We start from the raw sequence: 67,277 nt of genomic DNA, 5'->3' as shown, positions 1-67,277 counted from the left end.
GTTGATGTCAAAGGTCACGGGTGGTTGGCAAACTGTTCTTTGACTGTTCATGAACAGGGAATCAAATTTACTTCACAGCAGATTTACAAAAAATCATTGTTTATGTTAATATCTTTGTGCCTTATTGTCACAGATTGGAGCTGGATGATAATATCACACACTTACATTTTACAAAGTGCAAAATAAAAAATGCAAACCTTGATCTACAAATAACAAATGCTCACAACACTTAAACCACCTAGCAACACCCCAGCAACCCCAGAGAACACCCAAGAAACACCCTAGCAACTCTACAGCATTAACTCACAACTATGAAAATGAAAACTTGTAGCAACAAGTAACAAATGCTCACAACACCTAAGAAATCACAGAGCAACACCCCAGGAAACAATTTAAAACACCCTAGAAACTCCCTAGCAACCACTCAGAACACCCTGGAAATACCCTAGCAACCACTCAGAACACCCTAGCAACTCTACAGCATCAACTCAGAACAACTATGAAACGCAAACCTGTATCAACAAGTAACAAATGCTCACAACACTTAAGAAACCACCTAACACCTCCTCAGCAACCACCGAGAAAACCCTAGAAACACCCTAGCAACCACTCAGAACACCCTAGCAACTCTACAGCAGCAATTCAGAACAACTGTGAAAATTAGTTGATGCAACTTGTATCAACTAATAACAAATGGTCACATTTAAGAAACTACCTAGCAACACCCCAGCAACCACTGAGAACACCCTAGCAACCACCTGGAACACCCTAGCAACTCTATATCAAAAATTTAGAACAACTATGAAATTGCAAGCCTGTATCAACAAGTAACAAATGTTCAACACACTTAAGAAACCCCAGCAACTACTGAGAACACCCTAGAAACACCCTAGCAACCACTCAGAACACTCTAGCAACTCTACAGTATCAACTCAGAATAACTATAAAAATGCAAACTTGTATCAACAAGTAACAAATGCTCACAACACTTAATCACTCAGCAACACCACCGAGAACAGCCTAGCAACACCCTAGCAACCATTTGGAACACTCTAGCAAATCTACAGCATCAACTCAGAACTATGAACATACTGTAAAAACTTGTATCAATAAGTAACAAATGCTTACAATACTTAAGAAACCACTAAACAACAACCATTCAGAACACACTAGAAACACCCTAGCAACCGCTCAGAGCACTCTACCAACTCTATAGCAACAACTCAGAACAACTCTGAAAATGCAAACTGGTATTAACAAGTAACAAATGCTAACAACACTTGAGCAATCACTAAGCAACACCCTAGCAACCACTGAGAACACTCTAGCAACACCCTAGCAACCACTTGGAACATCCTAGCAACTCTGTAGCAAAAATTTTGAACTACTATGAAAATGCAAACTTGTATCAACAAGTGACAAATGCTCACAACACTTAAGAAACCCCAGCACCCCAAAACCCCAGCAATCACCGATACCACCCTAGAAACACCCTAGCAACCACTCAGAACACTCACAATACTTAAGAAACCACTAAACAACACCCCAGCAACCATTTAGAACACACTAGAAACACCCTAGCAACTCTACAGCGTCAACTCAGAACAACTATAAAAATGCAAACTTCTATCAACAAATAACAAATGCTCAAAATACATAAGAAACCACCGAGCAACACCCCAGCAAGCATTTAGAACACCCTAGAAACACCCTAGCAACCATTCAGAACACCCTAGCAACCACTCAGAACACCCTAGCAACTCTAGAGCATCAACTCAGAACAATTATGAAAATGCAAACTTGTATCAACAAGTAAGAAATGCTCACAACACTTGAGCAATCACCTAGCAACACCCCAGCAACCACCCAGAACAACCTAGAAACACCCAAGCAACATCTCAGAAGACCCTATTAACACCTTAGCAACCACCATGAAAACCCTTGCACTCAGAATAGTTAAAAAATACATACTTGTATCAACAAGTAAAAAATGCTTGCAACACATAAGGAACTACCTAGCAACCACCAAGACGACCCCAGCAACTCCATTGCAACCACTCAGATAAGCTAATGCATACTAGTATTGATAAGCTAAAAATTCTCACACTACCTAGCAACACCCCAACAGCCACTCAGAACACCCTAGAAACACCCCAGCAACCTCAGAAGACCCTAGTAACACCTTAGCAACCACCATGAAAATCCTTGCACTCAGTTTAAAAAAAAAACTTGTATCAACAAGTAAAAAATGCTCACAACATTTGAGCAATCATCCAAAACACCCTAGTAATCTCAGAAGACCCTAGCAACACCTTAGCAACCACTCAAAAACCCTAGTAACTCCATAGTAACCACAAACCACACATAGAACCACAAATTCTTACAACTAGCAACCACCCGGAAGACCCTAATAACACCCTAGAAACCACTTAGAAAACCTTAACTTTATAGCAACTATTCGGAACAACTAGAAAAATGCCTACTTGTGTCAACAAGTTAAAAATACAACACGTGAGCAACCACCTAGCAACCCCTCAGAAAACCATTGTAATTCCACAGCAACTATTCAAAACAGTTTAAAAATGCATACTTGTATCAACAAGGTAACAATGCTCCCAACCACCCAGAAAACCCTAGCAACACCCTAACAAGTGTATAATGGAAAATACAAAGTAAAAGAAAATATGACCCAGGTGACATTAAAAAAGGATAAACATGGAATATTTAATTTGACTTATTAAATATTAGAAAGCAAACACTACAACTAAATGGACAAACTATTAAGTTTAATCTTTCACGTCACAAAATCTTTCAATATTGTTTTAATTTCTATTAATTTAAGTTTGGTCTCCACTTGCTATTTGATATAAAATCTGCAAAACCAGTTGAAGGACTGGACTAGACAACTAGCAAATGAGAAACAAGCATGCCATGACTAGTTGCACTCTTTGATGAGCGCGCTGTCGTCTCTTTGACTTAATTAGATGTGTGTTTTGCCCTCGCTTATCAAAAAGCTTCATGTAATTTCCATTTCACCACAGCTAGCACATTTGCATGTATTCCCTAGACGACAGCAAGTCTTTGTAGGAGAAGTGAAGTTGAAACTTGGATGTCTTCACCTCGCAAGGCCAGCGGTGGGAGACCTTGACCTCTGAACGGACGGCCGGGGACATCTGGTGCTGGCCATGTTTATTTATTTATTTACCTCATAACAAAAGACAGGTGGTCACACTTGAAAAGGAGCGATGCAGCCTCACACACACACCCATGCACATAAAACAGAAAAAGAGCAATGCTCTGTCAGAGACGAGACCTTTGTGTCTTATATAATTAACATCAAAACATTATATCCTCAATATCACCTTTATAGCACTGTGGGTCATACACTGATGCTATTGGGTGGTAATACTATGATACTTTAATAAATGCTGTGATATTGTGTTCATAATCATGCGACCTCACATTTCCAAGGTATTGAACAGAATACTATAGTACTACCACAGTACAAAAATCATTATAACATCATAACTTCAAAACAAACCAGCAACACTTATGCAACTACTTTAAACAACATGTAAACAGATATGTCTATCAACAAGCTTACAACTCCACCAGGCAACTCATTAACAACTAGGGTGTAATGTAAACAAACGTGCGTACGTTATGTCGGTACGTAACTTACCTCGGTTTGGAAGTCACGGTTTGGTACACACATTAAATATTTACATCAGTAACATGTTAAGTAAACTGTAAGGAACATAGAGGCTAATAAAGTGCATATATTTATTTCCCTAGAGAACGCGAATGACTTTACTGAGGTAAATGCACGTGGCGTTTTGTTTACATTTAGTTTTGTCCGCGGTTGAAACAATGATTGAGCGAATACACGAAATATACGTTTTTATAAGTTAAAATGTATCTTTCAACATACCTTCAGATGTTCATTATGCTACCGCTGCCGAGTGAACCGAGACGCCATTAGAGCGATCCGTCACGCCAAATCAACATTTATTGTACAAGAATTTGAAAGATGAGATTGTTTCTTATGAAAAGAACATTGACATTTATTGTACATTGAAATATTGACATTATTAATGGTGATTAAATACGATGTAATAATACGTGTACCTTTCCATTTTTCACTAACAACCCAGAACACCCTGGCAACCACTTGAAAACCCTAGTAACTCCATAGCAACCACTCAGAACACCTAGAAAATGCATTACAGCCACCCAGAACACCCTGGTAACCCTAGCAAGCACTTAGAACAGCTAGAAATGTCAACAGTCACCCAAAAACACCCTAGCAATAACTCTAAAACCCTAGCAACTGCCTAGCAACCAGTCAGAACAGCTAGAAATGTCAGTCACCCAGAATACCCTAGCAACCACTCTAAAACCCTAGTAACGCCCTAGCAACCACTCAGAACACCTAGAAAATGAAGACGCTAAAAACCTATAGAAACCCCCTAGCAACTATTCAGCACAATTAGAAAATGTATTATTTTGTCAACAGCCACCCAGAATAGCCTAGCAACTTCCTAGAAACCAATCAGAACCAGAAAATGCATTTTTTGTCAACAGCCACCTAGAACAATGCCAACCACTTTAAACCCCTAGCAAACATTTAAAACAGACAAAAAATCATTATTTTGTCAACAGTCACCCAGAACACCCTGGCAACCACTCAAAAACCCTAGCAACCACTCAGAACAGCTAGAAATGTCAACAGTCACCCAAATCACCCTAGCAACCACTCTAAAACCCTAGCAACTGCCTAGCAACCAGTCAGAACAGCTAGAAATGTCAGTCACCCAGAATACCCTAGCAACCACTCTAAAACCCTAGTAACGCCCTAGCAACCACTCAGAACACCTAGAAAATGAAGACGCTAAAAACCTATAGAAACCCCCTAGCAACTATTCAGCACAATTAGAAAATGTATTATTTTGTCAACAGCCACCCAGAATAGCCTAGCAACTTCCTAGAAACCAATCAGAACCAGAAAATGCATTTTTTGTCAACAGCCACCTAGAACAATGCCAACCACTTTAAACCCCTAGCAAACATTTAAAACAGACAAAAAATCATTATTTTGTCAACAGTCACCCAGAACACCCTGGCAACCACTCAAAAACCCTAGCAACCACTCAGAACAGCTAGAAATGTCAACAGTCACCCAAATCACCCTAGCAACCACTCTAAAACCATAGCAACTGCCTAGCAACCAGTCAGAACAGCTAGAAATGTCAGTCACCCAGAATACCCTAGCAACCACTCTAAAACCCTAGTAACGCCCTAGCAACCACTCAGAACACCTAGAAAATGAAGACGCTAAAAACCTATAGAAACCCCCTAGCAACTATCCAGCACAATTAGAAAATGTATTATTTTGTCAACAGCCACCCAGAATAGCCTAGCAACTTCCTAGAAACCAATCAGAACCAGAAAATGCATTTTTTGTCAACAGCCACCTAGAACAATGCCAACCACTTTAAACCCCTAGCAAACATTTAAAACAGACAAAAAATCATTATTTTGTCAACAGTCACCCAGAACACCCTGGCAACCACTCAAAAACCCTAGCAACGACTCAGAACAGCTAGAAATGTCAACAGTCACCCAAATCACCCTAGCAACCACTCTAAAACCCTAGCAACTGCCTAGCAACCAGTCAGAACAGCTAGAAAATGCATTCTTTTGTCAACAGCCACACAGAACACCCCAGTAACCCTTCGAAAACCCTAGCAACTCCCTAGCAACCACTCAGAGCAGCCAAAAAATGCATTATTTTGTAAACAGCCACCCAGAACACCCTGGTAACTCTTCGCAAACCCTAGCAACTCCATAGCATCCACCCAGAACAGCCAGAAAATGCATTTTTTGTCAACAGCCACCCTGAACACGCTAGGAATCACTTAAAAACTCTAGAAACCCCCTAGCAACAATTCAGCACAGCTAGAAAGTGTATTATTTTGTCAACAGCCACCCAGAATAGCCTAGCAAATCCCTAGAAACCAATCAGAACCAGAAAATGCATTTTTTGTCAACAGCCACCTAGAACACTGCCAACCACTTTAAACCCCTAGCAAACATTTAAAACAGACAAAAAATCATTATTTTGTCAACAGTCACCCAGAACACACTGGCAACCACTCAAAAACCCTAGCAACCACTCAGAACAGCTAGAACATGCATTGTTTTGTCAACAGCCACCTAGAACACACTGGCAACCACTTTAAAACCCTAGCAACTCCCAAGCAACCATTTAAAACAGACAGAAAATCATTATTTTAATCAACAGTCACCCGGAACACACTGGAAACCACACAAAAACCCTAGCAACTTCCTAGCAACCACTCAGAACAGCCAGAAAATGCATTCTTTTGTCAACAGCCACTTAAAACACTGGCAACCACTTTAAAACACTAGCAACTCCCTAGCAACCTTTTACAACAGACAGAAAATCATTGTTTTATCAACAGTCACCCGGAACACCCTGGAAACCACTCAAAAACCCTAGCAACACCATAGAAACCCTTCAGAACAGCCAGAAAATGCACTCTTGTACAAACAGCCACCCAGAGCACACTGGCAACTACCCAGAACAGCCAGAAAATGCATTTTGTCAACAGCCACCTAGAAAACCCTTGCAACCACTTCCTAATAACCACTCAGAACAGCTAGAAAATGTATATTTGTATCAACAAGTAACAAATGCTTACAGAACATTAGCAACCACTCAGAAGACCATAGCAACTCCCTAGCAACCCCCCAGAACAGCTAAAAAATGCATTCTTTTGTCAACAATCACCCAGAACACGATTGGATTGTGAAATTACACATGGCAAACTTTGACTATGTTGAAAAACGGATGGAAATGACAAGTTGACCATAAGACAGGGGATATTAGTGACATGTCCTTCTGTCCCGTATGGAGCGTGAGCTGATGGAGGAGCAGTCCAGCGCACAGCTGTCACTCCTTCACTACATGCACACGTATTTATAGCAGCCACATCACCGCGGCCGGCCGTGTGTCTGCGCACAGCTGCTCTGTACAAATGGGGGGTGATACAGAGCCACACGCCTGGACTTAAGTGCGTCCAGGAGTCAGCGGGGCCCGGCAGGCCTTCGGGGGTCCCTGGCATGTGGCGCAGAGAAAGAGGAGCCGCCTCGGAAGTCACGGCTGTGACCTTTTACAGTAAAACGCTTGTGATGAAAGTCTGGACAGCTGCAGAGAAGCACAGACAAAAGAACAGAAGGAGTGTCAGGAACATCTAATTGCTTTTCCATCTCCACAGCATGAAGACTCCTGCCCTCAATATCACAATCTATATTAAAAGATCACGTCATCATTTACTCACCTTCATACGTCTGTGGACTTGCGTAATTAGGAAATACATTTTTAAGCTTCAAACGAGATGTAAAAGTATCAAAGTCCATACAATTAGTCTACTTTATTGCAGGTCTTCTGAAGTCATATGATGCTCTATATGAGGAACACATCCAAATTTCCAAATTATGTAGTGATCTGTTTTCACGGAAAATTAAATGTATCAGTTTCCACAAAAGTATTGGGCAGCACAGCTGTTTTTAACATGATTTCTGAAGGATCACGTGACACTGAAGACTGGAGTAATGATGCTGAAAATTAATTCAGCTGTGTATCAGAAATAAATTACATGTTTACATAGATTCACATAAAAAACAGCTGTTTTACATTCTAATAATATTTCAGATTTTTTGTGTATTTTTGATAATCGTTGAGAAGAGCCTTTTTTTTTTTTTTTTTATAAAGTCCCTAATACAAAAATCTGAAGTACCATGGCTATACTATGGTACTTACCTATGTGCAAAACAGCCCAGTTGCTCCAACCCAAAGGGACTCGTATGTCTTGCAAGCATTCATGGGGATTCAGTGTCTGATTAGCTAAAAGTTTCCAGTTTACACTGAAGTCAGACTTCAATTTTCCAAAGCGTTAAAGAGAATCAATACCTTTTAAACTAATTTCAAAAAGATAATTCTACAAGAAATAGCACCATAATTAAAAAGCTTTAATGACTAAAATTTTGCCAGGTGACCGTGAATGTAGTCCAGACTGACAAACACAGCTGTTTACTGCGGAACTGATGAAGTATTATATTCTGGTGCTGCCCTCTAGTGACAAACACATGATCACACCACTGTTAACACACCAGCATTCAACAATGTGCTCTACAGACCAATGCATTTCTGCATATCTTTAAATCTCTCTCTCTGTATATACATATGCAGAGCTGGGTAGATTACTCACAAATTGCAATCTGATACTGATTACAAATTACATGACGAAAATAGTAGTTAGTAACGTAATCCATGACATTACACATTTGAAGTAATATAATTAGACTCTATTACTATTGCATTTAATCATTTATCACATGATTTAAACAAAATATTAGTGTACCATATTGATATAAAATTAAAGAGAGTAAAAAATAAAATAAAAAACACACACACACACACTCCATTCCTTATTAACATGTAGTGCATTAAACATTACATCAAGTTTTCCCAAACTGGTGTTTGTAAAGCTACTGCAAGGGGTTTATGAGTTTAATTATTAGTTTTTCATTAATGTTAAATTAAAGTCATTTAAGATGCATTTTTTTAATTCGTTTACCTGCATTGTCATGTGACCATAACCAATGTCAGAGAACCAATGAACATGCAAATGTTATTAAAATATGTTTTAAAATTTCAGGGGTACTTAGAGTAAATGTATACAGTGAAAGAGGATTGGATGACAAAAAAAATAAATAATGTCCTTAATGTGACAATGCCTTCCAAAGACAGAAATACATGGTTAAATAACCTACAATGAAAGTGTATTAAAGTTATGAAGAATCAAATTATAATTTCTATTGTGTAAATGTAATCCATAAAGAGTAACTGCAGTGCAATAAGCATTTTAAACGCAATCTAATCACTTAAGGTGAAACACTGCAGGTAAATAGGGTTTAAAAAAAAAAAAAGTTACCCAGTTGATTGATTACATTGATAATTGCAATTTTATTACACATTTTCTAAAAAGTTGTTTAAATACGCAAATGAGTCATTAATGAAATATGCCAATTTGCATACATTTCTAGTGCAAAAATCTAAACACTGGATGAAGTTAGTCAAATGTTTTTACAGAGGGGATTTTGGGTATCATTTTGTCACTCCATAATTCTGAAAAAAAACAAAGAAAACAATTTTACAATTGTTTGGGGAATAAAATGTATAAAAAAAAGCAAATTATATATGAGCTACTGACAAATATGTATTGTAATTAAAATCTATTGACAAATGGATAGGGCTATAAAAGAAATACTTAATGTCTTTTGGGTATTTTCTTTCCACTAGTCTGAGGAAAGAAAGAAAATAAAAGACTGAAACACCAAAAAGCCCAAAATCTCAAACTTGACAGGTGCATGGAGAAGTTTTGCCTGCAGTGTTTACCCTTAATTTTTGGAATCTGATTACGTAATCCAGATTACATGTAATCAATTACCAGCCAGCTCTATACATGCACATAAATTAAATAAATCCCAAACATCATAATTAGGGAATAAATGTCAAGTATTTATTTGAATAGTCACAGGAGTATGTACATAAAAAGGAAGGGAAAGGGCAAGAAACAATGCAAGCATATATAAAATAGTAATCTCATTTACATTTAATGGCTAAAGCATTAAAACTCATATCCGGCATCATAATGGTCAGTTGTCTCAGTTTGCGTCTGTCCTGATCAAGGCCATCAGGATGAACAGCCACAGCAGAGGATACGCTCATAACGCTCACTGTAACTGAAGACAGAGAACAAACACATTAGACACGGCACCGTTTATACACCAGCATAAAACTACATTTACATCTTGAGTGAATGGGTGCCGTCAGAATGAGAGTCCGAAACAGCTGATAAAAACATCACAATAATCCACATCACTCCAGTCCATCAGTTAGCCATCGTTAAAATGTTTAACAAATACATCAAGTCTATAATCCATAATACTACAAGTGGAAAAGTGGTCTGAATCAGGAAAGAAATCTGCACAGATCAAGCACCGTTTACAAGCCAAAACAGCTCTAAACTAATATGTGGCTGGATTTTTCCACATATTATGGACTCATTTTAGTTAAAAACGTCTTTATGATCAATTTGTTTAGATTGTCTTCTTAAGATGTTAACTGATGGACTGGAGTGGTTTTGTGGATGTGTGATGTTTGAATCACTCAAGATGTAAATTTATCAGCTGTTTGGACTCTGATTCTGACGCCACCCATTCACGTCCATTGGTGAGCAAGTGATGGAATGACACATTTCTACAAATCCGAGGAAGACACTAATTCATCTACATCTTGGATGGCCTATGGGTGAGCACACGTCAGGACATTTGAACTGAAATATTTAAGTGTGATTGACTTACTCTGTGACGGTGCATAAGGAGCAGCAGCGGTCAGAGCAGCTGTTGCACTGCTGGATGCACGCTGCACACGCAGGACGCTCACACTGAGAGCACGGCTTCCTCGAACCAGAGACCCTCTGACACACGCAACATGTTGTAGGAGCCGCTGCACAACCTGAGGACACACAGACAGGACTTACTACAGCAGTTTAGAGACATGTCCGAAGAACTTCAGAAAAAAGTATTAGTACACTTCCAGAACAAAAACTTACAGGATTTACTAGAGATGCACCGAATGTTCGGCAACCAAAATTAGGCCGAAAATTGCAAAACCCTTTTTCAGGCGAATAAGCGAAAAGGCTAAATAAATGATAGCGAACAATGACATGACAAGATCAAATAGAGGCGCGCACTAATGCAGCAAACGTGAGCAGCGAGGAAACATTTAAAGCTGTCCGAGAAAGATGCAAAAATCATTCAAAGCAGCGACAGCGAGAGACTGTTTAGAAGTGCATCGCATGTCTCCATGAGAAGAGAAAGGTTACTGTATGATGACTGAAATCATCCATTAGTCAATCAACTCCAGAACGTTCTGTTGTCTAATACACCAGACACCAGTTGTGTTTATTCTGACAGCAGCTCCTTAGCCAGGGTTCAAAGACCAAAGATGACAATCATTCACAAATCTGCTGCTGTCAGCAAAAAGTAGTACTGAGGTCTTCTTGTGGGTTTACCACAAAAGTAGTAAGCTTTCATAAATGTTACTACTATAATTTGTAACGTAAAAAAGATATCATTCCAACAGCTCTATTAATACATTTATTCTAACATTCTCCTTTGCTGAGCAAAGCTGCATTTAGTTGTACATTAAAAACACATGCCTGATTCAAGAAAGGGCTCTTAATGGCCAAAGAATATTATTTGACCAACTTATTAATTTTAAGTTAAATTGCGCTTTGTTGGTAGGCTATAATTTCCACTACAATTTTAAAAATGTTCAGTGTTAAATACTTAAAAAAAAAAAAAAAAAAAAAAAAGTAATTCGAGTGAACTGCTTCTTTAAATGCACACTGTCTGCATGTCTCCAAATAATGTAAAATGCTTTTTTTTTTGTAACTGCACTAGATCTTAAATGAGTGATTTGCAAAAAAGGCCTCAAACAGCCTAATTTGATGAGTAAAAGCTCTAATGCACTTATCAAAATAAAAGTCATGACAAATATACAAAACTAAAATGTTCAGAACGTTTCATAATTATGTTACAATTTGCAAAGGAGTGGAAAAACTAGCAAAGCAAGCCCCCCCCCCCCCCCCCCCAAAATATGATTTTCTGTGGCTGTTTAAAATGCAATTAAACACAGACAAAGCAGACATCATTTTTCTCAGCCACAAATTAGAACTTGATTATCTGGATTAGGAATAAAACGTCTTCGGAAAAATATAAAATAAAATGTGCCGAGAATTTAACTGAATCAAACATCTAAATTGTGGTTCAGATAAAGACATGAATCATGCATTTGTGGTGTTTTACTGCTGATAAAAAGAAAATGCAAGACTTCACCGCACAAATGATTCTCAAAAGCAAAAATGCTGCAAACACTGCATATTTTGTATCAAAGTGTTGATGTGAAAGAGCAAAACATGGGGTAAATTAAGAATCAGCAGCTCAAAATCACATGCAATCATCATATGACAGCACAAATAAGTCTTGTTTCACACTGAACTGATCACATCTTGCTCTGCTCTTATAGTTTCACCTGAAGCAGCGTTCACTTTCTGTAATCGTCCGTCCAGCCCGATGCGCGTTTGTCCTTTGAGAAGCGTTTGCTGTCCAGGAGCCGGCGATACAGCGGTCTGATCAGACACGAGCACGTCTGACCGCTTCTCTTCTCCATCTGCCTTCCAGATTCGTCCCATCACGGCTTTGGTCCCATTAAAGAGCAGGTTTTTGGTCTTTTCTAATTAAGAAATAAAATAAACATGTAAAACAAGAAAATAAACTCAAAACAACAACATTTAAAAACAATCTGCTGGTAAAGTGAAGCAGTTTAAAAACTTTTTTTTTTTACTATGGAAGCATATGGGTAGCAAATTTTATTTTAGAATGGAATATGCAAATTAGCAATGCATTTCGGGATTTAATTTTACATTTTCCCATAGAGATGTGCAACGTTTAGTGCTAAATGAAAATTTATTTTACACCTGCAATTTCAGACACTAGTTTTAATATGCAAATTAAACATTTTAACGAACATGTATTACTCAAAAATGATCATTTAAACGCTATTTCCCCCCCCCAAATTTTCCGAATCAAGTGACTAACAATCTTAAGTCCTGATATGAATCAAATGAGTCGCGAACACATGCCAAAGTCACGATCTGAAGAAAACGATTCACAAACCATCATTTAAGATAAAGAATCAGAGCACAGATCGCAAATGATTCAATTCGCCAAATGACACAAACCCACTTTGAAGTCCAAATCTGAATCAAATGATTTGCAATAAACAATCTGAAGCCCTGATCTGATTCAAATGAGTCGCAAACACAGTCTGAAGTCCGGATCGGAACCAAATGATTCTTGAAGATGTGCCAAAGTCCCCAACTGAATCAAATGATTCGCCATCTTAAATCCTAATATAAATCAAATGATTTGCGAACACTCGCTAAAGTCCCGATCTGAATCAAATGATTCGTGAGTTTAAGTCCTGATATGAATCAAATGATTCACGATCTTAAATCCTAATATGAATCAAATGATTCGCTATCTTAAATCCTAATGTGAATCAAATGATTCACTATCTTAAGCCCTGATCTGAATCAAATGAGTCGCGTGTGCTAAAGTCCCAATCTGAATCAAATGACTCATGACCTTAAATCCTAAAATGAATCAAATGATTCGGGAACACGTGCTAAAGTCCCGATCTGAATCAAATGACACGCGACCTTAAATCCTAATGTGAATCAAATGATTCACTATCTTAAGCCCTGATCTGAATCAAATGAGTCGCGTGTGCTAAAGTCCCGATCTGAATCAAATGACTCACGATCTTAAATCCTAATATGAATCAAATGATTCACGATCTTAAATCCTAATATGAATCAAATGATTCGCTATCTTAAGCCCTGATATGAATCAAATGAGTCGCGTGTGCTAAAGTCCCGATCTGAATCAAATGACTCATGACCTTAAATCCTAAAATGAATCAAATGATTCGGGAACACGTGCTAAAGTCCCGATCTGAATCAAATGACACGCGACCTTAAATCCTAATGTGAATCAAATGATTCACTATCTTAAGCCCTGATCTGAATCAAATGAATCGCGAACACGCGCTAAAGTCCCGAATCAAATGATTCACAAATCATTACAGATAAAGAACCAGAGTACAGATCGCAAATCATTCAATTTTACTTTATTTTCTTTTTGCACTAAACTTCGCACACATCTACGAGAAAACGTAAATTTAAAACACAGAAATGCATCGGCATTTTGCATATTACATTTCGAATGAATTTCGCTACCCATACGCTTTCATAATTATTATTATTACTACAAACTATAACTTAATTTAATACAAATCTTTCATATACAAACATTCCCTTATTTTAAAAATCACACAAACAGCCATTAATATTATACAGGCAGCTAAAAAAAGTTGATTAAACGCAAATAAAACTAACAAACACTCGAACAATTACGAATGAGCATTGATAGAATATTAAACAATAACCTATTGGTAAGAATAATCAGTTTAAAACACTTAAAATCAAATAAAAGGCACATATAAATGAGAAAAAAGGAGCGTAACTGAAACAGATTAAACTCAGCTGCAGAATTCAATTACGAACTCATTTATGATCTATATTTGACTCTACCGCTGTTGTGAACGTAATAAATGTGTTTATATCTCACCATAAATCTCTTGTCGGTACTTGAGTCCAAAAACTCCGCAGTTGTTGATCTCCTTTTGGCCAACATGAACTTTATACTGAGAGGAGAAGCTCTCGCTGAACGGATAGGAGCGTTTAGGCATTTTAAAAACGGCTGGTTATAAAACACGACAACTGAAGAGAAGGACAACGAAAAATAAACAAAATACACAGGCAAACAAACAAACCGCGCGAACTTGCAAGAAGAAAAACACGCGTTCGCGCTTTAAGGGCTGCGCTTCTTCTTCCTCTGCTTCGGCGGCGGACACACGCGAGGACGCGCTCAGCGCCACCTGCCGATCGGTAGAAGAATCATGGGTTTGATTCTCCGGAAATGCATGGAGAAATGAGTGATATATTTTGAGTACACTTTGAATAAATCGCGTTGGATTAAAAAGCTAAAATGCATGAATGCAAATTTTCAAAGGACTTCAAACTGAGATCTCACTTCACCTCAAATAAATGTTTTATCATTCAAAGTCTTTAAAGATATACTAATATAACTAGATGGTAAAAATAAAGTGAAGCATGTCATGCAATGATGTCAACATAAGAAGAAGAAAAAGAGAAAGAGAAATAAAGCACAGAACAATGTTGCATTTCAGAAAAACAACATTCGGAACAATATGGATATTTACCAGGAGAAAAATGATTAACTTTTACAGTTAAAATAATTTGCAATACCTTTAAATTACTAAAAATCTGAAAAAGTCTTGGAAATGTTTATGCTTAATATAAATCTTATTTGAGTTCATAGCAATTCTTGCGTGTAATCTCTAAAAACATGATTTTTAAAATCCCGGAACGACTGGAAAAATTATGGAAATGTATCGGTTAAATAAACCTGATATTTTTATGAGGGTTATTAGAGAAAATTTGATAGATGAAAAAATGTTAAGATTTAAATCATTTTGTTCATGAATGAAAAAATGTATGTGCAATATATATTTAAGAGATAAATTATCAGGGTTTTCATAAAATAATACAAATAAATTTTAAAAACTACATAAAGTAAAGGAAAATGTGACCCAGATGTTTTTTGTCATTTCTATAAAATTATTATTTTTTAAAATGCTGTAGACAACTGGAAAAGTCATGGAAATGCACTGGTCAAATATATTAATCTTATTTATTTCTTATCTTCTTGAATTTTAACTCAATTATAGCGTTCAATTCAGGAAGAAACAATGGGATATTTAATTTTTAGTCTTTTTGGTGTAATAATTATTAATAGTATAAATATATAAGTGTAATAAAAATTATAAAAATTTTAAATTATTGTAGAAAAAATACAAAATAATAGATAGGATAAATAAAAAATAAACAGTGTATATAATAAATAAATATTATAACAAAAATAATATATTTTAATAACTATTCATTAGTATAAATAACAAATATTATTTAATTAAAATAAAAAAATTAATAGTGTAAATAGAATAGTTCCTAATAAAATAATAAATAATAATTATTTATTAATAATAGTATTTATTAATAATAGTGTAAATATAAATTAAATTAGACAGACGTCAACATGCTTATAAAAAAAAATCAAAACTACACAAAATAAAAGAAAATACAACCCAGGTGACTTTACTAAAATCCTAAAAAGTTTTGAAAAATTCCAAATTGAAGAAAAAAAAAATATATATAATTAATATTTGAACAAATCCCTCTGTAAAAACTTTCAAGATACAGACAGGAATAAAATCGTAAAGTTTGGTGTGTGTAAGTGCTACTGAAGTGGAGATTTATGGCTCAGTGAAAAAACAGCCTTTAAAAATATGCATTGCAATTGAAATCTATTGACACAACTAGATAAAGTGCTATAAAAGAAACACAAATAAAATAAAAAAGTTTATTTACACCCACTGTCTGATTATTTGACTCTTATTCCTGTAGTGTTTGCAGTCACTGGCTCATGGATCTGAGTTTTCCTCTGAGATCAGATCATCCTGGCATAGATGAGAGGAACACAGTGTTCTCTGTCCCAATCTATTTCTGACGCAGCTAACCTAATTATATCTGACATCAGACAAAACGCTGGGAAAGAAGCCTGCAAAATCAGTGCGGCACAAAGGAAAAATCTGTTTTAATGGACAGACATTCTTTCATGATCTTATTCTGACAGCAGAAAATGAAAAGCATACAACCAAAAAAAAAAAAAAAACATAGATTCAGGGGGATCGATTTATGTGTCTCACTAGAAACAATAGAGTGCAATTCAACAAACAAGATCAAATGCCACTTTGGGGTCGAATGAATGCCAAAAACTCAACTTCAGCACCACTAGTGAAGAACGGTGTAAACATGTTGCAGTCAATCTGAGAGACCCATTAGAGTCTTATGAATGCCGACCAGTAAAATCAAGAGTCCCGCTGTGCTGATAGTCTCCTGGAGGATTGCAGACTGCTGAATCTTCATGATCCTAGAACATCTGGATCATGCATTCCCTGGATTTGCCCACACCGACCCACTTGACTGTGGGGAAAAGAGGCAAACGTGAGTCAGATGGACAGGATGATGCTGTGTGTTTATCGGTCTGAATGACTTACTAGGAACGCTGACGTGGTTCTCCACAAAGCGGATGTAGTTCTGAGCTTTGGGAGGAAGATCGTTCCACTTCCTGGCCGCCGACGTGTCCGTCTTCCATCCGGGAAACGTCTCGTATTCGACCTCCACCTTCTGCAGAACCTCCAAATTGGCTAAAAGTGCAGAGATATTTATAAAGAGAATGAGAAACCAAGTGTGGATGCATGAAACAGGGTTATTATTGACAAAACTATGACTATACTTTTTTTTTTGGTTTAAATGTAACCAAAAATAAGATAGATAAATAAATAACTTTGCTTTAGTTATTTTATTTCAGCATTTGAAGTACTAAAATAACTAAAACTAAATAAACTAAAACAAATGTCATATATTAATAAAAATAAATAATAAAAACAATAAATAAAAGTTTATTTAAAAAACAAAAAACAAACAAAACTAAACAGATTGTAATAATTATTTAATTCAAAAATAAGATAAAATAAAAAATAATAATTATTTATAGTATAAATATGAATAAAACTAAAATAGTAAAAATAATAATTTTTTTAGTAATAATACTAATAATAGATAGCATAATAAAATAAATAGTGTAAATAAAAAACTACATAATATATTTTAATAACTATTCATTAGTATAAATAAAAATATTATTTAATTAAAAACAATGAATAGTGTAAATAAAATAGTTCCTAATAAAATAATAAAGAATAATTATTAATAGTATAATTATGAGCATAAATAATAAATAATAAATTATTGTAGGAATAATAAAAAAGTATAGATTAAATAAATAAAATGTATAAAATAATAAATAATAATTATTTAATTTACAAAATAGTAAATGATAATTAAGTGTTAGTATAAATAAAAAAATAAATTATTTAAATAATAATAAAGCATAAATAAATGAACAAAATTAACTTTAAAAAACTATTTCCAACATTGATAATTCCAATAAAAAATTAGCATATTAGAAAGATTTCTGAAGGATCACGTGACACTTGAAAAAAAAAAAATCCATATAGTGATGAAAACAGAAAAATAAAATATTTAGCTGCCCAAAACATACAGACATCAATGCTGGGACTCAAATGAATCAATGAATCATTCTTCTGAACCAATTCAATTATATAAACCATCTTACAAAACTAATTTTAGTAGTCAGTAGTGTCTTCCCATCAATGAATCAATCATTTTACCTGGGAAATACGGGATTCTCTTGCCGTTGATCTTATAAGCAACACCCACTTTAATTTCATCCAAAACATCAAGGATGTCCAGTTTAGTCAAAGCAATGCTGAAGAGAGACACAAAATAACCATTAGAAAAATACTACACTTTTTACCAGTGTTGGGGAAAGTTACTTTTAAAAGTTACAATATTGAGTTACTCCCTAAAAAAGTAACTAATTACGTTACTTAGTCACTTTTTATGGAAAGTAATGCGTTACTTTTGCGTTACTTCCTAAATCTGGACAGGGCTTGCTTGTTTGTTTTTAATATAAAAAGTTCTATTTGTGTCAAATCTAAAAGCCTTTTCACACCAAAAACCTCAGGCTTAGAGAAAAGTAAATTAACGTCTGTACAGTAGACCGCAGAAGAACAAATGTCAACTCTTCAGCAATAAATAAAAGGAAAACAAATGTTAGATTATCTTGAGTAATTTCTGCTTATTAGTATGGATGAATTGGATCATCGAAGATATCGGTTAATAAAATGGGATTAAATACATAAAGGATATTTGTCTTATTTAACTTATTTAATTATTGCAGGTTTGCATTGAATTTCAGTGTTTTTATTCATTTTGAAGAACACTGGATCTGTTTTTTAGTGAGTGAGATGAATTAATGCATGTTCACATTTATTCTAGAACTAAAGTAACATTTACAATTTCTCTCAACATGAGGACAAGAGAGCTTTTAATCAATAAATGGGGGAAAAGTAACTCAGATATTTTCTTGTCAATTAAAAAGCAATGTGTTACTTTACTAGTTACTTGGAATAAGTAATATTATTAGGTAACTTGTGATGAGTTACCCCAAATCTGCTTTTTATATTATTTTTTAAAGATTGTATGCAAAATGTGAATTAAAAAAGATAAATCCCTGCATTTATTTATATTATTTTGGATCTCTTATGCAATGTAGTGAAGTCAAGTGACATATTATATCATATGGTAAAAAAATAACATTCAGTATAGTTCAGTATGTAATTACCTCACATTATACTCCCATACAGAAGTGAAATACTCACGCAGTGAATCCGTTGATCATGTGAGCGTATTTGAGAATAACCAAGTCTAGCCAACCACAGCGCCTCTTTCTGCCTGTGGTCACGCCCACTTCATGACCTCTGGTCTGCAGCAGCTCACCCACGGCCTGGGACGAGACGTACATCAATTCATATATTTGTTAAGAGATCAACTAATATTATCTATAAATATATATATATATATATATATATATATATATATATACACATGTATGATATTTATTTTTTGCTCAGAAAAACATAAACAAAAATGCATTTAAATTAAACAGACAACTTCTTAATTTTTTTTTGTGGAAAAACAACAAACTACACAGCAGTATTACATTTTTATCTCACAATTCAGGGTTTTTACTTTAGATTTTGAATTAATTTTTTTTATAATTCAGACTTTTTTTTTACATTTTGAATTTATTTCCTAATATTCTGACTTTTTTCTTTTAAATTCAGGGTTTAAAGCTTACAATTATGGTATTTTTCTCTGAATTCTGAGTTTATATCTCACAATTCTGACTTTTTTTTTCCATTCTGAATTTATTTTTCACAATTCTGACTTCTTTCCTTTGAACTCATAGTTTAAATCTCACAATTATGTTTTTTTTCTTGCAATTTTGAATTAATTTCTTGCAATTCTGACTTTTTCCTTTATATTTTGAATTTATTTCTCATAATTCTGACTTTTTTCTTTTGATTTGGAATTTATTTCTTGCGAATCTGACTTTTTTCTTTACATTCTGAATTTATTTCTTGCAATTCTGACTTCTTAGCTTTAAATTTAGAGTTAAAATCACACAATTATGGCTTTTCTCTCTGAATTTTTAGTAGATATATTACAATTCTAATTTTGTCTTTACATTCTGAATTTATTTCTTGCAATCCTGACTTCTTTCCTTTAAGTTTAGTTTATATCTCACAATTCAGACTTCATTCTTTACATTTTAAATTTATTTCTCGCAATTCTGACTTTTTTTATAAACTCAAAGTTTATATCTCACAATTTAGACTTTATTCTTTACATTTAAAATTAATTTTTTGCAATTCTGACTTTTTTCCTTTACATTTAGATTTTTTTTTCTCACAATTCTGTACTTTTTCCTCTAAATTCAGAATTTAAATCTCACAATTATGGCTTTTTCCCTTGCAATCTTGCAATTGTGACTTATTCAGTTAACTATAATAACTGTGAAATGCGACTCTTACATTGAGTTGTTCTGTGGGAAAGGCCCCGATCCCGACTCTAGTGGTATAAGCCTTGGACACTCCGTAAACGTCTCCGATGTTAGCGGGCGGGATGCCGAGGCCGGTGCACACGCCGCCCACCGTGCAGTTGGACGACGTCACGAACGGGTACGTTCCTACAGAGAGACGAACCAGCGTTTGAGTCTGAGAACTTCCACAGTTCACACAAACACACAGAAGCAGCTCCTCACCGAAGTCAATGTCGAGCAGCGCCGCGTTCGCTCCCTCCACCAGGATTTTCTTCGGCGGTCCGTGAATTGCGTCATACATGAAATAGACGCCGTCTCTGACCAGGGGTCTGATCCTCTCGGCGTAGTCCTGTGAACAAAGCGGGTCAGAGACGGCCGGCCAAACACGCACCGCATGCGTCTGCTGTTCAACTGACCTTCAGCTTCTTCAGCTCGCTGTCCACGTCCACTTTCAGAGCCGGATACATGGACTGGTACTGCTGCACCAGGTTCTTCACCCTTCAGCAGTGAGTTATCAACACTTCAGAACATCAGTGCAATGATATTAGCATCACTATAAGATTTACACAGGATTTACCTGGCCGAAAACTCAGTGAAATCAGCCATCAGGTCACAGATGCGAAGCCCAGTGCGAGACGCTTTACAGGAGTATGTGGGTCCGATGCCCTTTTTAGTTGTTCCTATGCTGTGAACGAACATAAACACATTTAAAGAAAACTATAAGAAAAACACATTTTTTTTTTTTTATCACCAAAAAACTAGAAAACTACTAATAAAATGCAACAAATTTGCATTTTAAATTTCAGAAAATGTAAGTCATTGAACTCAGGAGGACAAATAAAAATTAATTTTTTTGCATTTATTAATTTTTTTGTTTTATGTGTTTTATCTGTGTTTTGTTTTTTCTTTTTATTTGAGTATAAAAAGGTACATTACATTTATTTATTTATTTTTGTTTTTGTTTGTTTTTTTTGTTTTTTTTGGTATAAAAAGGTGCATTATTTAAAAGATTATTATTATATTAAGTTTGCAATTACCAATGACCAAACTGCAGTACTAAATACAGTGTAAAACCCTCATTTGTGAGATTGCAAAGTTCATATACTACTACTACTACTACTAAGTTTATTAATAATGCACCTTCTTTTACTCAAAGAATTTCAAACATAATACATAAAACATAAATACAACAATAATAATAATTTGACTGAATTTGTTAAATCCTGCAATCATTTCTTAGTTGATCATACACTGTGAACGGACATAAATGCATAAAAAATATAAGAAAAATGCAGTTTAGTCACCAAAAATTAAACATATTTATCGCAATTTTGACTTTTTTTCTTTCATTTTTAAATTTATTTCTCACAATTCTGACTTATTACTTCAGATTTTAATTTTTTAATTTCACAATTCTGCCTTTTTTCTTTGATTTTTTAATTATTTCTCACAATTCTGACTTATTTCTTTAGTTTTTGAATTAAAAAAAAAAAATACAGCTACAAAAAAAATGCAACAAAAATTTGTTTTTTTTTTTCAGAAAATGTGAATCAACAATTTCAGGAGGTCAAACTGAATATTTTAAGCTCTTATATTTAACTTTTTTAAATCAATGTTTTTGTAATTATTTTACATTTTATGTATTATGTTTCATATATTTATGTGTGAATATTACACATACCTACAATATAACATATAAATATATATTTTTTATTTCACTCTTTTTGCATGTTTTTATTTTTTGGTTTGTTTATGTTTTACGTAATATGTTAGTTATTTGAGTATAAGAAAGGTGCATTATTATTATTATATGAAGTTTGCAACTGAAATTCATAAAGAGTTACTAAACTGCACTTTGTCTAAAAACAGTGTAAAGCCTCGATTGGTGTGATTTTGTTGTCTTCTGACAATTAATATTAAATAAACAAATATTTATCAAACATAAAAACAATTTGAATCAAATTTACATTACATTCTACAAGTATTTGTTTGATCGTGAAGGTCACATCAAGACCTCTGATATGGGACAGGATAAAATTATTTTTTAATGATGATACAGGCATTGGATTTATTTAAACACAACCTGCTTTTGATACTAGGTTGATTTGATAATGGATAATAGATTATCTCACTACAAAAATCCAAAGTGTACGTATAGAAAGTATATCTGTCATTCTTACTTTTGTCCTTCCTGAGCTTGTCTCTGAACCTCCTGAAGTCCGTCCACGGCCTGATGAAAGTCAAACACTGACACAAACAGATGCAATCATGAGATCATATGTATTTTCCATCATCAGTGTGTTCAATATATTTAAAAAACACTGTTATTTATAGTTGTATTACCAATGTGAGCCCGATCTGAGATTACCAATCTTTTTTCCCATCCTTTCAGCCCTTATCATAAAAGAAAACAACTCATTAGTCCTGAGCACAGAATCAAGCCATGAATATCAATGAAGCGGATCTAGTGAACAGGATTTGTGTAAACCATAACAAGTTTGCATCTATATGGAAATTGTGACCAAATAAATACCTTTTTTCTCATTCTTGTCAATCTCCTCAAATAATCCTGGAAGATGAATGACTACGCCATTACCTGCAGATCAACACGCATTACTAAAACTACAAAGGCAATCTGGATTCAACTTCACAATCTCTCTAAATATCATATTTGATCAAATTTAAAGCAGTACTTTAATCATTAAGTGATAAGTTGCCTTAAATATAAGGAAGCTTGTTACCGCCACGAATAAGAAAATAAAATAAATAATTGCAACTTTTTTTCGCATGATTCTGCCATTTTTCTTGCAATTGCAAGTTTATATCTCACAATTCACTCTTTTTTGTTTCTTTCTCGCAATTCTAACTAAATTCTGAGTTTAAATCTTGCAGGTCTTGACTTTTTTCTTTAAATTCTTGATTTGCTTCTAGCAATTCTGACTTTTTTCCTCATAATTCTGAGTTTATATCTCATAATTCTTTTTTTCTCTGAATTTGTAACTAATTTCTTGCAATTCCGACTTTTTACAAGTTTATATCTTGTATTTATATATTTTTTTTCTCTGAATTTTTGATTCATTTCTTGCAATTCTGACTTTCTTTTCTGGATTCTGACTTTATATCTCACAATTCTGACTATTTTCCTTAGAATTCTGAGTTTATATCTCGTAATTCTAATTGTTTGTTCTTGCAATTCAGATTTTTTCTATGAATTCTAAATTTATATCTCACAATTCTGACTTTTCTTTAAATTTTGGATTTATTTCTAGCAATTCTGACATTTGCCTTTATAATTCAGAGTTTGTATTTAGTAATTCTATTTTTTGTTCTCTGAATTTGTAATTAATTTCTTGCAATTCTGATTTTTTTTCTTAAAAATTTGTATGTATTTAGTGCAATTCTGACTTTGTCCCTTATAATTCTAAGTTTATGTCTTCTAATTCCACTTTTTTTCTCAGAATTTTTAATTAATTTCTTGCAATTCTGACTTTTTTCCTCGTAATTTATATCTTATGTAAGTTTATATCTTGTATTTATATTTTCTTCTATTTCATATTTTTTGATTCATTTCTTGCAATTCTGACTTGCAATTCTTTTCTGGATTCTGACGTTATATCTCACAATTCTGACTATTTTCCTTACAATTCTGAGTTTATATCTTGTAATTCTAGTTTTTTGTTCATTCAATTCTGATTTTTTTCTATGAATTCTAAGTTTATATCTCACAATTCTGACTTTTCTTTAAATTCTGGATTTATTTCTAGACTTATTTCTGACTTTTGCCCTTATAATTCTGAGTTAGTAATAGTATGTTGTAATTCTATTTTTTTTTTCTCTGAATTTGTAATTAATTTCTTGCAATTCTGAATTTTTCTGTACATTTTAATTAATTTCTTGCAATTCTGACTTTTTTCTGTTTATATCTTCTGAGTTTCTTTAAATTTTGCATTTATTTGTAGCAAGTCTGACATTTTTCCTCACGATTCTGATTGTTTATCTATTTTTTCTGTATTTTTTATTAATTTCTTGCAAATCTGATTTTTTGTCTGAGTTTATATCTCACAACTAATCCTTTTTTTAATTAAATTCAGAGTTTAATTCTCAGCATTTTGCATAATTTTTCTCTGATGTCTCAGTTTAAATCTTGCAATTCTGACTTTTTTATGCATTGAGTTTATATCTCACAGTTCTGACTTTTTCCTCTAAATTCAGAGTTTAAATCTCAGAATTATGCATTTTTCTCTGATTTCTCAGTTTACATGTTGCAATTCTGACTTTTTCCTCTGAATTCTTAAGTTTATTTCTCCCATTTCTGAATTCAATTTATATGTCATAATTTTGATTTTTTTTTTCTCTCTTAACTTTACATCTCAAAATAAAAAAGATAATTGCAACTTTTTACCTCACAATTCAGACTTTTGTTCACCGAATTGCAAATTTGTATCCAATAACTATTTTAAATTAGTTTCATTCAGTGTTGGAAACAAGTCATATACAGTTCATTAATCCTCCAAAGTGCCAGTTCTCACCGATGAATGATGTGCATTTGGTGTTAATGATTCCACTGGGGAGAAGATGGAAATCATACTCTTTCTCATCCACCACCACCGTGTGACCAGCGTTATTTCCTCCCTGTTGAGTGACAGAAAAACCACATGAACCTCATGCAATGTCCCTTGAAGCTGCAGGATAGTTTGCAGTCAAAGGACACCAACAACTTAAGGTTCAGGATCCAGATTTACTATCTTATTTTCTCCAGAAGGGAGACCTGGAAATGTGACTCTGTAAGCATCCAGACGGAGGACTTGCCCTTTACTCAGACACACAGTGTCCAGCGGATAAGACCTGCCTCCAGCTGATCCCACCAACCACAGATGCTTATTTTCAACAGGCTATGCGATGGGCTTGTGTCGCCAGCGCTGTGCCCTTCTCACATGTCCAGTAACGCTGGGAATGTGACCCGAGTTCAGCGAAGGGCAGGGGAATTCTGGGACTGACATTCAGCGAGATTCAGACTCACACAGCAACACGGCTCAACATGCATGAACTTTTAGGAATACTATATGGATATAAAAATAGTTTTAATAACATTGCATGTGACAAATAATGATAATGACTTCAAACGGAGCCGTAAACACTCAATAGACTCTAATGTTGGCATTCCTTCCATAATCAGACTAGTTTAGAGAGATAGAGAGTCATGAATTCACAATTTAAAATTTAAGTTCATTTTTCGCAATTCCCTCTTTTTTCTTTAACTTTTAGAACTTATTTCTCCTAATTCTGACTTTCTTTCTTTAATTTTTTAATTTATTTCTTGAAAAATTTGAAACAAATTTTTATAACAGTAGTTTGCTGCCCCTTAAACGTGATATTTCTCAGTTCTTAATTCTATACAAGTTCAGCCCAGTTGCATTTTCGTAAACATGACATATGACAATATTTTTCCATAATACCTAGTTAAAATCTTGACTTATTGGAGCCACAAATTACATAAAGAAAACAGCATGCCACTTACATAGTTTGCTATATTTATAGATATGCTTAAATAATAAACATAAATATTTTACAAGTAATTTATTAGTATTGTAAGCAGTAGTGGTAGTAGCACATGCTGTTAAACTTATTTTTATTAATGTAATTACTCCAAATAATAATTAAAAATCGGTTAATATTATCAATTCGTTATAATAACCAATTATTACAAATAAATAACACACATTTATGCACTTAATACAACTAATTCTTTAAATTATATATAATTACAGTCGCATTTATTATATATCTCACACAAAAAGTTACCGGATGAGTTGGATATTGTTTATTATTATAGATTTATATTATAACAGTTATATTACCTGACACCTGCACACGACGTCAGACTCCGTCGCCAATAAGTCAACAACTTTTCCTTTGCCTTCATCTCCCCATTGCGCTCCCAGAATCACCGACACTTTGTTCCCTGAGTCGTTTCTCGACCGTTTCACCGCGGCTGACGGCGGGTTCGAGTAGCTCTTGTGGTCGTTGGCAGACCAGCCCGAAGACATGTTGAAGTGTCCGGAGAGGAATGAATCTGATGACAGCCGTTATAGGCGAACGAACATAGAACGCTTCGGCAACGGGCGGGACGTAGCGACTCGGAACTTCTTAGATTGAATAAGGACAAATAGTATTTCATCTTTATTATCTATTCCCTGTTTAAAAACGATTTAAATACTTTTTAAAATGTATCTGCTTGTGTATAAATTGTTTAAACCGCTGTAGAAGATAGTGTATCATCACGTGACACTTGTTACTTTTCTCAACGCTCGTCTGATTAGACCAATCACAGTCGATTTTGATAACTCAATGAGATGTTTTAAAAAACATTTCGTGAAGATCGCTGTGACAGAATTTTATTTGTATGCCAGTAAGCAATATTTAATCGGGCGGGAAGTAGCGGCTCGCAACTTCTAAGACTGAATAAGGACAAATAGTATTTCTTCTTTTTTTTAATCTATTCCCTGTTTAAAAACTATTTAAATAGTTTTTAAAATATATCTGCTTGTATATAAATGGTTTAAATCACTGTGGAAGAGAGTGTATCGTCACGTAACACTTGTTACTTTTCTCAAAGCTCGTCTGATTAGACCAATCACAGTCGATTATGATAACTCAATGAGATGTTTTAAAAAAACATTTCGTGGAGATCGCTGTGACAGAATTTTATTTGTATGCCAGTAAGCAATCCTGTGAGTGTTATATTTAATCGGGCGGGACGTAGCGGCTCGGAAATTCTTAGATTGAATAAGGACAAATACTATTTTTCCTTTTTTATCTAATCCTCGTTTAAAAACGATTTAAATAGTTTTAAAAATGTATCTGCTTGTGTATAAATAGTTTAAACCGCTGTAGAGAGTGTATCATCACGTGACACCTGTTACTTTTCTCAACGCTGATCTGAATAGACCAATCGCGGTGGACGGTGATTACTGATTGAGATGTTTTTAAAAACCATGTCATGGAGATTGCAAAGGGAGATTTTAGTTTTTTTATGGCAGTAACAATTCCTATGAGGTCTTTAGATTTAAACGATTACACTTTTAAGCGTACAAATATCTCTAATAAAAAAAAAACGCCTTGATGTTTAATGTAACACTGAGTGGATTCGGGTTGTTGAGCTATCAAGCGGTCTGAAGGCAGAGCCTAGTTTCGCGCATGCGCAGTCTAGTATACGCTGATGTTGAGTGACTACAATGCACTATTGATCATTTTGGCTCGTGCATGTGATAAAACATCAGCTGATGCAATCAATACTGAATTTACGCAAGTCACACTTCAGTTTGAGGACTCCAGAATGGATCTGACTTTAAACGTGCTGACATATTTATATGGCATAATAATATTGTTTATGGACACAGAATGTAACGATAAGGAGGAAAGCTGCAAGTTTGATCATGTGTTTTGGAACAAAGCAGCCTTTTTTCTTTTTCTTTTTTAATTTTGTCTTTACAATTTAAAATACATTTTTGGCAATTCTGACTCATTACTTTGAATTTTAGAATTTATTTTTCACAATTCTCACTTATTCTTTACATTTTACATTTATTTTTCACAATTTTGACTTTAAATTCTGTTTATTTTTTGCAATTCTAATTTTTTTCTACAATTGTGGAAATGATTTATTCTTTACATTTTACACTTATCACTTTTACACTTATACATTTATCACTTATTCTTTACATTTGACATTTATTTGTCACAATTTTGTAAATCCACTTTTTTTTCTATAATTGTGGAAATTATGTCTCACAATTCTGACTTATTTCTTTGAAATTGAAAGTTTATTTCTTGCAATTGTGAGTTATGTCTTTAATTGTACTTTACTTATCAGAATTCTGATTTATTTCTTTACATTTTTAGTTTTTTTGCAATTCTCACTTATTCTTTATCTTTTTTCTTTTATTTCTTACAATTTTTACTTATTTCTTTAAATTTTAAGTTTATTTCACACAATTCTGACTTTTTTCTTTATATTTTAAGTTTATTTTTTTTGCAATTTTGACTCCTTTAATTTTAAAATTTCTCACAAATCTGACTTATTCTTTACATTTTACATTTAGATCTTATTTTTTTTTATTTTAATTTGAAGTTTATTTCTCACAATTCTGACTTTTTTCCTTTAAATTTCTAATTAATTTCTCACAATTCAAACTTTATTCTTTAAATTTTTACATTTCTCACAATTCAGTTTATTTCTTGCAATTCTGATTTTATTTAAAAAATATATTTATTTAATTTTATATTTCTCACAATTCTGACTTTTTCAAATTTCAAGTTTATTTCTCACAATTATGACTTTAGTCTTTAAATTGTAAGTTTATTTCTCACAATTCTGACTTGTTTAATTAAATTTGACATTTATTTCTTGCAATTCCGACCTATTGCATTAAATTTTAAGTTTATTTCTCGCAATTCCGGCTTACTGCATTAAATTTTACGTTTATTTCTTTACGTTACGTTATTTTACGTTAATTCTCCCTTATTTCTTTTACTTCTGATTTTATCTCTTGCAACTGCGAAATTTAGCTCTAAATTTACAGGTTAAATCTCACAATTCTGATTTTTTTTCTCACAATTTCAAATGTATATCTCTAAATTGTAAGTTTATATCTTGCAGTTGCTAAACATAAATCCAAAATTTCAGGTTTCCAACCGTGTCTAAATTGTTTAAACAGAAACAGAAGACTGGAGGTAATACACCGTTCTGCAGTATTTTGAAAGCGATTGCAGTACCAGTTTTGGCCACAATCCTACATACGGTTCCTTTATCTATAAATTCAAATTGCAATGTGAGCTTGAATGCTAACAAACAAAAATCAACACCGATTGCACATTTTTATTGATATATTTATATAATTTAGAGTCTTTCTTGATGAAAATACATACCGACATCAATATAAAGGTCACTCAAATGAAGATACTAAATAGTCCAGCTCAAGCACTGCAAACGCAAAACATGAACTAATCATTTCTGCTAAGAAATTTTTAGTACACTAATATTTTAAAACTGATGAACTAATACTTCTTAGGATTAATGCCAAACATCTTCATAACATAGAAAGTGTACATTCAGAGCCATATTAATAGTTAACAGCACGTATCTTAAAGGTTTGAGAAACAGCAACCTTCCATGATAAGCTTTTTTCCACTCCTCTATTAACCACACTCACATGTAAACAAACGTTTGGTGTATCATAAATGTATCTTACAGTGTGCAAATATTTAAAACAGTTTGGTCAAATCTAAAGATTTAGCATTTAAAAATACACTTCTTTAAGCCAAACTCAAATACACAGTGTACAATGTGTATCTCCTCGAAGTCTGCCATCAGTCGCTCCTCCGCAGATGAAAAACGTCGGCTCTGATCTCATCCGATCCAGTGAGATCCAGTGGAACGACAGGATCACAGCAAGAACCGGCTCAACTTTTCCTTCTCCCCTTTGTTCTCCTTTTTCTAGAGCTTCCTGCAACATGACGGAAAAAAACTTTAAACATAAAGCGCCAACATTTGGCTTAAAATCCACATCGATATAAGATGTGCATTAAAGGAATAGTTTGAGTGAATGGGTGCCGTCAGAACGAGAGCTGATAAAATCATCACAATAATCCACACCACTCCAGTCCATCAGTTAGCCTTTTGAGAAGACAAAAGCTGCAACATATCCATCAAGACATTTTTAGCTAAATAACGAGTCTGTAATCCATAATAACGCTTACTCCAGTGAAAAACATATTTGCTTAGAGCTGTTTTGGTTTGTAAATGGTGCTTGATCGGTGCAGATTTCTCATTTTTATGGATTATGGGCTTGTATTTTAATTAAAAATGTCTTAATACTGGATTTGTTTCAGCTTTTGTCTTCTCGAGATATTAACTGATGGTTTTGAGGATTGTTATGATGCTTTTATCAGCTGTTTGGTCTTTCATTCTGACGGCACCCATTCACTCCAGAGGATCCTTTGGCGAGCAAGTGACGGAATGACGCATTTCTCCCAATTTGATAAAGAAAGAAACTTCTTGGATGGCCTGAGCGTAAGCATATTTTTAGTGAATGGGTGCCGTCAGAATGAGAGTCCAAACATCTGATAAAACCATCACAATAATCCACAAGTAATCCACACCACTCCAGTTCGTGATGTTTTTATCAGCTGTTTGGACTCTCATTCTGACGGCACCCATTCACTAAAAATATGCTCATGCTCAGGCCATCCAAGAAGTTTGTTTCTCTGGACTGGAGTGGTTTTGTGGATTATTGTGATGTTTTTATCAGCTGGTTGGACTCTCATTCTGACGGCACCCATTCACTAAAAATACGCTCATGCTCAAGCCATCCAAAAAGTTTGTTTCTCTGGACTGGAGTGGTTTTGTGGATTATGGTGATGTTTTTATCAGCTGTTTGGACTCTCATTCTGATGGCACCCATTCACTAAAAATATGCTCACGCTCAGGCCATCCAAGAAGTTTGTTTCTTCATCAAACCTGGAGAAATGCGTCATTCCGTCACTTTCTCACCAACGGATCCTCTGGAGTGAATGGGTGCCATCAGAATGAGAGTCCAAACAGCTGATAAAAACATCACAATAATCCACAAAACCACTCCAGACCATCAGTTAACTTGAGAAGCCAGAAACAAATCCATCAATAAAATACGAGCCTGTAATCCATTATAATACTTCAGTAAAAAAGTGGTCCGGTCCGAATCAGAAGGGAATCTGCACAGATCAAGCACCATTTACAAGCAAAAACAGCTCTGAACAAATATGTGGCTGGATTTTGATATGACTTTTTTTACTGGAGGAAGCGTTATTATGCATTATGTATTTTAGTTTAAAAGGTCTTGATGGGTTTGTTTCAGCTTTTGCCTTCTTAAGATGTTAACTGATGGACTGGAGTGGTTTTGTGGATTATTGTGATGTTTTCATCAGCTGTTTGGACTCTCATTCTGACGGCACCCATTCACATTCAATAGTGAGCAAGTGATGGACTGAAGGTGAGCACATTTTTTAACACATTCCTTTAAATTTTACAAATCAGCTTAGAAATGACACTGTAAGAGTTCAAAAACAATCCATATACAATTTGTTTGTGGATATCATGGCTGATATTTTGCAAAAAATAAAAAATGCAAGTCCAACCTCTAAACAATTTAGAGTTTTTATTCTGACAGCTGCACATCTGGACTCATTTCTAAACTATTTGCTTAGTTTATCTTCCATTCTTCACAGACAGACAGACAGACAGATCAAAGCCCTGTTTAATCATGACGACGACCCTAAAACATGTCGGGTCAAAGGTCACACACTGTTGCTGATAAAGCGACCCGAATCTTCACATATTTCTGCTGTCAATCATTTACTGTTAGTCATTAAACAAACATTTAGCAAAGTGATTTACACTGCTAGGTTTATCTATTTACATGAATATACACTTCTGTTTGGGGTCAGTAATATTTCTTTGAAAAGAAATGAATACTTTTATTAATGGATATGACTTGAAATACACTGACGGACGACCGATGAAGGCATAAAATACAGGATAAGAAGGAAAGCGGCGAGTTTGATCATAATACATGTGTTTTAAACAATGCATCCTTGTTTTGGTGCGCTTCCTCACAACGCATTCAGTGGCCAGGCTTTTTATTTCATTTCTGAATTTGTTTCTCACAATTCTAACATCTCTCTTTATTTTAAGTTTTACATTTACACATTTTACTTTTTTTTTTTCACAATTTCAACTTAAAATGCAAAGAAATAAGTCAGAATTGTAAGACACATTCTATAATTATAGAGAAAAAAATCTGAATTGCAAGAAATAAACTTCACTTTCACAATTTCAGCTTTAAATTTGAAGTTTATTTCTTGCCATTCAGAATTTTTTCTATAATTGTAGAATTTATTTCCTAGTTCTGACTTATTCCTTTCTATTTTATTTCTCGCAATTCTGACTTTTTTACATTAATTTTTGGAATGTATTTCTCAGAATTATCACTTATTCTTTATATTTTACATTTATTTTTCACAATTGTAACTTTTAATTTTAAATTTATTTCTTGAAATTCTGACTTTTTCTTCAGTTTTAGAATGCATTTCTCACAATTCTCACTTTCTATAATTGCAAGAAATACGTTCTACAATTATAGAAAAAAGCAGAACTGCAAGAAAAAAACTTCACTTTCACAATTTTAACTTTAATTTATTTCTCACAATTCTGAATTTTTTCTAGACATGTAAAATTTCTAATAAATCTGACTTATTTCTTTCAATTTTATTTCTCGCAAATCTGACCTTTTTCATTTTAGAATGTATTTCTCACTTATTCTTTACATTTTACATTTATTTTTCACAATTCCAACTTTAAATTTATTTCTTGAAATTCTGACTTTTTTCTTCAATTTTAGAATGTATTTCTCACAATTCACATGTTATTTACATTTTAATTTATTTTTCACAATTTCAATTTTAAGTTTATTTCTTGAAATTCTGACTTTTTCCTTATTTTTGAATGTATTTCTCACAATTCTGACTTATTCTTTAAGTTTATTTCTTGCAATTCTGTATTTTTTCTTTAATTTTTTAATTTATTTCTCAACTCTGCACAAAAGTGCCAGTAAAGACATTTATGATGTTACAAAAGATTTCTATTTTAAATAAATGCTGTTGTTTTAAACTTTTCTATTCATCTGTGAATCCTGAAAAATAAAATGTCTCATGGTTTCCATAAAAACATTACTGTTTTCAACATTGCTAATAATCAAAAATGTTTCTTGAGCAGCTAATCAGCATACTGAATGATTTCTGAAGGATCATGCAACACTGGACACTGGAGTAATGATGTGAAAATTCAGTGGCGCAACACAGATATAAATTACATTTTAACACATATTTACACAGAAAACAGTACTTTTGAATCATAAAAATATTTCACAATTTTTAAATAAATGAATGCTGCCTTGGTGAGCAGAAAAGACTACTTTTAAAAACATTTTTAAAAAATCTTACGGACCCCAAAGTCAATTAAGAGAATATTATTGATTAAGTTACTGGTTAAAACGACAGACAAGCAGAGATCTTTTTGTTAACACAAAGAAATGAGACATATGTAAAGACCACATGTAAAGAAACGTTTCAACAGTCTCTCTGAGACCAAAGAGATGACGTTTAATTGACGGACCGAAGACGAGAACAAAGCACAGCAGATTCCCACGTGTTCAGGACGAGACAGAATGTTAATAACACAATGTGTGTCAATAGAGAGGACTGGTTAGAGATCGATTAGGCGGTTTCGGGCGGACGTCCTGCTCGGCCCTGTTAGTTGTCTATAGGGCGGCGTTTGACCTACCTCACTGCAACATACATCCCTTTTTAGAGCGTCCATTCCCTCTGTTACCCTTCACTTCAGAGGGTCAAAGAAAAAGAGACACGCTGAAGACATGACTGACATTGTTTCATGGGTCTGTAGAGCATGACCTCAGCTCAGAGACAGAGGAAATGCACTCGTGCCAGATTAGTTAACATCTGACAGCAGAGAATACAGAGCACAAAACACATTATAATAAGTGTCAAAAACGGATCTTTCTGGAATTGCCATTGGAAAATGACAACGGATGAGTATTAATTAATTTGATGAGATGTCAAGAAAATGTCCAAGTCATATTTCATCCGAAACTCAAAAGCCTGTTGTAAGGCTAATTTTGTTCCGTTGTGACATTATAGTAATGATACATTGGTTGGGGCGGCAGAAAAGTTAAATAAAGAAATAAATGTCTGGGTTGAAAAATATACAAAAATAACGACAACAACAGCAACATTTTAATGTATGATAAATGGATGGGTTAAAAATGTATATTAATAAATATTTTAATACGTAATGTAAATAAATAAATAAATAAATAAATAAATATACAACAACAACAACAATAATAAACATTTTAATATTTAATAAATAAATTGGTGGGTTGAAAATGTATAATAACAATCATAATTATTTGAATATTTACTGTATAATAAATAAATGAATGGGTGGGTTAAAAACTTATAATAAAAAATTATGTTTAATGTAAAATAAATAAATAGGTGAGTTGAAAAATTTATTATAATAAACATTTTATGTAATGTAAACAAATAAATAAATGGGTGGGTTAAAAATGAATAATAAAAAATAATATTTAATGTAAAATAAATAAATATGTGGGTTGAAAAATGTATAAAACATTTTATCATGTAATGTAAACAAGCAAATAAATAAACAAGTGGGTTAAAAATGTATAACAATATTTTCTTTATATTTAATGTATAATAAATTAAATATAAAGAAAATATTGTTATACATTTTTAACCCACTTGTTTATTTATTTGCTTGTTTACATTACATGATAAAATGTTTATTATACATTTTTCAACCCACATATTTATTTATTTCACATTAAATATTATTTTTTATTATTCATTTTTAACCCACCCATTTATTTATTATACAGTAAATATTCAAATAAATATTATTATTATACATTTTCAACCCACCAATTTATTAATTATTTATTAAAATATTAAAATATTTATTGTTATACATTTGTAACCCACCAATTTATTTTATTTATTATACATTAAATATAAAAAAATATTGTTATACATTTTTAACCCAAATTTATTTGCTTGTTTACATTACATAAAAGGTTTATTATTATTATTATTATAAATTTTTCAACTCACCTATTTATTTATTTTACATTAAATATAATTTTTTATTATAAGTTTTTAACCCACCCATTCATTTATTTATTATACAGTAAATATTCAAATAATTATGATTGTTATTATACATTTTTAACCCACCTATTTATTTTACATTAAATATAATTTTTTATTATTAATTTTTAACCCACCCATTCATTTATTTATTATACAGTAAATATTCAAATAATTATGATTGTTATTATACATTTTTCAACTCACCTATTTATTTTACATTAAATATAATTTTTTATTATTAATTTTTAACCCACCCATTCATTTATTTATTATACAGTAAATATTCAAATAATTATGATTGTTATTATACATTTTTCAACTCACCTATTTATTTTACATTAAATATAATTTTTTATTATTAATTTTTAACCCACCCATTCATTTATTTATTATACAGTAAATATTCAAATAATTATGATTGTTATTATACATTTTCAACCCACCAATTTATTTTATGTATAATAAATAAAATAAATTGGTGGGTTGAAAATGTATAACAACAATAATAATTATTTGAATATTTACTGTATAATAAATAAATGAATGGGTGGGTTAAAAATTTATAAAAAAATATATTTAATGTAAAATAAATAGGTGAGTTGAAAAATGTATAATAATAATAAACATTTTATGTAATGTAAACAAGCAAATAAATAAATAGGTGGGTTAAAAATTTATAACAATAATATTTTTTTAATATTTAATGTATAATAAATACAATAAATTGGTGGGTTGAAAATGTATAACAATAAATATTTTTATATTTTAATAAATAAAAGATGGTGGTTTGAAAATGTATAATAATATTTATTTGAATATTTACTGTATAATAAATAAATAAATGGGTGGGTTAAAAATGAATAAAAAATAATATTTAATGTAAAATAAATATGTGGGTTGAAAAATGTATAATAAACATTTTATTATGTAATGTAAACAAGCAAATAAATAAATCGTTGGGTTAAAAATGTATAACAATTATAAATATTTTTTTAATATTTAATGTATAATACATAAAATAAATTGGTGGGTTGAAAAGTATAACAATAAATATTTTAATATTTAACATATAATAAATAAACGGGTGTACAATAATAAATATTTTAATATGTAATGTAAACAAATAAATGGGTGTGTTGAACAACAGCAATAACAATATTTTAATATTATATTAAAATATAACAATATTACTGTGTATAATCAATAATTAAATGGGTGGGTTGAAAAATGTACAATATTAGCAATAATAAATATTTTAATCTGTCTAATAAATAAATAAATAAATAAATAAATTGGTGGTTGAAAAAAGTATAATAATAATAATAATAATAATAATAATAATAATAAATAATTTAATATTTAATGTAAAATAAATATAGGGCTGGGTTGAAAAATGTATAATAATACCAGTAAATATTTTTAATAATGTATAATAAATAAACAAATGGGTGGGTTAAAAACATAATAAACAAATATTTTAATATTTAATGTACAACAAATAAATAAAGGTGCTAAAAATGTATAATAACAATATTTATAACAAATTGATAAATAAATAGGTTTAAAATGTATAACAATAATAAATATTGCAACATTTAATGTATAATAAAATAAATAAATGGGTGGGTTGAAAATGTAATAACAATAGTAAATGTTTTAATATTTTATGTATAATAAACAAAAACTAACAAATACATGGGGGTTGAAAAAAGTATAACAATAATAAATATTTTAAATTAAATTAATAATAATAAATTTAAATTAGGAATTTTCAGATTTTTTCATTCCTTCTTTATCCAAAACAAAAAACTACTGTTTTCTTTTTATGTATAATAAAAATAAATAAATAAATAAATAAATGGGTGGGTAGAAAGTATAATAATAAAAATAATATTTTCATATTTAATAAATAAATAAAAATAAATAGGTGGGTTGAAAAAGATGTATAATAATAACTATAATACATATTTTAATTTAAATGTTTTAAATAAAAAATAAATATATTAAATTATTTTAGATTCTTATTCCATTTTCTTTTTTATTCTGAGATGAGACATGACTTGGACATGTTTTATAATGACGTTCAAACAACTATCTGGGATTAAGAATTGCAGGAAAAGGAGTTTTTGTCCAGAATATTTTCCAGAAATATCCCAGCAGCCTGACTTCAGAGCAAACTGATGTTAAGCATTAAAATATTAATCAAATAATATTTTAGTAACAGAAAAATTAGCTTTATAAACAAAACATTTACTGTGTCAGCAAAATGTTTTAAAAACACACTTTGAATGCTGAAAAATACGGTTTATTAGACACATAAATAGATTACCTTCATTACTGCTTTTTTTGTTTCTGTGGACGAAATGTTTTTTATTTTCAGGCTTCAGGGGGGCGGGGCCTACATCCGGAGTGGGCGGGGCTTGTGGCATCACTTCGTCCACATCATCAAACGCCTGCGGTATTCCAGGAGTCTCATTTCCGTTGTCATCCGCGCAAACCTCACTCGACTGAAGCGGCTCGTCTTTATTCTTCACAGAGTCACTATTATCACATCCGCCGTTTGTGCTGGAGTCACTATGAGCGGCGGTGGCGCTTAAAGGGTCGGTTGCGTTTACCAGAGTCACATGATCATCTGTAGACCTGATATTATTTCCATTGTGATTGTGATTTTGTTGTTCTGTGTTGGTCGTTGTAAGGCAGCTGGGTGAAGCGTCATCTGTTTCCTGAGCTGGAGTGTTTGTAGTAAGGGTTTGTGCTGGACTGATGTCTGTGGAGGTGATTCCAGGTGATTGCAGCTCCTTCACGTCTGAAGAAAGGCTCTCCGGTTCACCTTTAGCCGCTGAGGAGGTTTCATTGCAGGGATTGGTGTCGCAGCTTTTGTCCGGATCTCCTGGAGGCGCTTCGACTACAGACGATCCAGCTTCTTCTCCGACAGACTTGACACTTGCTGCTTTAGGACGAGAAGAGATGGGTTTGTTCAGGAATAGAAGAGCGTGTCGAATGGAGGTGAAGCGTGAAGCAAAGCCAGAGCTCTTTTGATGCTCGCTTGAGTATTTAGCTTACAAAATATAGATACGTTTTCTGCAGAATGATAGATTCTAATTGTTTACATGCAGTGTACAGACTGGGTTTGGGTAGTTGACATCAGGGTGTGACATGCTTTATTTATTTATTTTCACATTTCCCTTTTTTTTTAACTACTGTGAATGTAGTTACTATAAATTGAGAGACTATATGGAAGAGCAGTACTTCCAAAGATGTGTCACATAGCAAGACTATTTGATGTAAACTAGTGAAGGTAAATAGGTAGAGCTGCACGACTTACGGGGGAAAAAAGTTACAATAACAACAATAACATTATTATATGCATTTATTTAATTATTGTTATTATTATGATTATATTATCTCTCATTATTATTAAACAAAATGATGAAAAATAAATGTATTATATTATTATTATAGATTATATATTATAACATTACCATTCCTATATGTAATAAATATTATTATAATTACTATTATATAACAATAACATTATTATTATTATTATTAATAATAATAAATGTAATTAATAATAATAATAATAATAATAATAATAATAATAATATTAAACAAAATATTAAAATGAAAAATAAAAATATTATTTATTATAACATCATTAAATGTAATGTTATATAATTATAATAGAACAAATATTATTATATTTATTAAATACTAAAATGATTACTCATTAATAATAATAATTATTAAAATATTGAAAAATAAAAATATTTAAATATATTTCTTGTTATATCAGTATTAACCTTATATGTAATATATTACATTAGTATTATTATTGTTATTATATGATACAAAAGCAACTATTATTGTACAAAAATAATAACTATACAAAATAATAACATTATAATATTTAATAAATTACTACTACTAAAATAATAATAATTAAAAAAATTAAAATGCTCAAAAATAAAACTATTTTTGTATTTATAACATTAGCATTACGTAATTTATTATTATTATAGAACAATAACATTATTATATGTAATTATTATTACTATAATAATAATAATAATAATAATAAATCATCATCATCATCATCATCATCTCATTATTAAACAATATTAACATTTAAAAAAATAAATATTTTACTATTATATCATTATTAACATTATGTAATATAATATTATCATTATTATAGAACAATAATAACATTATATGTAATAAAATATATTATATTACTATATAATAATAATAATAATAATAATAAACTAAATCTCAATAATATTAAACTAAATATTAAAATGTTGAAAAATAAAAATATTGATTTATTATAACATTATTATATGTAATATATTATTAATATTATTATTATTATTATTATTATTATTATTATTATTATTATACAAAAACAACAATATATGCTATAAATTAATTAATAAGTATTCTTATTGACAACAACAAACATATAATAATTATTATTATTTAAAATTATGTCTTTTACTTTCTCATATATATTACCATTAAACAAAAACTAAATGAAAAATATTATTTTATTTTATTATTATTAGCAGTATTTATTATAAAACTAGATTTTTTGTAGTTTTTATAAAGCAATTTATTTATTGTATACTGTTCTAAATTAAACTACAAATATTTATAAATTATTTTCTAAATGTCTTAATTTTTAAAGTTTTAGTTTGACTAAAAACAGCAGAGTTTGAAAGCTAGTTATATTACGATTAATTGTGCAGCCCTATACAAAGCAGAACAAAATGATGAATAACCTAAAAGCATTAATCACCATTTACAGAATTTAAACAGTGTTCCTTAAACATATTGACGTTAAATTAATAAATCAAAATGTCAACTACCCATTTGAGTTTACAGCTTGTATTCACATACATTGACATGCAGCTTTGCTAACAATGTAGTGTTTAATATCACTGGCACGTGATTGACAGCTCAGACTGGTGTCAGCAACCAATCAGAAGAGGCGAAGGAGGCAAGCGGCAAAGCTGATTGGTCGTGCAGCAGGAGGTGAGGAATCAGGCTCAAATCCTCCGTCACACAGCGACTCTATGAGTGACTGGACTCGCAAACACGGGTTTGCCTTTAAAGGGGTCAATAAAAGCGGACTGCAGTGAACATTACAGTTAGTTTTTAATCGTATAATCAATTCAACAGTCAGACCCCCTTTAGTCCACTCATCATAGACACAGAAACAAACGCGTGCAGTTCAGACTCGAGCACCGGAGGCTGATATTCTTACCGGACGCTCCCGTATCTCTATGCATTTCACTAGAAGGGCTTTCCGTTTCGCACCTGGGACGAGTCTTTCTCAGATGGAAACCCTTTCGAATGTCGGCCAGGAGATGATCGATGATGCAGCCGTCGTCCTGCGGCACCGGACCTCTGCGGACTGACACAAAACACATTTCTATTAGTGAAAACTGGGAATACTAATGAATATAACACAAAAAAAAAAAAAAAAAATTAAACATTTTAATGTTAATGAAAACTAATTTTAATATTAAAAACAAAAACAATATTAAAAGTTAAAAACAATAGTTTTTAAATGAAAATGACAAACTGTTAACCAATATTAAAATATTTTTAATTATAATTTAATTATTTTAATTAATCGTTTTATTTAATTATTAAATATTGATTTATTATATTATTATTATAGAACAATTATTTCTATAATGTAATCAATTATTATTATTATTATTATTATTATTATTATTATTATTATCTATTATTATCATCTCTCATTATTATTGAAATATTAAAATGTTGAAAAATTAAAATATTTAACTACTGTTATATTACAACATTATTAACATTATATGTAATATATTTTAGTGCTGTCAAACGATTAATCGCATCCAAAATAAAAGTTGTTGTTTACATAATATGTGTGTACTGTGTATATTATGTATATATAAATACACACACATACAGTATATATTTTGAGAATATTTTCTATATTTATTTTGAAATACATTTTTATTCAATAATTAATATTATATATAAATATATTTAATATACAAACATAACATTTTTCTTAAATACATCCATGCATGTGTGTATTTATATATACACACACACATTAAATATACACTGTACACACACACATTAAATCGTAATTAATCGTTTGACAGCACTATTATTACTATTATTATTATTATTATTATTATTATTATTATTATACAAAAGCAACATTATTATAATACAAAAATATTATTATTATATAACAATAATAACATTGTTTAATAAATTCTTAATAAATAAATTATTACTACTAATTAAAAAATATAAAAATCCTCAAAAAGAAAATATTTTTGTATTTATTATAACATTACGTAATATATTATTATAGAACAATAACATTATAGGTAACAAATTACTATTATAATAATAATAAATATTAATATTAAAAACTAATAACTGATTATTTTAAAATATTAAATAGAAAAAAGTAAACGACTTTAATATTAAAATTTATATGAATAATTATATAAACATTGTAAAATTAAAATAAATTTAAAATTGCTATTAATGACTATTTAAATAAATTAAAACACATTAAAATTAATATCAAAATACTGTAATTTTAGTTAAGCTTTTAACAATGTTTTAGTACTAAAAACTACTTTGAAATTTAAACAGTCATTTTAATATGAACTATACTTTTAAAATATTTATTAGAAATGTTTTAATTAAAACTACTTGTATATTAAAATGTAAAAATATATATTAACAATTCATATACACATTGTAACATTAAATAATTAGCATTATTATAAATTAATGAATTAAAACACTTTAATATTAAAATAAATGGATATAAAAATATCATAATATTAAACATTAATATTAAAAACTAATATTAACTATACTTATTTTTAATATTAATTAGATTTTTTTTTATTAAAATGACCTTTAAAAATTTAAATTTTTGAATATGTATTAATATTAAAATATTGTAATAATAAAAATATATATTTTAATGAATTAAAAATGATTATTAATAACTATTTTAATTAAAGCACTTTAATATTATTATTATATTTTCATATTCATTCATTTTAAGATTAAACATGTTAGATCTGCATTAAATGAGAGTCTGAAGCATTACACAAAACAAAGCCAATAAACAGGCATTGGTTAATTAGACTAACGACTCACTTATCTTCCCATCTTCTCCTTTCTGTCTCTTGGATTCCTCTTCCGCCAGCTGCTGCTTTCTTTTCTCCGCTTTGGCCGCTTGTTCTTTACGGATCTTGTTTTCCTACAGAAGGAACAACATTTCCAGACCTCTGTGATGTGAACAAATTACTCAATATTATTTTATTATTAATGATACGTTGTTATACATTAATTTTATTTCATTAATTAAAAAAAAAAATTTGTTTATTAATTTTATTTCCAGTTAAAGTTTTAATAATTTTGCTGATTCATTTTAATTAGTTTGAGTTAATATTTATTTCAATTAATGTCATCATTTTATATTTTTTGAGTTAGTAAGAACCATGCATTGCCATTCATGCAAATTAAAAAAATATTTTTTAACATTCAAAACAACTTTAATATTAACTATAAATAGTATTTTTACATTGAAAAAAGTTTTCAATAAAAAAATATTTAAATATAAACTGTTAATTATTGTTAAAATATTTTAATTGAAATAAAGTAAAAAAAAAAGTCCAAAAAAATGTTAAACAATTTTATTAACTAGTTATTTTAATACTAATTAAAATGTTTTAATAATGAAAAAAGTCAGTTTTTAACATTAAAAACAATTTTAAATGTTAACTATTTTTATATTTTAAAAAAAGTTTACTTAAAAAAATTTAATATTAATAAAGTGTTTAATATCAAAACCTTTAATACCAATACTATTTTAATATCGTTTTTTACCAAATAAAAATGTAAATAATATTACAATATTTTAATAATTAGAAAAGATTAGTTTTAACATTAAAAACTAAAATTTATATTTATATATAAAAGTTAATAAGACTTACTATTAATTCATATTAAAATATTTTAATTACAATTATTTAATTTAATTTAATTAATTTTATTATTAACTAATATTAAAATTAATTAAGTAATTTTAATATTCTTTACATTAAAAACGACAATATTTTATATTCAAAAAAGTTAATAAAAAGAACACCAACTATTCATTAATATTCAAATATTTTAATTAATATTTAATTATTTAAAAATAATTTGTAGCAGCAAAAGCAACTTCAATATTAACATTCATTAATACTAACTCAATATAAAAGCATTAATAAAAATAGTTAAATATGAAAATTAATTTAATATTACATTTAGAATTAAATTAAAATTTAATATTAAATATTAAAAATAACTAATATTAACTATACATTTTTTTTGTATTAAAACATTTTTAAACAATTAAAAACGACTAGTACTTAAAATATTGTAATTGAATAAAAACACCGTCATTAAAACATTATTTTTTAATATTAAAAGCAACTCTAGTAGTTATTCAACTATAAATATAAAATATTTTAATATATACTTTTTTTAAATGTGTCTCACTTCAAATTGAGGTTTTAAAAGCATCTTCATCTGATCCCAAGGCTTCATAAACCCAATAAATCTGCATAATAAAAGCTGACGGACCTTCAAGGCTTTGATGAAGAGCTGCCGGAAAGTCTTGATGGTGTTGAAGAGCTCGTCCAGCGAGAGATGAGCCACATCTTCACACAAATACTGAGCCAGATCTCCTTTCTTGTTGTTGATGTTGGAGAAACGCTGGTCCAGAGCGGCACACGCCGTCAGGTTCTTCTGCACAGACCCCGCAGGAACATTCAGGAACACAATGCAGCTACAAACACACTATATTTATACATTTAAACACGTGTTTGTACCTCAATAAGCCCTAAAAACTGCTGCTTGACGTCCTCCACTGATGAAGACACTTTCTTCTCCGCATCTCTCAGCCTCTTCAGAAGTTGACTGGTTTCTGCTTGAATCGAATCCAGATTTATGCTGAAACAATGATTGAAAAGCGATTGAGAAAAAAAAAAAAAAAAAAAAAAAAATCAGTCAGTAGTATGTTTTTATTAAAACCTGTTCTTAATTTAAACTATTTTAAATTCTTAACATTTTTAAATATTATAGTTATATAAATACATATTTTTTAAATGATAAAATAATTTCATTAAATATAAAAAAATTTAAATAGGCAGTAGTTGTTTTTAATCAAAAATGTTTTTTTTTTAATGTTTGTAGTTAATATTATTTTTAACATTCATGAAAAAAACAATAAAAAGAAGTTTTTAATATTAAAAAATAAAAATTATTAATATTAACTAAAAACATTTCTTTTTGATTAAAAACAACTACTGCCTATTAATATTTTTAATATAAAAAACTTTGACTATATAATATAAAAAAATGCTAAGAATAAAAATAGTTTTAATAAAAAAACTGTTTTTAATATTCAATAGCTAAATAATTATTAAATTATGTTTTTAGTTAATATTAAATTATTTAAATAATTAATTTAAATAAAGTAGTTCTTAATATTAAACTTTTTTTATTAAATTACAATGAAAAACTGTTTTTAATTAACATTTTACATATCATATAGTCATATAAAGTTTTTTATATTACAAATATTTTAATGAATATTAAAAATATTAACAGGCAGTAGTTGTTTTTAATCAAAAAGAAATGCTTTTAGTTAATGTTAATTAAAAATATTTAATAGTTTTTATTAAAACCTGTTCTTAATTTAAACTATTTTAAATTCTTAACATTTTTAAATATTATAGTTATATAAATACATATTTTTTAAATGGTAAAATAATTTCATTAAATATAAAAAAAATTTAATAGGCAGTAGTTGTTTTTAATCAAAAATGTTTTTTTAATGTTTGTAGTTAATATTATTTATTCATGAAAAAAAACAATAAAAAGAAGTTAATATTAAAAAATAAAAATTATTAATATTAACTAAAAACATTTCTTTTTGATTAAAAACTACTGCCTATTAATATTTTTAATATAAAAACTTTGACTATATAATATTAAAAAATGCTAAGAATAAAAATAGTTTTAATAAAAAAAACTGTTTTTAATATTCAATAGCTAAATAATTATTAAATTATGTTTTTAGTTAATATTAAATTATTTAAATAATTAATTTATATAAAGCAGTTCTTAATATTAAACAATTTTTTTATTAAATTACAATGAAAAACTGTTTTTAATTAACATTTTACATATCATATAGTCATATAAAGTTTTTTATATTACAAATATTTTAATGAATATTACAAATATTAATAGGCAGTAGTTGTTTTTAATCAAAAAGAAATGCTTTTAGTTAATGTTAATAAAAAATATTTAATAGTTTTTATTAAAACCTGTTCTTAACTTAAACTATTTTAAATTCTTAACATTTTTAAATATTATAGTTATATAAATACATATTTTTTAAATGGTAAAATAATTTCAATAAATATAATTTTTTTTTGATAGGCAGTAGTTGTTTTTAATCAAAAATGTTTTTTTAATGTTTGTAGTTATTATTTATTCATGAAAAAAAAACAATAAAAAGAAGTTAATATTAAAAAATAAAAATTATTAATATTAACTAAAAACATTTCTTTTTGATTAAAAACAACTACTGCCTATTAATATTTTTAATATAAAAAACTTTGACTATATAATATTAAAAAATGCTAAGAATAAAAATAGTTTTAATAAAAAAACTGTTTTTAATATTCAATAGCTAAATAATTATTAAATTATGTTTTTAGTTAATATTAAATTATTTAAATAATTAATTTATATAAAGTAGTTCTTAATATTAAACTTTTTTTTATTAAATTACAATGAAAAACTGTTTTTAATTAACATTTTACATATCATATAGTCATATAAAGTTTTTTATATTACAAATATTTTAATGAATATTACAAATATTAATAGGCAGTAGTTGTATTTTAATCAAAAATAAATGCTTTTAGTTAATGTTAATTAAAAATATTTAACAGTTAAAGTTAATTGTTAACATTTTTAAATATTATAGTTATATAAATAATGTTTCTCATATTAAAAATGTTTAATATGTAGTTTTACCCGGCCGCTTTCTCGCAGGTCTCAATCTCGTCTGGAAGGTTCAGCAGCTCTGTATGGTTTAATTCAGCTTCCTGGAAATCACAAGATCCACAGACATTCACCCCAAATCACAGAGGCCAGACAAAGGAGAACATTTAAAGATTCAATGGAGTAATTCTTCCAAAAATAAAGAGCATTTAGTCGCTCACACTTAAAACAAGGGTCAAAGAACATGCTATAAAAGCACTTCAGTCATAGGAACCTACAATTATGGTGCTTTTTTGGAGCTTGACAGTATAAATCATTCAACAGCGGCTCTGAGATGTTTTTGTGTATATATATATATATATATATATATATATATATATAAGAAATTCAAATAATTAGTATTTTAATATTAACTATTAAGTGTGACTTAATGTTTTTTTTATTAAAATGACTACTGACTTAATTTTTTTTAAATTAATTAAAAATCAAATTATTGTAATAAAAGCAACTATATATTTACTAATTATTTAAATAATTTAATTTGAACTAAAAACATTTTAAAATGATTTAACTCCTAACTATTGCCTGTTGATTAAAATGACCAAAATGTATTAAAATTACAATTATTTTTATTATTAAAAATAGCTTTATCAATAATTATTTAAATAATGTAATATTAACTAAAAACATTTTTAAAATTATTTAACTGACTATTTCATATTGATTAAAATTATTTTTTTTTTTTTAATTTAAATTCAACTTTGTTAACTAATCATTTAAATAATTTAATATTAACTAAAAACATTTTAATTATTTAACTACTGACTATTGGCTATTGATTAAAATGTTATTACGGTTTTTTAAAATTATTTTAATATTAAAAACAACTTTATTTTAACTAATTATTTAACTACTGACTGCTGCATATTGATTAAAATTGTATAAAAATGTGTTGTTATTTTTTTATATTAAAAACAACTTCATATTAACATTTAAATAATTGTATATTAACAAAAACAAACTACATTTACTGACTATTGCCTATTGATTAAAATGTTATAAAAATGTATTAAAATTACAATTATTTGTAATATTAAAAACAACTTTATATTTATATAACTATAAAATTTTAAAATGTTAATTAAAATAGTTTAAATTAAAAAGTTCAGTTCTAACAAAAACAATAAGTTTATATTAATTAAAAACATTAGATTTTAACATTAAAAGCAACTTTAAGTAAAAATTTTTTTTAGTTTTCTTTGAATAGTTTTCATATTTAGTTACTATTAAGTTTAATTTTATTTAGTTTTAGCTCAAATAAAATTAGAGTTTTTTTAATATACATTTTATTTTACTGAACTACTTAATTTTATTAGTTGTTTTTAATGGTTTTAGTTTTGATTTTAGCTAATAATAATAATAATAATAATAATAATAATAATAATAATATCCAAGGTAACACTAATTCTAATACATATTAAAAATCTGATCTAATATTTATATTAATTATTTTTCTAATTACTGAAACTTTTTAAAATAGTTTTAATGTTTTATTTTTGCCTAGTTTTAGTCATAAATAACAAAACTGCTGACATTTACTGTAATGTTCTAGAACGGCAGCTGTACCTCGAGGATGTGATGTAAGAGTGTGATGCGGCTCTTGTTTGCTTTGGTTTCAGTGAGTTTGAGCAGGGAACTAATCTTGAATCCCTCAGCGTTTCCTGTGTGGCTTCCCTGGAAAAGAAGAAAAATTCACAAAATGAGGAACTAAGACACTAAATACAGTAAACAGAGTCTGTATCCAGGGTGATTTGGGCATTAGAGCCACAGATGGCTTCTGAACAGCCCCAATCTCTCTCTGCTGCTCTCTGACAATTTGTAATTTTTCACAAATTTAGAAGCGCTTTCTTACATAGTTGAGAAAGTTTCCAACGTCGAGGATGAGTTTGCAGAAACTGGGCAGCAGTGAACTTTTCCTGAGATCTGTGGAGGGCACACGATGTTCAAAAACATTATTTTGGGTGCATAAATACATTCTGTGCACTAAAAAAATACTGTACACGAAACAGTAATGTAAGAAAAAAAATTCATAAATGCATTGATGATTGCAAAATTTTGTGTGAACATCTCCTGTGTAAATTTATTTTCAGAAAGAGAACCTTTTTTTTAGTTTGCAAAATAAAATACAATTAATTAAAAAAAATAAGTAAAACACACAAACAAAAATAGAAACACAACAAAATACATAAAATAAAACAATATAAAATAAACAAAATAACAAATAAATACAAATTCACAAACAATACAAAACAAATAACTAAATAAATAGATACAATTTAAACAAAAATAAAAACAAAATAATAAATAAACAAATTAATGCACAAAATATATATATATATATATATATATATATATATATACACACATACATACATACACACACACACACACAAACAAACATACCAATTATTAACTAAATTAAATAAAGAAAGAAAATTAAAATAAAAACAAATAACTAATAAATAAAATGCACAAACAAAAACAACAAATAAAACAACAGAAAACAATAAATAAATAACATAAATGAAATAATTAAACAAAATGCAAAAAAATAAAAAAATGAATAAATAAAAGCATAAACAATAAATAAAAATTAAACAAATACACAAAACAAAATACAAATTCACAAACAACACAAAAGAAATAAATCAATTAACTAAATAAATAAATAGATAAAACTTAAAAATACAAAAAAGTAATTAATGCACAAAACAAGCAAATAAATACACAAAACAATATCAATCAATAAATAAATATAAGCACAAACAAATAAAACAAAAACACAATATAAAATAAAATAAAAACAAATAAATGCACAAAACAATTCAAACAAATTCACAAACAACCCAAGACACAAATAAACAAACAAATTAACTAAATAAAGAAATAGATACAATTCAAAAACAATAAATAAATAAATACAAAAAAGTAATTAATGTACAAAACAAGTAAATGAATAAATACACAAAACAATATCAATAAATAAATAAAAATACACAAAAATAAAACAAACAAACAAAACAATGTAAAAAAAACCTAAAGAAGAAAGTCGGATGTTTTTAAAGCAATTTTTTCAAGATTTCAAAGATTTTTTAAAGTGATAATCTCACTGCATATTTCAAATCTCAAGATGTTAAACCTTACTCTGCTGAAGATTTGAAGAGGATTTGAAGTGGTTTATACTCACTCTCACAGGCCGTCTCCATCAGCTCCACCTTGGGCTTCAGGATATCCAGCACAGACAGCGTTTCCTCACACAGCAACATGCATTCAATCCTCAGCTGGTAACTAATGACAGGCAAAACAGACTCAGTCCTCCATAATAACAGCTCCTTATGCACATACAGTATTAAAAAGAACAACAGATGAATTATTAGAGACAGTTTACCACGGTAAAGCCAGTAGCAAGAGGTAAAAGCGATCCACATTAGCCAGTTTGTCCATCTCTCCTTGAAAGGATTTCAAGTTATCGATCTGGAGAAGCAGAAGGAATAAAGTTAAAGCAAAACACTCAAATAAAAAACACTTTTTTTCCATTACAATTTCAGGTTAAATGAAAGGTAACCCAAAATTTTTGTAATTAAAAAGCATTTGTAATTAATTATAATTATAAGACTTATATAATTCAACTATTTTTTTTTAATGTTTAACAAATTATATTTTTTCATATTGCTATAAAATCCATGTTATTTTTTTCCCGAACTCTATTTTTTCTTTGTAATTTTTCAGGATTCATTTTTTCCATTTCAATTTTTTTAGGTTAAATTAAAGCTTGTGTAATTAATTGTAATCATGAGACTTTTTTTTTTTTACAAGTTTTGTTTAATTTTTATTAACGTTTAATTTGTTAAACATTTAATTTTATATTAATTAAATCGACGTTTCTATGAAATTATTATTATTATTATTTTTTTTTTACACAAATTCAATTTTTTTCCCCCAAATAAATTCAATTACAATTTTTCAGGTTAAATTAAAGCTTAAACTAAATTTTAGAAATCAAAAAGCATGTGTAATAAAATATTTATAAAATGTTTAAATTACATCGTGATGAAATCCATTTTATTTTATTTTTTTCTTTACAAAATCCATTTTTATTTTTTCCCCATTGTAATTTTCTCACCAATTCATTTTTCCCATTACATTTTTTTTTAGATTAAATTAAAGCTTGTGTAATTAATTGTAATCATGATACTTTTTTTATATGTTTTGTTTAATTTTTAGTTACGTTTAATTTTGGTTAAACATTTAATTGTATATTAATTAAATCAACGTTTCTATGAAATTATTATTATTATTTTTTTTAACACAAATTCAATTTTTTTCCCCCAAATAAATTCTATTACAATTTTTCAGGTTAAATTAAAGCGTAAACTAAATTTTAGTAATCAAAAAGCATGTGTAATAAAATATTTATAAAATGTTTAAATTACATCGCGATGAAATCCATTTTATTTATTTTTTTCTGTACAAAATTATTTTTTCCCAATTGTAATTTTCTCACCAATTCATTTTTCCCATTACAGTTTTTCTGGTTAAATTAAATTCTAGTAATCAAAGAGCATATGTTATTAATTAAAAAGCAGGAAAGACCGCATATTAACTCTAATGCAAATGTCAAAAAGACAGAAAACATCAATTGAAAGCCTCGTTTTGATTTGCAAGTATTGTAAATGATCATATTTTATTGTAAAGTACCTCGTGTTTTTCTGGAAGCAGTTTCAGAAGCTGTTTCAGGGACTCAACGTCAAACTTCGAACAATCTCCTTTCTGCACCATCGACACAAACTCTTCATTAGAGCTGTTTGTGAGTGAAACAAATTAATCATCTTAAACATCTTTCACAATCCCACATAAACACATGCTAACTAATCCAAAACGTCTGATCTTACCACTTGAACTGCTTCAGAAAGATATTCAGGTTCAGATTCTTCTTGGGATCGATGAAGGAAATCTGAGAAACAGGAGAAAATTGTTTGATTTCAATGTTTTTTTGTGACATCAAAATTAATTGCATTTATTTAATTCATGTACTTATTGTCAATTATTCATCAGTGATGTTATTCTAAGGGCCCTAAGAAACGTATTTTCATTTTTTATCCAAATCCAGTTTTTTTTCCCTGATGTAATTTTTTAGGATTTGTTTTTTTTTTCTGGTTAAATTAAAATTTTTATTTACATTTAATTTTGGTTAAGCATTTAATAAATTGTTTAATTGCATGTGTTTTACCAAAATTTAAATTTCTGTTTTTATATTTTCCCAAACTTCCTGTTTTTTTCCCTGTTCTAATTTTTCAGGACTAATTTTTTAGGTTAAATCAAAGGTTCCAATGAAATTTTAATAATCAAAAAGAATTAATTAATTATAAATCATAAGACTAATACAATTTAATTTATTAAATGTGACATTTTCACATTCCTATTAAATCCATTTTATTTTTTTACAAGTTCTGTTTATTTTTTTTTTTACATTTTTATTTACATTTAATTTTGGTTAAAAATCTATCAAATTGTTTAACTGCTTGTGTTTTACCTAAATTAATGTTGTACATTTCTATGAAATTCATTTTATTATTTAATATCTTTTTCAATTCTGTTTTTATATTTTCCCTGTTCTAATTTTTCAGGACAAATTTTTTTCCATTACAATTTTTTAGGTTAAATCAAAGGTTCAAATGAAATTTTAATAATCAAAAAGCATGTGTAATTATAATCATAAGATTAATACAATTTAACTATTTATTAAATGTTACATTTTCACATTCCAATTAAATCCATTTTTTTTTTTTTTACAAGTTCTGTTTATATATTTTTTTCATTTTTATTTACATTTAATTTTGGTTAAACATTTAATAAATTGTTTAATTGCATGTGTTTTACCAAAATTAAAATTTCTGTTTTTATATTTTCCCAAACTCCCTGTTTTTTTCCCTGTTCTAATTTTTCAGGACTAATTTTTTTAGGTTAAATCAAAGGTTCCAATGAAATTTTAATAATCAAAAAGAATGTAATTAATTATAAATCATAAGACTAATACAATTTAATTTATTAAATGTGACATTTTCACATTCCTATTAAATCCATTTAATTTTTTTACAAGTTCTGTTTATTTTTTTTTTACATTTTTATTTACATTTAATTTTGGTTAATTTAATAAATTGTTTAACTGCATGTGTTTGACCAAAATTAATGTTGTACATTTCTATGAAATTCATTTTATTATTTAGTATCTTTTTAAATTCTGTTTTTATATTTTCCCTGTTCTAATTTTTCAGGACAAATTTTTTTCCATTACAATTTTTTAGGTTAAATCAAAGGTTCAAATGAAATTTTAATAATCAGAAAGCATGTGTAATTATAATCATAAGATTAATACAATTTAACTATTTATTAAATGTTACATTTTCACATTCCAATTAAATCCATTTTTTTTTTTTTTTTACAAGTTCTGTTTATATATATTTTTTCATTTTTATTTACATTTAATTTTGGTTAAACATTTAATAAATTGTTTAATTGCACGTGTTTTATCAAAATCATCGTTTTACATTTCTAAGAAATTCCTTTAATTTTTTTTTTTTTTTTCCCCCATTCCCATTCCCAGTTTTTCAGAACTCCATCACAATTTAAGTTAAATCAAATTCAAGCAATCAAAAAGCATATGTAATTACTTGTAATCGCAAGACTTCTACCATTTATGAAATGTTCAATAAAAGTGACATTTACATTTCTATGAAATTTTTTTTATTTTTATTATTATTATTTTTTTCAGAAATTCTGTGCCCTACTTCTGATTTAATAGTATATTGAGCGATTTTTCAGCTTTTCAGTAATCACACAACTCTATATTTTTAAAGAAACACATGTTTGACTTGGTCTTTCATCAGAATAACCTCTAACCTCAACTTTCCCTCTCAGCTGACGTCAATAATCAATTATTCCTCACAACTGAATCCATTCCTAATGATCAAATCCAGTCCTGCTTTGTGTCTTTCTTCTAGGTGAAAATCTCCTTTCATTGGTTGTGCTACAGTTCAGTGTTGAATGTTCCTGTGAAGGATCTCGTACCTCTTTGGGCTCTTTCTTGACCGTTGCGACTGGGTTCTTGTCTTTGGGTTCAGCCAGCGGCAGACAGAAGAGCTGCTCGATGCTGCTGTAATTGGGCTCCAGCGGCGAATCGCTCGAGACAGACGCCCACATCGAAGGACCATCTTTGAGAGAAAAACATGTACACACTCAGACCTGTGCAAACTAGTTCAGACTTCATACTCACAGACATTTGCATGACATTTTCATTTTCACTTAAAAAAATAAGAAATGTTGCCTTTGCAACTAGCTGTTTTTTATATTTCATTTTGGTAATACTGTGAATAGGATTTTAGTTGTATATTTTCTGTTTTCATTTTATTTTGAGTTAAAATTGTAACATTTTCTAATTATTTTATTTGTATTTTTTTAAATGTCTATTTAGCAACCATCTGAAATACAAGATTTATGTTTTTTATATTTCATTTTGTTAATATTGTGAATTACATTTTTTTTCTGTTTTCATTTTAATTTTAGTTCAAGTTTAGTAATTATTATTATAAAAAACAAATTGTGTGTAGATTTCGCAACTAGTTAAAATTACAAGATTTGTTTTTTATTGTACAAGATTGTTTTTTATATTTCATTTTGTTAATATTTCAAATTTTATTTTTATATTTTCCATTTTTATTTTAGTTAAAATTGTAGCAATTTTGTAATTATTATTTTTTCAAACGACTACATTTTGCAACTAGCTGAAATACAAGATTTGTTTTTTATATTTCATTTTGTTAATACTTTGAATTAGATTTTTTTTATATATTTTCTGTTTTTCTTTTAATTTTAGTAAAAGTTTTGCAATTATATTTGAGCAATTTTGTAATAATTTAAATTTTTGTATTTTATTTTTGTTCATATTTTAAATTAGATTTTATTGTTATATTTAGTTTTTATATTAATGTTGTCATTTTTCTTAGTTTTACTTTTTTAATGTCTACATAATTAGTATTAAGTTTTAGTTGATTTAGTTTTGCCAGAAGCCGATTTAAAAAAATATTTCTATTCTTGTTTACTTTATTTCAAATGATCATTTTACATGGTTTTAGTTACTGATATCATATGTTAATATTTTGAATGAATTTTTTATATTTTCTGTTTTCATTTTAATTTTAGTTAATTTTAGTAATTTTATCTATATTTTTTAACGTCTAGATTTTGCAACTAGTTGAAAGATTTGTTTTTTACATTTCATTTTGTTATCATTTTGAATTAATTGTATTTTTGGATTTTGTATTCATTTAAATTTTAGTCAGTTTCAGTAATTGTAATTATTTTATTTTACTTTTTTAATGTCTAGATTTTGCAACTAGTTGAAATACAAGATTTATGTTTTTTATATTTCATTTAGTTAATATTTTGAATTTTATTTTTTATTTTCAGTTTTCATTTTTAATTTTAGTTAAAGTTTGACTAATTTTATGTATGGTTTTTAAATGTCTAGATTTTGCAACTAGCTGAAATACAAGACTTATGCTTTTTACATTTAATTTGTTAATATTTTGAATTAATTCTCATTTTACATTTTCTTTTCACTTGAATTGTAGTTAAAATTTTACTCATTTTGCTATTTGTTATTTCTAGATTTTGCAACTAGCTGAAATGCAAGATTTATGTTTTTTATATTTCATTTTGTTAATATTGTGAATTACATTTTTTTTTCTGTTTTCATTTTAATTTTAGTTCAAGTTTAGTAATTTTAGTCATTATTATTATTAAAAAAATTGTGTGTAGATTTCGCAACTAGTTAAAATTACAAGATTTGTTTTTTATTGTACAAGATTGTTTTTTATATTTCATTTTGTTAATTTTCTTTTCATTTAAGTTACAATTTTAGTCATTTTGTAATTATGTCTTTTTTTAATTTCTGGATTTTGCAACTAGCTGAAATACAATATTTATGTTTTTTATATTTCATTTTGTTAATATTTCAAATTTTATTTTTATATTTTCCATTTTTATTTTTATTTTAGTTAAAATTGTAGCAATTTTGTAATTTTTTTTTTTTAAACGACTACATTTTGCAACTAGCTGAAATACAAGATTTGTTTTTTATATATTTTTTATATTATTTTGTTAATACTTTGAATTAGATTTTTATATTTTTTGTTTTTCTTTTAATTTTAGTTAAAGTTTTGCAATTATATTTGAGCAATTTTGTAATATTTTTTTAAAATTTTAAAATTTTATTTTTATATTTTGTGTTTTCATTTTAATTTGTTAAAATTGTAGCAATCGTCTCAATACTTTATTTTTATTAATGTCTAGATTTTGCAACTAGCTGAAATATTTTTGTGTTTATATTTAAATTTTAGCTAAAGTTCAGTAATTTTGTAATTATATTTTAGCAATTTTATAATAATTTTTTTTAAATGCTTAGATTTTGCAACTACCCGAGAAAAAAAAAAAAGTCTACATTTTTGTATTTTATTTTGTTCATATTTAAAAATTAGATTTTATATATTAAATGTTTTAATAATTTTCTGTAATTTTTATTAAATTTTTTAATGTCTATATAATTAGTTTTAAGTTTTAGTTTATTAAGTTTCGTTTTTTTGTTTTGTTTTTTTTATATGTATTGTTTATTTTATTTCAAATGATCATTTTACATGGTTTTAGTCAAGCCTGGCTATTCCATGACATATTTACATTCCTATGCATTTGGCTCCATCACAGCCCTGCATGTTCTCAGTTCATGCGTTTTCTGGCAATCCAATCAAGCGTTGGTGTTGTTAGCTTTTCTCACGGATCTCACCGGTGACGGCTCTGGAGTTGAGCTTCTGCCAGTTGAGTTTCTTCATCCGGAGCGTGGGATACGGGCCGCTCTTCACCGGTGCGGAGTAACACTGGCCAACCGGATAAAACGTCCGGGCCACGATCACATCACCCGCTCCTCCTGAACCTGGAGGAGGAGGAGGTGGAGGAGGAGCTCCCATTCCTGGCAGAGGAGGAGGTGGAGGAGGAGCTCCCATGCCAGGTAAAGGAGGAGGAGGAGGAGGACCTGCAGCTCCCATTCCTGGCAGAGGAGGAGGAGGAGGAGGAGGAGGAGGAGGAGGCGCACCCATGCCAGGTAAAGGTGGAGGCGGAGGAGGAGCCATCGCTGCTCCTGGTAAAGGAGGTGGAGGAGGAGGTCCAGCTCCTGTTTTGAGAGGCACTGCTGAGAGAGGAGGAGAAGCCATGCTGGGAAGAGGAGGAGGAAGAGGAGGAGGAGGAGGTGGAGGAGGAGGTGCTAGAGCAGCAGATGCAGTCTTTATGGAGTTGCGTGGAGATTCCTGGTTTTTGGCTGATCTGCAGGAACACTCCAGTTTGTCGTCTTTGGTCTCCGTCTGAATGGCTTGATTCTTTCTTCTGGACTCGAAACCGTCGACCTCAAACGAGCCTTTGGACGATTCCTTAGCGAAGACGAGACGCTGCAGGATCTTCTCACAGGAATCCATCTCAGCTGAACCGACAGAGAGAGAGGAAGTGGTTTAAAACAATACATTTGTATGGTACATTATCAGCAAAACTAAATATCAAAAGACAAGAGTACAATAAACAATTAAAAGCAAGTACATATGCAATTAAATGCATATGGAAAAAAGTAAAATAAATTAATATATAAAATAAAAAAGTAAATAAATACACAAATAAGCAACTAAATGTAAGTAAATAAATAGTTAGATAAGCAGGTGAATAAGTAAATAGCAGGTAAATGTATAAGTAAATAAGTATACAAGCAAATAAATAAATAAAGACAAATCAAATAAAAGTTAATAAGCATGCAGGTTTACAAGTAGAAAATAAAAATAGAGCAATATAACAGATAGAGTAATAAACAGTTAACGTAAATGTATAAGTAAATAAGTATACAAGTAAATAAAATAAATCCGTAAATAAAATACAAGTAAATAAAATAAATAAGTTAAGCATGCAAATATACAAGTAAAAATATAAATAAGTAAATGAGCAATTAAATGTACAAGTAAACAAATAAGTAAATAAAGAACATAAGTAAATAAGCAAGCAAATATGTAAATAAGAAGGTACATGTATAAGTAAATAAGCAAGAAGGTTTAAAAAAAAAACATGAAACGCATAAGTGAAAAAAACACATTTCAAATAAATATACAAGTTAATGAGCAAGAAAATAAATAGACAAGTAAATAAGCTGGTAAACGTAAATAAGTACAAAAGTGAAAGAAACATTACTATATGTAAATATTTAACTAAATAAGCAAATACTTTTTTTTACTTAAAATTAAAACAAGTAAATGTGACCCTGGACCACAAAACCAGCCATAAGGGTCTTACATCTGAAAGTCAAATAAGTAAGTTTTCCATTGATGTATGGTTTATTAGGATAACACAATATTTGGCCTAGACACAACTATTTGAAAATCTGGAAATTAAGGGTACAAAAAAATATATTGAGAAAATCACCTTTAAAGTTGTCCAAATGAAGTTCTCAGCAATGCATATTACCAATCAAAAAAAATATTAAGTTTTGATATGTCTACAGTAGAAAAATTACTAAATATATTCATGGAACATGATCTTTACTTAATATCCTAATGATTTTTGGCACAAGCATATAAGTAAATAAACCAAGATTATGTAAATAATAAGCCAGCAAAAAATGTAAATAAATAAAAAATTAAGTAAATAGAGTAATGATATACCATGGTATTAAATGATTACAGTATGTTATATGGTATTCCCCCCGAAAACAACATCAACAAAAAAAAAAAAAAACACCTCAACTTATCTTGGGACATTTCTACATTAGAGAACGATTTAATAAAACAGCTACATGTTTGCAATCCAATTAAACATAGAGAGAGGCCGCAGAACAACACAACATAAACTTTATTGATGCTTTAGTATTTTTAAACAGAACCCATTCTATTAGAAACAGACTGAAATGCACATCATGTGTCAACTAATGAGGTAAAGAGAGAAACTCACAGCTCTGAGCGATCAGTATGGCCCGGTTAGCGAGCGCCTCCAGCGCCTGCCAGATATCCGCTCGCTCGGGATCCAACAACATCAGCGCCTGCAAGATGGACAACAGCTGCAGAGACGACGGGAAACTGCTCACCTGCAAACACACGACACACCACCAGTTAATCAACACGACACGAGACAAAGAAAACAGAGAAACACCAGCAATGCTGACCTTGTTAAACAGAGATGTGAACACCTCCTGATGGTTGCTCATGTCAATCCCTCCATAAAGCCTCAGGAGCTCGTCCTCATCCTCAGCCATGGCCTCTTCAAACGCCTCACACTGGATGATCAAGTCTTCATCATCCTCTTCTCTAAAACACACACATGCATGCTTTATGGCATATTTAAGCATTCTATTATTGCTTACTGCATTGTTTTATTTCTTTTTAATTTGCTGAAAGTGGATTTCTGCTTTTGGAAACTGTTGCACACTTGTGTCAATTAAACTTAAACTCACCTTAACTTTGGCAGCAGGTGAAGCAGCTGTAATCCTGGCGGATAGAAATGTATGTAAAGTCCATGAATAAACCAGAAATAATGCTCAAAAACATCTAAAGCTCTGTGTTGGGAAAAAAAAAGCTCAGTTGTGTTAAAGCACCAAACAGGAGGCGTGTGCTTGTGTGACAAGCAGGTGAATGCAATTAAGATCTGATCATGTCTGTTTGCAATTGCATACTATCCATACTACTCATACTAGTTTAGTAGTATGCAACAAGTATATCATGCACAACTCACATGAGCTACTAAATTGGTCCAAATGTGCAATATACAATTAGCAACAACAGTTCACAAAGCATACTACTGTCTGAATGGTTGCATACGGCATGCTGTGTGTCATAAATACAAGGCTAGTACTAGTACTTACTGCACACTATGCAGTCAGCAGTATGCTAGTATTCTATAAAGGCTATATTTGGAATAAGGGTTGTGTTCTAAATACTGTAGCATGCTTGCATGCTACTACTTGCAAAAAAGTATGTTGCATACTTAGCATGCAATATACTGTAAGTAAAAACAGTTCGCAAATCATACTACTGTCTGAATGGTTGCATACTGCATGCTGTGTGTCATAAATACTAGGCTAGTACTAGTATTTAGTGCACACTGTGCAACCAGCAGTATTCTAGTATTCTATAGAGGCTGTGTTTGGAATAAGGGCTGTGTTCTAAATATCATGCTTGCATGCTACTACTTACATGCTAAGTATGCATCATACTTTTATGCAATATACAGTAAGCAATAACATTTTACAAAGCATGAATGGTTGCATACTGCATGCTAGTATTCCATAAAGGCTGTGTTTGAAAAAAGGGCTGTGTTCTAAGTAGCATGCTTGCATGCTAAGTATGCATCATACTTTTTTGCAATATACAGTAAGCAACAACAGTTTACAAAGCATACTACTGTCTGAATGGTTGCATACGGCATGCTGTGTGTCATAAATACAAGGCTAGTACTAGTACTTACTGCACACTATGCAGTCAGCAGTATGCTAGTATTCTATGAAGGCTATATTTGGAATAAGGGTTGTGTTCTAAATACTGTAGCATGCTACTACTTGCAAAAAAGTATGTTGCATACTTAGCATGCAATATACTGTAAGTAAAAAGAGTTCACAAATCATACTACTGTCTGAATGGTTGCATACTGCATGCTGTGTGTCATAAATACTAGGCTTGTACTAGTGTTTAGTGCACACTGTGCAATCAGCAGCATTCTAGTATTCTATAGAGGCTGTGTTTGGAATAAGGGCTGTGTTCTAAATTGCATGCTTGCATGCTACTACTTGCATGCTAGGTATGCATCATACTTTTTTGCAATATACAGAAAGCAACAACAGTTTACAAAGCATACTACTGTCTGAATGGTTGCATACTGCATGCTGCTTCACATGCTGTGTGTTATAAATACTAGGCTAGTACTAGTATTTAGTGCACACTATGCAGTCAGCAGTATGCTAGTATTCTATACAGGCTGTGTTTGGAATCAGGGCTGTGTTCTAAATCATTCATTTTTGCATTATATAGTAAATAAATCTTTCATAGTGTACTACTCATAGTATTTTTATCTTTCTATGGCAGAAACAGTTATAGAAGTAAGCATATGTTTAGTTGAACGTACCGATGAACTCCTTGCGCATCTTGTCTCTCTGGCGCAGGCCGTCGGCGCTGAAGATCAGGGCGTTTATGACGCTCACAAGGGTCACCATGTAAGGCACATTATCAGTGGATTGGAGTTCATTCATAATCACACTGAAGCGATACTGCTGCGTCTTCACAGACTGTTAGAAAAACACACATCACGCACACTTTATGTTAGGCTTATTTTAGATATTTATTTTGTATGATTTTGAGATCCATCTTTTCACACTGAGGACAACTGAGGGGCTCATATGCAACTATTACAGAAGGTTCAAACACTCACTGATGCTTCGGAAGGAAAAACCATGCATTATTACATCATATTTTTTCATATATTACTGCCTTTACATGCTACAGAAGATACTTACATGTTTCCCAGAAGACAAAATAAGTTATATTGACCCTGATCTTCAAATTCAAAAGTTTTCACCTTTCAAAGTCTTAATGCATGGTTTTTCCTTCTGGAGCATCAGTGAGTGTTTGATCTTCTGTAATAGTTGCATATGAGTCCCTCAGTTGTCCTCAGTGTGAAAAGATGGATCTCTAAATCACACAGTCATTGTTGGAAAGAGTTCAAATACACGAAAATGCTGAAAAACCAAGGAATTAGTGGGACCTGAAGGATTTTTCTGAAGAACAGTGTTCAGGACAAATATAAACAACTATCACTAAACACAGATAAAAAAACACAGCTGTGGATCATTCAGGTAGCAACACAGTATTAAGAATCAATTTTTAAAGTTATTTTAATAAACGTAACCACTATTTTCTCTTGTGGACTATATGTAAACGTCTTTTTTGTAGGATCCCTCTTATTTTGGTAAAATAATTTACATTTTGCAGATTCTGCAAGGTGTATGTAAACTTGATTCTTGATTTAAGAATGATCAGAGATTTTTGTACTAGAAATCCAAACAAAAATACTGAAATATTGCAGTGCAAAATATCTATTTAGAAGCTAGAGTGTGTAAAGCTTAGTGTTTTGACCCACATGCAATCACACGCTGACATAGACGCAGTAGATGGATTTAAGACGCGTTATCAGTCTCAGCCGAGACGAAACCTCTTCTAAACTCACTGTCTGACCTGATATCAGTCCCTTTATCTGATCCAGACGGAGGAGCATGAATCATATAATCATATAAATCACATAAACACTTGCCTTGTAATGGTCCAGAGCATCTAAAGCGAGTCGGTGTCCCTCTGAGGAGAACATGCTGAGGGCCGCCAGCAGCTCAAACACCTGCTTCTTCACCATAGTGTTGGATGTATCCAAAGCTGGAGGGAAAGGGAGAGGAAATACAGTGTCTTTAGCTTCCTCCTCCATCATTTGAGCTTCCTCCTCCATCATTTTGTCCCTCTCCGCTTTTAGGATGTGTTAGCAGCTCATTTTTGGCAGACGTAATGTGAACTTTGTACTTCTGATGGTTAAAAAAAACAGCCAAAGCATGTGATAGGTGTGAAGATTGAGCAATGCAGATACTGTGAGCTAAGCTTTGGAGGAATGTGTGTTTTGTGAATTTATCTCGTCTACTGGATTGTTAGTGCACGGTTTTAAAGGAACAGTTCGGTCAAATGCTTCTTTTGGATGTAGAAATGGTGATTGCATGACTTCGACAGGCTTGTTTTTTGGATTTTGAACACATGCATCCTTAAAGGAGAAATGTAGAGAAATGTATGCGGGTTTGGAATGACTTGGGGTGAGTAAATGATTCCCGGGTGAACTAAGCCTGACATATGAAATTTTACTGAATAAAATCTTTTTGAAATGAAACAGTATATATATATACATATACATATATACATACAATGTGTTTTTTTTTCCATATCTGACACATCAGGCTTTTATGACTCATAATTTGAGATAAAATCAGACTAACTCATAATTATAATATGAAAAGTAAGATTAAGAGATTTATGACATGCCAAGGAAAAACAAAAAGTTAACATTTTGAGATAAAAGTCAGAATTATGAGATAGAAAAACAAAATTATGAGATAGAAAGTCAAATTTATGAAATAAGTGAATAAGAACATAAAAAGTCGATTATGAAATAAAACATCAAAATTCTGAGATAGAAAATCAAAATTATGAAATGAGTGAATTATGAGATAAAAAGTCATAATTATGAGATAAAAAGCCAAAATTGTGACAAAAGTGAGTTATGCGAAAAAGTCTTATTTATGAGATAAGTCAAAATTGTGAAATTATAAGATAAAGTCAATTATGAGATAAAACATCAAAATTATGAGATAGAAAGTCAAAATTATGACATAAGTGAATTATGACATAAAAAGTCAAAAGTATGAGATAATTGTGATAATAAGATAAAAAAATTTAATTATGAGATATTTGTCATAATTATGAGAAAAAGTCAAAATTCTGAGATAAAAAGCAAAAATTATGACAAAAGTATGTTATGAGAAAAAAATATAATTGTCATAATGAGATAAAACACCAAAATTATGACATAAAAAGTCAAAATTATGACAATAAGGAGTTATGAGACAAATTATAAGAATTGTCAGATAATGAGATAAAAAAGTAAAAAATATGAGATAATTGTCATAATTATGAGAAAAAGGTCAAAATTATGAGATAAAAAGTCAATATTATGACAAAATTGAGTTATGAGACAAATTATGAGATCATTGTCAAAATTCTGAGATAAAAAGTCCAAATGATGACAAATGTGAGTTACGAGAAAAATATGATATAATTGTCATAATTATGAGATAAGTAAAAATTATAAGATAATTGCCATAATTATAAGAAAAAAAGCCAAAATTATGACAAATGTGAGTTATGAGATAAATTATGAGATCATTGTCGAAATTATGACTAAAAAGTCAAAATGATGACAAAAGTGAGTTACAAGATAAAAATCCAAAATTATGACAAAAATGTGTTAGAAAAATAATTGTCATAATTATGAGATGAAAAAGTCAAAATTATAAGATGAAAAAGTCAAAGTTATGACATAAGTGAATTATGAGATAAAAAGCCAAAAATAATGAGAAAAATGTGTTATGAGAAAAATTGAGATAGTTGTCATAATTATAAGATGGAAAATCAAAATTATGACAAAAGTATGTTATGAGAAAAAAATATAATTGTCATAATGAGATAAAACACCAAAATTATGACATAAAAAGTCAAAATGATGACAATAAGGAGTTATGAGACAAATTGTGATAATGAGATAAAAAGTCAATATTATGACAAAATTGAGTTGAGACAAATTATAAGATAATTGTCAGATAATGAGATAAAAAAAGTAATGAGAAAAATGTGTTATGAGAAAAATTATGAGATAGTTGTCATAATTATACGATGGAAAATCAAAATTCTGACAAAAGTGAGTTATGAGACAAATTATAAGATAATTGTCAGATAATGAGATAAAGTAATGAGAAAAATGTGTTATGAGAAAAATTATGAGATAGTTGTCATAATTATACGATGGAAAATCAAAATTATGACAAAAGTGAGTTATGAGACAAATTATGAGATAATTGTCAGATAATGAGATAAAATAATGAGAAAAATGTGTTATGAGACAAATTATGAGATAGTTGTCAGATAATGAGATAAAATAATGAGAAAAATGTGTTATGAGAAAAATTATGAGATAGTTGTCATAATTATACGATGGAAAATCAAAATTATGACAAAATTGAGTTATGAGACAAATTATAAGATAATTGTCAGATAATGAGATAAAATAATGAGAAAAATGTGTTATGAGAAAAATTATGAGATAGTTGTCATAATTATACGATGGAAAATCAAAATTATGACAAAAGTGAGTTATGAGACAAATTATAAGATAATTGTCAGATAATGAGATAAAATAATGAGAAAAATGTGTTATGAGAAAAATTATGAGATAGTTGTCATAATTATACGATGGAAAATCAAAATTATGACAAAATTGAGTTATGAGACAAATTATAAGATAATTGTCAGATAATGAGATAAAATAATGAGAAAAATGTGTTATGAGAAAAATTATGAGATAGTTGTCATAATTATATGATGGAAAATCAAAATTATGACAAAAGTGAGTTATGAGACAAATTATGAGATAATTGTCATAATTATGAGAAATAAATAGTCAAAAGAAAAAAGTCAAAATTATGAGAGAAAACGAGAATTACTGAAATGGAAAATGGAATAGTTTATTGAAACTTTAGATAAAATATTTTAAAAAATTCAAAGCCATATGCAAAAATATGCAATTTGCGTTGATGGCAAAACAAAAATGTGAAGCACCAGCTGAAGGCGGATGTTTGTGCAATTACACTAAAAGACCTTTTACTTGATAAAAAAACTCAACACACTCAAAACATGATATAGCAAGAGCGTCTTTACCCTGCGACAGCTTGCGCACGTATCCCTCATTATCCACGATGAAGTGAATCCCGGCGGACGAGTTCATCACGGCTCTCACGCAGTTCACACACGTCAGCTGCAGCAGAGCGTCTGCGATTCGAGAGCAGGCACGTCCCGACAGACGATCCAGAGCCTCCAGCAGCAGGTCCAGGCCAGAGAGCTCCAGGAACTGCACCATCCAGGTCTGGTCGCTCTTCTCCAGACGCTTCTTCAGGCCTGAGTAGTTGACCACAGTGGGCACCTGCAGCAGACGGATGCACAGCTCGGCGTCTGCGTTCTCCAGGTTGGCCTCCTGCGAGCAGTCAGAGTCCTGAGACGAACCCAGTCGACCCCGAACGGCCGCCCACTTCTTCTGAGCGCCATCTGACTTCCCAGACATTTTGATGATGATGATGATAGATGATAGATGAAGGTCCTGTGAAAGTAAACTGTAGAGAATATAATTAAACACACAATAATAAAAGTTTCATTCAGATTCACACAGACACTCACACAGAAAATCTCTTAACTACAGCCCACCAAAATAAAAGTTTGGTTTTACTTGAAGAAATTATGACAGAAATACATTGCTATATAATAATTTGTATTCGATTTATTTAAAATTCAAAATATGTTTTTATTATTATCTGCACTACAAAACTTGCACACTGTATAAAATGAAATGGATGAAGAAAAAAATAATTCCTTATAATAATAATAATAATAATAATATTTATTTAAAAAAATGCTTTATTATTTTCATTATTATTATTATTTAATTGAGGCACTGTGCAACAGAAGTTGTATACTGTGTAAATTAAAAAAGAAAAAAGAATTTAGCTTTTATGATATTCCTTATTATAATAATAATTAAATTTATTTAAAATATTATTATTATTATTTTAATTAATTATTATGGCACTGTGCAACAAAACTTGTATGTTATATATTAAAAAAGATACAAATAATTTAGTTTTGATATTCATTATAATAATAGTAATAATAATATTTATTAAAAATATATTATTATTATTATTATTATTTAATTAAGGCACTGTATATCAGAACTTGTATACTGTATAAATTAAAAAAGATTAAAAATAATTTGTTTTTTCTAGTAACAATAATAATAATAATAATAATAATAATAATAATAATAATAATAAAATTTATTTTAAATGTATTTATTTTATTAATTATTAAGGCACTGTGCAACAGAATATGTATACTGTATAAATTAAAAAAGATTTTTTTAAATTTGTTTATGATATTCCTTACAACAACAACAACAATAATAATAATAATAATAATAATAATAATACATTACATCGATTTATTTTTATTATTATTATTATTATTTAATTATTAAGGCACTGTGCAGCAGAACTTGTTTACTGTATAAATTAAAGAAGATAAACATTTTTTTAAATTATATTTTTATAATAATAATAAAAAAATTACATTGATTTATTATTATTTGTTTTTTATTCCCCACTATGCACATCAAAACTTGCACACTATATGAAATTAAATGCAAGTATGCAAGTTCTGTTGCCCAACCTTTTACTTAATGATAATAATAACAATATAAAAATAATATTAAAAAAATAAAATAATAAATCAATGTAATGTTTTAGATTTTATTTTAATTATTATTATTATTATTATAAGGAATATATTTTCCATCCAGTTTAATTGATATCAATGAATTAAATTAATTTAGTTTACATTAAATTAATTTAAAGAATTAATTTCTTTAGACAGCATTTTTTAAATGAAAAACATAAAACTCAAAATCCAGAAAAAAATAAATAAATAAATAAATGCATACATACTTCAAGGTTTAACAATAAATTTTCCCAATTAATAGTACGGAATGAATATTGTGATAAACATTTGATTATGAATAATATGGAAATAAATATATCCTAATCCTACTTTTATAAAAGAGAGTCATATTCTGTGCTAGAATGGAGTAAAGCAACATCTGGCAAGCATAAAGACACATGCTTTGAGGAATAATTCACATCTTAAAACACTCCTGCTTAGGGTTGTAAATATTTGGAAATTTTCCAGTAAATTTCGGAAACACTCCCAAAAATCTTAGAAACTTTCCAGGATTTTTTGGAAGCTTCTGGAAATTTTCCACCCCTTAAAACAAAAGATCAAAACGAGGCTTGAAGATGCAGGAAGAACAGAGCGTCTATCAGAAACGCCCATATTTAGAGGAAACCAGAGCTGAGTGTCAGAGGAAGGAAGGCTAAAACAGCAGCTTAACACTTTGTTCAATCCAGAGAAATGGATGATCCGTCCAGACTTGCAAAACTCAAACCAACATGAACTCTTCTCATC

General features: G+C 29.7%; 4 protein-coding genes across 6 annotated transcripts in view; 1 reads left to right on the top strand and 3 right to left on the bottom strand.

Annotated features, from left to right (window-relative positions):
• LOC141296202 (RAC-alpha serine/threonine-protein kinase-like) overlaps positions 1-148 on the top strand; it is a 53,182-nt gene extending 53,034 nt beyond the window's left edge. The window contains exon 7 of the mRNA XM_073827478.1: positions 134-148. Coding sequence (XP_073683579.1) covers positions 134-148 — 15 coding nt within the window. The remainder of the gene's footprint in view (positions 1-133) is intronic.
• A 9,550-nt stretch (positions 149-9,698) lies between these two features.
• Positions 9,699-14,620, bottom strand: LOC141296283 (apoptosis regulatory protein Siva-like). Its single transcript, XM_073827545.1, has 4 exons — positions 14,347-14,620; positions 12,188-12,388; positions 10,453-10,606; positions 9,699-9,831 (listed from the first exon to the last, which is right to left on the bottom strand). Exons 1-4 carry the CDS (start codon positions 14,465-14,467, stop codon positions 9,783-9,785), a joined length of 525 nt encoding a protein of 174 aa, XP_073683646.1. The 5' UTR covers positions 14,468-14,620; the 3' UTR covers positions 9,699-9,782.
• A 1,811-nt stretch (positions 14,621-16,431) lies between these two features.
• On the bottom strand, positions 16,432-26,474 carry adss1 (adenylosuccinate synthase 1). The gene is made up of 13 exons (XM_073826650.1): positions 26,250-26,474; positions 24,921-25,023; positions 22,925-22,987; positions 22,735-22,785; positions 22,572-22,638; positions 20,969-21,076; positions 20,808-20,889; positions 20,614-20,740; positions 20,384-20,538; positions 19,169-19,293; positions 18,116-18,213; positions 16,919-17,068; positions 16,432-16,844 (listed from the first exon to the last, which is right to left on the bottom strand). Exons 1-13 carry the CDS (start codon positions 26,436-26,438, stop codon positions 16,792-16,794), a joined length of 1,371 nt encoding a protein of 456 aa, XP_073682751.1. The 5' UTR covers positions 26,439-26,474; the 3' UTR covers positions 16,432-16,791.
• Positions 26,475-29,254: 2,780 nt separating this feature from the next.
• LOC141295513 (inverted formin-2-like) lies at positions 29,255-65,350 on the bottom strand. 3 transcript variants are annotated; one of them, XM_073826736.1, is made up of 22 exons: positions 64,926-65,350; positions 61,714-61,829; positions 60,532-60,691; positions 58,868-58,901; positions 58,580-58,721; positions 58,369-58,501; positions 56,177-56,863; positions 53,407-53,549; positions 51,231-51,292; positions 51,037-51,139; positions 49,727-49,812; positions 49,526-49,626; positions 48,191-48,261; positions 47,905-48,012; positions 46,312-46,382; positions 44,091-44,211; positions 43,843-44,007; positions 42,370-42,472; positions 40,448-40,597; positions 37,508-38,128; positions 33,770-33,823; positions 29,255-29,897 (listed from the first exon to the last, which is right to left on the bottom strand). In XM_073826736.1, exons 1-21 carry the CDS (start codon positions 65,323-65,325, stop codon positions 33,771-33,773), a joined length of 3,630 nt encoding a protein of 1,209 aa, XP_073682837.1. In that variant the 5' UTR covers positions 65,326-65,350; the 3' UTR covers positions 29,255-29,897; position 33,770. The 3 variants fall into 3 exon arrangements, with proteins under 3 accessions (XP_073682837.1, XP_073682835.1, XP_073682836.1); XM_073826734.1 differs by lacking the exons at positions 61,714-61,829; positions 64,926-65,350 and having other exon boundaries at positions 37,508-38,125; positions 60,532-60,620; XM_073826735.1 differs by lacking the exons at positions 33,770-33,823; positions 61,714-61,829; positions 64,926-65,350 and having other exon boundaries at positions 60,532-60,620.
• Between the last annotated feature and the right edge of the window lie 1,927 nt (positions 65,351-67,277).

This window comes from Garra rufa, chromosome 21 (genome assembly GCF_049309525.1).
Source record: "Garra rufa chromosome 21, GarRuf1.0, whole genome shotgun sequence".
Classification (NCBI taxonomy): Eukaryota; Metazoa; Chordata; class Actinopteri; order Cypriniformes; family Cyprinidae; genus Garra; species Garra rufa.
Note: the sequence above shows the minus strand (reverse complement) of the source record. Positions and strands in the feature narration are given on the sequence as shown.

What these genes read in the sequence shown, in the direction of transcription:
- LOC141295513 (XM_073826736.1), bottom strand. Translation starts at nt 65,325, where the DNA reads ATGTCTGGGAAGTCAGATGGCGCTCAGAAGAAGTGGGCGGCCGTTCGG. An exon ending in AGTTTTTAGGGCTTATTGAG is followed by an intron (nt 44,008 to 44,090) that starts GTACAAACACGT and finishes GGGTCTGTGCAG; the next exon opens with AAGAACCTGACGGCGTGTGC. An exon ending in TAGAGATACGGGAGCGTCCG is followed by an intron (nt 38,129 to 40,447) that starts GTAAGAATATCA and finishes CTCGTCCTAAAG; the next exon opens with CAGCAAGTGTCAAGTCTGTC.
- LOC141296283 (XM_073827545.1), bottom strand. Translation starts at nt 14,467, where the DNA reads ATGCCTAAACGCTCCTATCCGTTCAGCGAGAGCTTCTCCTCTCAGTAT. An exon ending in GTACCGACAAGAGATTTATG is followed by an intron (nt 12,389 to 14,346) that starts GTGAGATATAAA and finishes TTTCTTAATTAG; the next exon opens with AAAAGACCAAAAACCTGCTC. An exon ending in TCCTTATGCACCGTCACAGA is followed by an intron (nt 9,832 to 10,452) that starts GTAAGTCAATCA and finishes CTCTGTCTTCAG; the next exon opens with TTACAGTGAGCGTTATGAGC.
- adss1 (XM_073826650.1), bottom strand. Translation starts at nt 26,438, where the DNA reads ATGTCTTCGGGCTGGTCTGCCAACGACCACAAGAGCTACTCGAACCCG. An exon ending in GCTGCTCGACATTGACTTCG is followed by an intron (nt 20,539 to 20,613) that starts GTGAGGAGCTGC and finishes GTCTCTCTGTAG; the next exon opens with GAACGTACCCGTTCGTGACG. An exon ending in GAACCACGTCAGCGTTCCTA is followed by an intron (nt 16,845 to 16,918) that starts GTAAGTCATTCA and finishes TTTTCCCCACAG; the next exon opens with TCAAGTGGGTCGGTGTGGGC.